At 28.0% G+C, this 56,371-nt stretch overlaps 1 protein-coding gene across 1 annotated transcript; it reads right to left on the bottom strand.

Annotated features, from left to right (window-relative positions):
- Nucleotides 1-4,273: 4,273 nt before the first annotated feature.
- On the bottom strand, nt 4,274-26,396 carry LOC100214989 (uncharacterized). Its single transcript, XM_065801049.1, has 3 exons — nt 25,688-26,396; nt 4,853-5,640; nt 4,274-4,670 (listed from the first exon to the last, which is right to left on the bottom strand). Exons 1-3 carry the CDS (start codon nt 26,104-26,106, stop codon nt 4,435-4,437), a joined length of 1,443 nt encoding a protein of 480 aa, XP_065657121.1. The 5' UTR covers nt 26,107-26,396; the 3' UTR covers nt 4,274-4,434.
- Nucleotides 26,397-56,371: the final 29,975 nt, after the last annotated feature.

Genomic DNA, 56,371 nt, shown 5'->3' with positions numbered 1-56,371 from the left:
AGGTCAATAGTTAGTCACGTCCAAATGTTCATTACATTGAAATAGAGGAATTACTTTTGCTAATTTAAGTCTATCAGGGAAAATCCCAGAAGTCATCGAGAGCTTTAGTATATGGATCAGAGGTCTTCATGGCAAACTTATAAATATTATTATAACTTATATAATATATATAAATATATAAATACAAAATATATAAATATAAGTATCAATCCACTAGATTAAACAACCGAACAAATTATATAAAACTATTTAATTTACTCGCAGGGGTCTTAGGGTGAGTCAGAGGGGCATTAACCTCTAGTTAAAACAAGTCTTTAAATTTAGATTTCTCAAAAAACTACCGAAAAATGATTTACCTTTTGATAGTTTTGCATTGTGCACATAGACTACTTTTAAAATCAAAAAAAAAATTTAATGGGATACGATATAAGGTCACCTTCAGGGTACCCGTGGATAGCTTTATTTGTGGGTTTTAGGTAGTTTTTAAATGAATATTTATTTTTATTATTTATTGTACCGCAACAAGCTATAGCTTGTGTAACCAATTCTGTTTTTGGTGGCCTACATAAAAATTTACAAATTATTTTTTAAATAAGTTAATTAAATGAGAATAAAGCCAATTTCATCGTTAATCAGCTTCAAGGTTTTCAGATTCGAAAAATTTATCCAATCTTGCTTTGAAACTATTTACACTGACTATGTTATCAGGCAATTTATTCCAAGTGTTCACCACACAATTTGTAAAAAAGTGATGACACTGTTTATTGTTTTTTATTAGCTCTCTAACTAGCTTATAGTTATGACCTCGCATTCAACTTTGATTTAAATTTCCTGGATAAGAGAGCGAATTTACGTTGCACCAATTTACAATATCGAAGCCATTTATTATTTTAAAACACTGTATTAGGTCACCTCGAACTCTACGATCTACAAGAGATTGAATACCCAAAATTTTTTTTTTTTTTTTGTAATCCAATTTTCTGAGTAATGGAATCAAACGAGTTGTTCGGTGCTGTACTTTTTCGAATAAAGTTATGTCATTTTTTTGGTGAGGGTTCCACGCCGATATTGCAAATTCCAAATGAGGTCTCACAAACGCTGTAAACAATGTTTTGATAAGTTTGCTATCCATATAGGTGAAAGTCCTGCTTACCATTCCAAGTATTTCATTTGCTTTATTTGATGCATACATAACTTGACTATGATATTTCATCTTACTAGATAAAATAACACTTAAATCCTTTTCATCGTTTGTATTGCATATAATTATTATTTCATTTGCTATTGATGAAATTATATAATTGCGATGTTTGTTTGATTTGCCAAAATGCATTACTTTGCATTTTGACTCATTCAAGTAAAGAAGCCATGTTTGGGACCATTTTGCTTTTTTATTTATGTCATTTTGTTATACATTTATGTCGTCGATATTATTTATTTTTGCTAATAATTTAGTATAGTCAGCATACAATTTACTTTTATATAAAATAGGACCTAGCACGGATCCTTGCGGTACACCACTACGAACGGCTTTCCATTCTGATGAAAATTCTGCTATTACCACGTTTTGTCGACAATTTTTTAAAAAAGATTTAAAGTGTGACCACTTTAAAGTGTGACCGATAATTCCATAAGCCGACAATTTGTGAATTAAATATCTGTACGGAACAACATCAAAGGCTTTAGCAAAATACATGAATACTACATCAACCGCATTTCCTTTAGATAATGACTAGGTAATCAAATCTATTTTTTCAATCAAACTAGTTCTGCATGATTTGTTGTGCACAAAACCATGTTGACTAGTTGAAATTTGGTGATTTTGTACTAAGTGTTGAACCAGATCCAATTTCTGTGACGTGAATTGTTAGTAAAGTTAATGAAAAAATTGTCTTTGACAATTTTTTCATTAACTTTACTAACAATTCACGTCACAGAAATTGGACGATAATTGCTAATTAGTTTGCTACCTTTAAGTATTACTTAAATAAGATACCTACTTTAGATAAGATGTTGAAATTATTTTATTAGAATGGTTTGGACCAATATTTATAAAATATTTGTTAAATTCTTGTGAGATTTGTTTTTTGCAGAATATGTCAGAGTTATTAATTCTAATATTAATTCTTTTCGGTAAAGAAGTTAAATTTTTTTTCTTCTTCCTATTATATCGTTAATGACAGACCACGTTTTCTTGCAAACTTGCATAATTTGATTACTGTAATAATTTTTTTTAGCATTTTATTAAGATTTTGGTGAAACTATTTATATATTTTTGTAACTTTTTTCATTATCACTGTTTTCTTTTTTTTAGAAATTTATTGTAGAGTTTTTGCTTCTTCTTTGAGTATTCTATTAGCGATTTATCCATACACGGATTAGCAACTGTTTTAGTCTAAATTTGTATGTCCCGTTGTGGATAGGTTTCATTAAAGTACTCAAGAAATTTATCTAAAAAATTATTAAAAGCTTCGTTAGTGTCCTGACTTTGATACACATTAGACCATATTTCTTGTTTTAGTCTAATTGATAATTCATTAGTATTACTTGTTTTGAGATTGCGTTTTTTCAAATTTATAACTTTTGATTCACAAAGAGACGTGGTTTTTAAATTTCTTACTTTTATAAACATTAGAAAGTAATCGCTTATATCAGTCATAAAAATCCCGGTTTCAATATTTCAATATCCATTTCCAGGTAATAATTAATAATAATATTGTCTATTGCTGTTACCGAAGTTTTTGACACTCGAATTGGCTTATTAACTGCTGACAACACATTAAATTTTAGAAGCATATCAAAAAAAGATTTTATTTTTGGAAATTTTGAATAACTTAGAACATCGAGGTTTATGTCACCAACGATATTTAAAGTTTTATTTTCTTTATTTATTTTTTCAATCGTCTTTTTGATAAAAGTTTCAAATGATTTGATCTTACCACTTAATGGACGATAAACGCATCCAAATAAAATATTTCGAAATTTTTTATTTATAATTTTAATAAATAGGCTTTCATGATTATTGTCTGAGAAGCATAGTATTTAAATAAAGTCTTAACTCGTCAAACAACCTTATTTCTTTTGAAAATGTCGATATTATAAAGCCACTAGTTTAATTCCACAATAAACGTAACTGGTCTCATCAAATAAATAATGCAGCATTAAAATCTAACAAGATATTTGGTATTCTTAAAAGAACTTCTGTTAATTGGAATCCAATTATGTTTTTAAAACTATACAATACCTATGAACCCATATTAAAAGAAAGATATTTAGAGAATCAAAAGAATTAAACGCAGAGCAACTAAACTAATTCCTCAAATAGAAACATGAACTACAAATTATACCAAAAAAGAGTAGTTTAAAACAGCAAAACCACCATAAAAACCTCATTACTTTTCGTTTATTTATATTAAATTCCATCCCCTAAAGTTAGACCAATGTAGTAAGACATCTATAATCTTTTGGACTTGTTCTGAATCAGATAAGTTTTTGATTTTTTCAATTATATGAGTGTCACCAACAAATAACTTACAGAAATTAGATAAAAACTCAGGTATGTCATTAATAAAAATTAAAAACAGAAGTGGAGCAATAACCATGCCCTTAGGAACTCCACTCAGTACATACCAAGTATAACACGTTGTTTTCTATAGGTCAAAAAAATTTTATTCAATTGAGGTTTTCTGTAGGTCAAAAATTTTTTTATTAAATTGAGGATCATGTCACAGAAACCATATTGAGCAGTATAGTCTAATATGGTTTACAATATGATTTCCTCATAAGTTTAAGTGCCATGGTAAGCGTCTGAGTATCATTAATCGAATATCCTCCATTAACTTTTTCTCACTTTTTTTCTATGACCAGCAAAAATGACTGTTTCTTATTTTTACTTCTTAGATTTGTTGTGTTACGACGTTTATCAATTTAGTTAACTCATCAAAATCTTTTGTGTAATTTTGACTTAACTAAATAATACAATATGACAATAATGAAATATAACAATAATACAATAATGAAATATAATATTTATGAATATAAATTTAGTATAAAATAGTAAAAAAAGTTTATAAGCTCATTGGCCTTCCATTTGGGGTAAGAAGACAATCATTTTGGAATATATATTTTTGCAAGTTCCAATAAACGCAACTTTGCACAAACTAAGCATGAGCATACTTAATATATCTCAATATCATATCTCAAACATCAAAAATAAGTGACGGCGCCCATACGCCCATACCCATCCGTCTTAACTTAGAATAAAAAAAAAATTAAATAATTTTTTTTATTAATTTTTTTAATCTATTATTATTATGCTTACTTTATGATATAGTTTTACAATCAATTTAAGTTAACAATTTGTAACAATATGAATTTTAAAACAAAAGTTCTGATATAAAAAAAAGCATTAACTTATTAATCCTTAAATAACATTTAGATTTGTTCTCTTAATATTTGTTCTGAAATTTCGTTTCCTGTTTTCATTCCCGCCTCCAATGCTCCTACCACATACGCAGATTGTTCAAACCCTGCCAAGTATTCTCCAGTAAACCATAAATTGCCAACAGGTTGTTTTAACAAATCATAATGCTCTTGCGTTGTTCCGAAAGTTGGGTTGGAATAGGCACCTTGAAAATTAACATCGTAAGTCCAATTGCTACGAAGAATTTCTAAAAGTAGGCACAGAATTTTTATTAAACTTATTAAAACACTCGTTGAAATATTTTATACTTTCTTATATATATATATATATATATATATATATATATATATATATATATATATATATATATATATATATATATATATATATATATATATATATATATATATATATATATATATAGTCTACCTGTGGCCATAGGTACATCCGGTCCATAAACATTTTTGTGTAAGGCGTGTATGTCTTTTATAATTTTATAATCAGTCTCTAATTGGTTATTTTTACATTCTTTACCGGTTAAAGTTACTAACAAAATTGGTTTAGTGGGAAATATGCGCTCGAAGTTTTGCCAATGCGTATAAACTTTGTCATTTCGACCGATCATTATGTAGTTAGAGTCCTCCCAAAACTTAAAAGGAAATTTTAAATATATTTTACAGTAATCCCCCGTTGTAATACTTTTAAGAGCATTTATTTTCCAATCTGGCAAAGAAGGTTGAATGGATATATAATTGCTTTCCAACACTTTGCTGCTGACCGAAAACAAAATGTATTTTGCAGAATAAGTTTCCCCTGTTGATAAAATGACCTTGTAAATACCGTTTTTAAGTATTACTTTTCGTACTTCTTTGTTGAAAAATATTTTATCTTTGAAAGGTTTAGAAATAACTTCAGCAATATATTCGTATCCTCTGTAATCTGTTATTACTACATCATCACCGTCACCTGTCAAAGAAAAGGACTTTGCAGAAAGTTCTGAAGCAGGATTTCCACTTTCAAAGTCTATTTTTAGATATTCAGTAGCATGCTCGAGTTTTGTATTAGGATTCCAACCAGACTCGCTCAAAGCATTGCTTAAAGCAATGTCAGCTTCCTTATTTTTCATCAATTCTGGTATATCATGTCTCAAAATATCATTTAATCTGTTTGAAACAGCAAGTACAGATTCTGCTGAATGATGTTTCCCTTCGTCATCTCTAAATTAAAAGCTAATAGTAAAATTTTTTAACGTTTTTGAAAATGTTATATGTTAAATACATGTTATAATATTTTAAACATCAACTCATATATCCTTATATATAAACCAATAATAGCAATGTATAACCCAATATACTCTACAAAAATTATACGTCAAGATAATAAAGTTTCAATCTTTTTAACTTATGAATATCATACGGGAAAAAATCTTTCAAAAGTTTCCAATATATACGACGAAAATACCATATTATCTAAAACATTGTCGCTATAAAATAACAAGATGAATATTTACCAACCCCAGTAATTACACAGTTGTTAAAGTCTATAAAAAATCCCAAACATCATTCAAACTTTTTAAAGTAACAAAAAATTAGTTTCTATAAATGACGGCGGTTTTCACTGCACATTTGTAACAAGATTATTATAAAATCAGGTTCATTGACCAAATACGAATGTTTTGTATACAGGCGCTTTGTTTGCTGTAAGCTAGAGATGGCTAAAGCTAATAGCACTCTAGACAATAAAAATTTACAATACATTTTCAAATTTACAATTCATTTTACAAAAAATTTACATTATCACATTGTTGCGATAAATGCCAGTGACATATATCCAAAGACATCTATATATACATACATATATATATATATATATATATATATATATATATATATATATATATATATATATATATATATATATATATATATATATATATATATATATATATATATATATATATATATATATATATATATACATATATATATATATATATATATATTTCAATTTAATTATATATATATATACTTTTCAATATATATATATATATATAATTCAATTTCAATTTATGACAAAATTTTCAGCGTGTTGCTTGTTGTTTTTATCCAATTTACGATTAAGAATAGTAACCTATTTTTTTTTTTTTTTGTTCTTCCTATGTAACTTCTTAGATTTTGTATTTTTTAATTTTGCAACATAGTTAAATCTGTGCCATGAACGTTTCGCATGACTGTTTTACTTTTTAAAGTTAGAATCGGTAATACCTTCGCGGATCTGCAGTTGGTATCTCTTTTAATTTGAAAGAACTTAGGTCAAAGCTGTTGTTTGATTCATCAAATGAATTTTGCACACTTGCTTAAAATGCTCTGGCAGATAAATGGGTTGTGCCTCTATATCTGAGCTTAAATAAAAATCAGGTACTTGTGAAGGATCAATGGCATCTCCAGTTATTTATGAAAGACCTTGTAAGTAAAAAAAATGTATTTAAAAGTTTCAGAGGTCAATTAGTAAATGAATAAAATGCTTCAAGCATAGGTTAGTAGTTTTCCAAGTCTTTATTGTTTATTCCTGTTTATTTTTCTTTTAGGAGTTGTTTTTAAGAAATAATCTAAAAATCCTAAATATAACTTTTAAAAGATTTAAATAAAGCTCTTTCTATCGTTGGCAGAAAACGAGATATACGACTAGGTAAGCATTACAACAAATATCATTTTAAGATAAGAATCCTATACAAAAATTGGAATAGTATGGAATAGGTTGCCACCATGTAACATTAAAAGAATTTAAAATAAGTTAAAATAAATAAGTTAAAACAAAAAGAATGGTTTTAAACCGTTGAATAAAAATATTAATAGTAACATATGCTGAATTTTCCAACATAAGTATTATAAAGCTTCCATCTTGATATTGACAATTGCTAAAATGGGAGACATTTGACATGAAATTTGACATTTAGATCCTTTTTCTGCAATTACTTAACCAGTGAAACTTGTAATTTGTAAATCAGTTTCATCCTATTAAAAAGTAACTCTGGTTTGTTTACCTCCTTTTCTTGCTTTATAGATTGTAATAAATTAGAGTAATATCTTACTTCTCCATTCATACCTTGATATCTTGAAAGCGACATCTGCTAATCAATACCTTTTCGTATAAAATATTTTTTACTCTGGCTTAAAAATCTTTCTAATCATAACTTTCAATTTCAGAGACCTTGTTAAAATTGTTTTTAAATCTAAATATTCCTCAAAAATAAATGCTAAACAACGCAAATCTGTACTAGTCTTTGGAAACCCATTTTTTGCACAGCATTTAATTGGTTGATGATTTTCTCTTCTTCATGTAGACCAAAAATAAGATGATGGACCCATGCGAGCGCATGACAAAGAACTTTTTTAATTCTAAATGCTAGTGTTTTACAATGCAAAATTGCTACATTTTAGACAGAATGTTTTTATTTTTTTTGCTTTATTGCAACAACAAACTTTTCTTAGACTAAACTTCTACGATTGGCTTGCTTGCGTTTGTATAGATTAGGTACCTAAATATATAATTATATAATTATCATCGTTGAATTTCAAAAAAGAAAAGTAAAAAAACTTATAATAGGAAATAACACTCACAAGTAAAGAGGAAGCAAAGATAGTAACAACAACAGCATCAACAACAACAATAACAACATCATAAAAAAATTAGTTAAATAACGAATGCCATTAATCTTTAAAATAAATTAAATATAATTACAAGTGTTTTTAAAAGTATAAAAAACATTTGTATTTCAAACAAAATAACATTGAAGCACAACAACAAAATTTACAAACGTATTGAAAATAAAAATCAATGAATCCCAAATATATAAAATATAATAATTTTGTTTTAAAGTTATTATAAAATAAAACCTTTTCTTTATTATAATTTTTATTTTTATTTTTTTTGAATCATTATTTCGTTCATTTTTAGCTAGTAGCAGATGGTGATGAAGCAATTTTAATTATAAATTTGAAAAAAGTGTTAAATGCTTTTATGAAATTTTTGTTAAAAAAGAATCCTTTATGAAGTTTACTTTTATGAAATTCTCTATAAAAAAAGTTCTTTTATGAAATTTACTTTTATGAAATTTTTGGGTAAATAAATTTTTTGTAAAATATTCAAATACAGTTTAACGTTTTACCTATTTTTAACGAAAGAAGAAAAAATTTCGGAAAAGAAATAAAAAATGAAATAAAACACAGATAAATATTAAATGGAAACAAAAGAAAATAATGAAAAGCAAAAAAAAAAAAAAAAAGAATAAGGATAAAAAATATAGATATATATATTACAACTACGATGTATCAAGTATCATTTATCATTTTATAATAATTATTATCATTTATATTTATTATATACTAAAACAAAAATCAGTATTTAGATCGAGATCAAGATTAGTAACTATTTGTAAATATCCTTGAAATAACTTTTTCAGAATATTTTGATAAATCAAAATTTTTTCACACTTTCGAATTTTGCTTTTTTTTATCAAGCATCTTGTATGACTATTTTGCTTTTTTTAAGGTGGATTAAAAAAAAATGCAAAAAAACAAAGAAATAATATGTATATATTTTTTAATTTGTTTCATTAGATAAACTACCTATCTTCCTGTTAAAAATTATTTTATTCATTGTTTACGCTTAAAACCTGTTTAAAACAATCAATTTGTCGTCTAATATTTATAATTGTTCATAGCAACGAGTAAAGAAACCACATGAGATTGTCTTTAGTTTATCTCCAATAAAGACTAAGTAATTGTTATATATTCAACTTAAAATGTATCTAATATATTTTAACATATTCTGTTGTTTTTCTTTTTTTCTATTTTTTTATCTTAAAATAGTTCAACGAACATAGCTAACTTTAAATGGATTGTTAGTGTTGTTGAGTTATTTTTCAAAACTATTAAATAGCGATATATATTTTTTTAAGTTATTGAGGTGCTTCAAGAAGACCTATCAGTCTTATCGCAAAGCACCACGAAAGAGCATTTAACCAGGGAGTTCACGCCTCCTTCTTTACCAATGTCGCTTATTGGGCTAGAACCGGCGTTGAACCACAAACCTCTTGGTTCTGAGCGAGAACTCGAACGACTTCACCATACTGCTCATTTTAAAATACTTTACTGTTATGTTTTATATTTTTTAGCTTATTAAATTATGTTTAGAAAAATAAAAAAAATATAACGTTTAACTGTGGCAAGAGACGACTGAAGAAGCGCGAATTTCATAAGTGCGAACTGGCATAAATGCAAATGGCGTAAATGAAAACTGGCATAAGTGCGAATCGGCATATGAGCAAACTGGCATAAATGCGAAGCAGTTACAAAAACTGGCATAAGTGCGAATCGGCATAAATGCAAACTTGCACAAGCGCACCAAAAGAATTTGCAAACATTGACACAAGTGCGAACTGGAAAAAGTGCGAACTGACATAAATGCGAATTGGCATAAGTGCACCAAATAAATTTACAAATATTGGCATAAGTGTGAATTGGAATAAGTACGAACTGGCATAAGTTTTTGTAACTGCTTCGCACTTATGCCAGTTCGTACTTATGCAAGTTTGCACTTGGGCCAATGTTTGCGAACTCTTTTGACGCACTTATGTCAATTCGCGCATAAGCCAGTTTGCACTTATGCCAGTTCGCACTTATGTCAATGTTTGCAAATTCTTTTGGAGCACTTATGACAATTTGCACTTATGCCAGTTCGCACTTGTGCCAGTTTTTGTTACTGTTTCGCAGTTATGTCACTTTGTACTTATTCTAATTCGCACTTATACCAGTTTGCTCTTACGCCACTCGCACTTATGCCAGTTCGCACTTATGAAATTCGCACTGATTCAGTTGTCCCGTGGCAATAGACCTCTTTTTGTGGTTTTGACTTTCAAAAGAAACGCGTATGCGCATGTCTGTGACAGTCAAAACAAACTTTTTTTGTATATTTTGTTGAGTTAAGAAAAACTAAACATTTGATGTTTTTCTATAATCCAAAAACTTCTATACATTTAAAATACGGAAAATTAGCAAGAATCAGGGTACTTTTAGGCTTTAAATAAAATTAACTAGTTCAAGTATAAAGAAAAGCTTACTTTTAGTGACAGAAGCACGCTCCCAGATCCATTCACATTGGTGGAAAACTCTTGGAAAGACGATGCATCACTTTTGCCAGATGTTCAGAGGGTTGATATAAACGCATATCTCATAAATACATCAAGCCAATACACAAATGAGAATATGAAGGCTTGTTGTCAAAATGTTTGAATGGTAAAACTCAAAGTTGGGTTATTGGAATATTAATCTTAGAACATTGATATCTCAAAACACGGATATGATTATCAACAAGTTGATGTTATGTTGAGATATCAATGTTCCGTTAGAACATTGATATCTCAAAACACACATATGATTGAGCGTTCAAATTTTTCTGAGCTTGAAGGATCTTCATAAGAAGACTTTATTGAAAAACCTGTATCAACTTTTTTGTCAAATCATCAACTTTTTTGTCAAATGTTAGGACCATTTAAAAATTTAGAAGTGATTATGAAAGGACATAAAAATGTAAAATAATCATGCTTTAGGAGTTTTTTTTAAATGATTTCTATAATTTTTAAAATTTTTAACTTATACCATGAGTAGTTTAAGCAACAGTTGTTTTTCGCAAAGTGTCATTGAATAATTATGTAACGCTCTCGAGTGGGTGAGTTCCTTGAAAACGTGACAAAGCGCGGTAGGCGAGTTAAGCTGAAAATAACGTCATGGAAAAAGTTTTAGTTGCAACAATCTCCTTCAGCTACAGCCAGAGACAATTCTAAAAATAAAATAAGGGGGAAGGGGGGTGAATCCTTAAAAAGTACCGACTGGCTTCTGATAAAAAAAAAAGTCTTCAAAACTAAAATTTACTCAACTGAATTGTGTCAAATATCCAACTAGTTAACTAAATTCGCATAAAAACCGACTATAACTAGAAAATCCCCTTATTTGGGGGGTGGAACACCCAACTTAAAATTGCCTCTGGCTACAGCGAATCTACAGCAGGCTATGAGGACATCATAGCCTGCTGAGGATCCTTTTGGCAGACTAGAGGACAGTTTAATACATATATATAATTTAATTTATAATTTCATATTCCAAAAGATGCTGGCGTATTTTATGAACAAACTCTTCCTTAGCTCGACCATAAAGCACTTTCTTAATAATGTTCCTAAGTTTTTGACAACCATTCTTATTTTTATTTTAGTTGTTCATTATAGTATTATTTCTTCAACTTTTTTATAATTATTTCATTTTTTTTTTTTTCTCCTGAAAAATTGCTTTGGAACAGCTTGCTGTTTTTTTTTTTTGTTGATAAAAAACTGATAATGATGAACAGTTAATTAAAATGTATTTCCAAAAGGGTTGTCCATTAGGTAGGTACGCTCATAGGGGAAGGAGGGGGTCTTTAAAAAGCGTATGTAAGGGTATAGGGGAGGGGGAGAGGGTTCAATTGAAAAGTACGTACGCACTAGTTAAAAAAAAGATTTCTTAGCAATGTTCGTTTTTCTAATCTTTTTTATTTGTCATAATTATTTAATTTGTCACAATTAACAAGAATTTGTTGATAACAAAATGTTTTTGAATAAATAACAACTTTGAAAAAAAAACGCATACCGTATCATCGTTGTCCATAATTCGCCAGCTAACCAATAAAAAAGTTAATTTTCTGACTAAAGATCCTAGTTTGCCGACTCTTTGATTCCGCAAAAAACAGGTTTAGCAGTGCCATTAAGAGAAAATTGAGAGATGTGGGTGAGCCTAGCTCCGGCTCTTCGGTTTTTGGCTTTGTTTTCAATATTAATCATCGCACATACTCTCGAGTTCCTTATAAAAGGAAATGGGACGTTTAATAATTTTTTGAAAATTTTCCCACCCACCCCAAGCCTATTAAGAATAGGCTTGGGGTGGGTGGGAAAATTTTCAAAAAATTGATACCCCCTCTCTTTATTAATTTTTACTAGTAATCAAAAAAAACAAAAAAAAAACAGTGAAAATTGGCCTTAAGAAATAGAAAATAGTTATTTCAGTCACTGACTAAAAATCACTGACTAAGTAAATCTTGATTTGTCAAAAACGAGCTTTTCGACAAATCGAGATTTTAATCGTTGATATAAGTTTTATAATTTGGTGAGAAATAAACGAGGTTTATTTCTAAGAGGTTTATTACGCCAAACGAGGTTTATTACACCAAAGTATAAAACTTATATCAGCGTATATCTTATTTGTTTATTATAAAACAGCTGTTAGAAAATGCGCATTTGACCGCAAGCCATGCTAAAATTAAATAGTTTTATGCGTGTTTTGAAAAAAATATTAGTTTGGATTTATAAACTGGAATTTTTTATATAAAATAACTATAACTTATACATTTTATTCCAGATCTAATAAACCCCCTGTTTATTAGATCTGGACTAAAATTCGCTTTTATTCCTTGTATTAAGGACTCAAGAGTAAGACTTGTTTTATACGGACTTAATAAAGAGGGGTGCATGAAAAAAACGTCCCTCCTAAGTAAAGTTTATTTTTATTTAATTCGTCATTAAAACAATTTTTCTAAAAAATAAAAATAAAAACTATGGCTTAACTAGGATTTGAGCTCAGGCCACCGATGTGGAATCGGTTGCATTAAGGTGGTAGGACTAGAAAAAACCTTATTCTTTTAAAAACTATTTATTTCTCAAGAATTTCTGAAAAAATTTGAATTTATGTTAAAAATCATCTGACAATTTTTTTATTAATTTGTCTCGTCTACCCATATTTATATAAAAAAATAAGCTAAAGAATAAGGAAATTTCAAAACACAATATCACAAAATACAATATACGAATCACAATGAATTTTTGTAGATTTTTTTTTCAACAATAAATAATTCATTTGAACTAAAATGACATATTAAATATTAATAGAATAAAAAATGCTCATCATTTATTATGGATGCACTAAAAAAATACTAAATTGAGAACAAATATACTTAATTATTATAAGATTTTAGTTCAAATAAATTTTATATGTATACTGAAGATACTGTAAAAATTTCAAGTAAATTGAATTTTTCTAACCTAAGATATTTGGTTTTGAAGTTACAAATTCTTGCAAAATATTAAACTTCAATAAAACGCAAAAGAAAGTTGTAATATATTCAAAAATTTGTATACATTATATTAAAAACCCTCATGATACATAAATGATGTTTCATTAGGACTTTGTTTATCAGTCTTATTTTTATTGCTCCGAGATTTTTTCTTCTGTTTTTTACTTTTTCACTTGACTTTATGTCCACGCTCTTTACACGTGAAATATTTTGTTCCTAAGATATACAGTTTATTTCATTTGTGGCACCTTTCATACTATCTTTAGCAGTTTTATCGTAAGCTTTTAATATTTTTATATCTAGTTTTCTAAATGGAGTAGCTGTCAAACAGTGTAAACTCATTCAGCGACTAAAGTTTTTCATAGATTGATACCCTATTTTTCAAAATCCAATTATCATTTTTGTGTTTGCCTCAAATATTTTTCTACTCTGGGCTGTTTTTCCATTCAATTTACTGCTCTGTTTAAAGAAATATAACATTTTTTTCCATTCACATAAACTACACTTGGTTTCAAGGTAGGGTGCAAAACCCATGCACTTAGAAAGATTATCAACAACGGTAACAAGCCTGTAACAATCTGGACATCTAGCACATTCCACGATATCAATTTAAATTGAAAAATTGGTAAGTATGAAATAATCTTTATTCGTAGTGTCATTTACAACTTGATTTCCACAAATCAGTGGCAGTAATTTTCTTACACTAGCACAAATTGAAGTTGGAACAATACTCGGACTGCTTTTCTGTTGTTTTTCTGCTGCAATCGTATTACAATTTCCATTTAAATAAATTTTCTTCTTTTGTCCAAAAATTTGCAATTTAGATACTTTAATGTTATTTCTTAAAACATTCATTATCTATAATACTTAAGGTGAAATCTAAAACGGTTTATAACATCAATGTTAAACAGCATGCACTAAAGTTGCTACAAAAAGTTGCCAAAATTTACAATGTTCCTTCAGTTTATGACCTTTAACAATTGCACATTTTTAGCTTTTGATAGAAATCTTTTTGTTTTTTAAGGTAAATACCAATATTTCTTGTTGTTGTTTAAGGTAAATACCAAGGTAAAAAAACTTTTATTATCGCTAAGGGCGTAACTATGGATTGGTCGTTGTATGTAGTTATGTAATAGCTTTAAAAACTTAACGTTATAGTAAAAAAAAATTTTTTTCAGTACATGAATTCTAAATATTTTTTCTTCAAAAATAAAAAGATTTTTTAAGAATTTTTTATGTTATTTCTAGCTCTACCACCTTAATCTCTCTACCAAATCGTTCCCTCAGTATTATCTTGTTTTATCTACAAATGTAATAAATAAAATGCCCTTTCTAATATATAAAATAAATACAAAAGATATATATATATATATATATATATATATATATATATATATATATATATATATATATATATATATATATATATATATATATATATATATATATATATATATATATATATATATATTTATATATATAAATACAATGTTCTACCTGATATAATGTATTATATTACATAGAACATTGTATTTATTTATATATAATTTTTTTTTTGTATTTATTTTAAATATTAGATAGAACATTTTATTTATTACATTTGTAGATAGAACAAGATAATACTGAGGGAACGAAATGTCTAATTTACCCTCTAATTTAGAAAATATTTATTTATACAATTTTTTTTAAAATCAAAACTTTTTTAAATTTTTAGGGGGGCGGGGGAGAATTAAAAGTACGCATAGCAACAGGGTGAGCGGGGTCAAATTTATAACTTTTTGGCATACGTACTTTACGGACGTCTCCTAATAGTAGTCTAGAGAAATGTGAACAAGCATAACAGGGGTTCAAAAATAACCATTTTTGGCGTGACATAATTATACATTGACTCATAACTTACTTTTTTATGCTGACTGAGCGGTTTAAATTGCTTTTCTGATTTTTAAATAGTTTTTTCTTATTTGTTTTCATAGTTCATTACATAAGTATAAAATCTATTTTGAAATTTATTGTTCATAGTATAACTTTTTTATGTTCCAATTAACAATATAAAAGATTTACCATGGATCCACCTTAAATATTCCGTAAAAAACGATGAATCTGAAATTTTAGCCTGCAATATCTTCTACATTAAGTTATGGCAATCTTTCTTTAAATGCAAACTGCCTGTATAGAAATCATTTCCTTATTTATTTTTTATATAGACAATACGTTGGCTTTTATACAAATCGAAGTTGTTGTTGCAAACAATAGTACCTGTTCAATTGACTAAAGTTTCGTTAACGTTAAAAATTTATTTTGCGCGTAACTTCTAAATTTTTACTAATAGTACATGACAAAAGCTTAATCGTACCACATACAACTTGATATAATACAATATATGGTTATGTTAATACTATTCTTTTATTTATATATGCGTTAAAGTGTTTTATATACGATATAAAATTAGAGTGCTTTATATACAACGTGAATACGCACACGCGCACACTCATATGTGAGTAAATTAGGTTAAAGAAGGCCTACAATTTAAAAAAATTCCATCCTTAAAAATATGCGCCAAGAATACTTAACAATCTTGTCAGATCAGAGCACTCACGGCATTAATTTTTGCCAAAAATATCCCAACGCGAAATTCTCACACGACAGTTAAAACTAAGTGTCGTGTAGGCTAGAATATTTTTACGTTTTGTTCAGTCTATTCTGAAATATGCAGTTAAGGAACCAAGGTTCATAGCTTAATAGATCAAAAAGTGAATGATTTAATGTGGTAATATCAGAGTTGTTAGTCCTTGGCCTTGGCCTTGTCTTAAGGCCAAAAATAAAGTCCTTGGCCTCGGTCTCGGCCTTGAAACTATACGCCTTGGCCTTGGTTTTGGTCTTGAAAATTTTGGCCTCACCTTTATTGTTTTAGCCTTGGCCTAAAAAAAATACATAAATTTAAAGAAATTAAATTTTCATTCTTTATTTTATGTATTTTTTATTTTCGGCTTTCATACATATCTACAAGAATGTTTATTGACTTCGTAGAATATGGCGCATAACCTAGTTAATATGTTAAAATATGACTAATATTTTTTGTTCATGGAAGAATATATTTTTATACGTTCTTCGTATTATTTAAATCATGATAAGTCTAAAAAAAGATTCTCGATAAACCAGTATGTTACCTCTTCTATACACATAGTTTTACATTTGAAATTGATACTTACATTAATATCCTTCTTTTTAGCTAGAGATTTTGAAAGTTAATAAATATATCTTGAGATATCTTTTTTTTGTTGTAAAAATTGACATTTTTGATTTTCAAAAAGTCTTTAAACCTAAAATAATGAATTACCTTTAAAATTTCTAACTAAATATGGATCTATCACACTAAGGACTACTTATGGAATTTTTTTATAAATGAAGTAAAAGATAAATATGAGTTTATCTTCGATGTTTCTATGTGAGATTTTGACTAATTTTCAAAAAATTGGCATCCATTAAAAAAAAAAAAATTTTAATATTTAATTGAAAAAAAAAAAAAAGCTTTTTTTTAATAAAGACTTTATCTTGTATGTTATAACGTAAATGTTATAAAAATTTTTATTTATTTGTCACTTGACATTTAAAAAATTTTGTAAAAAATTTTATAGTTGATGAAATATATTTTGTAAAAATAATATTTGTCAGTAGAAATAAATAGTTTTATTTTGTTTAATATATATTAGTAGGTATAAATAGTTTTATTTTGTATTCATTCATTTCAAAGTTATGTTTTCGTTAAATTTTAAAATTGTACACTATTATAAAATTTTAAAATTGTATACTATATAAAATAGTATGAAAAATGTTTACAAATAACTTAACTTGCAACGTGTAACTACACATCAGTGTTGTCCGTGTTTAGCCGAGAAATGCCATCAAATCATTTTATGAAGTTTATGTTTATTCTACTTTATCGTGTTATTAGGATATTTAAACACAATAAATATTACTTTTTATTTTATTTGGCTGAGATCAGCAGACTTTGTGGAAAAAAAACTGCTTGATAATTTTTGAAATTCGAAGTTTTAATCTTTTTATTATTAGATTTTTATTATTGTTCATATTAATTAATATTTTTACTTTTATATTTTTGTTTTGTGTTTGTTTTTTTTATGTTTTTTTTTTGTATTCATTCATTTCAAAGTTATGTTTTCATTAATTTTAAAATTGTATGCAAAATGTCTGGATTTTATTTTGCATTTCTTTTGTATACTTGTTAAATTCTTTAAACTCATTACTTCATTAAATATTTTAATGAAGTAATGAATTAATTTAATGAAGTAATAAACTTCATTAAATTCATGACTTCATTAAATATTTTTTATGAAGGATAAATTTTTTACTTGCTTACATATTAATAACTTATTATTAGGTTATTATTAAATAAACATTTTTATTGAGTTTTTTTATTAATTACAAAATTTTAATATTGAAAGACTTCCAGGAATGTAAATACTGGTACTCCTGTCAATAAAAAGTATAAATAGTTACAAAAAAGTATTATATTATTAGTATTATTATTATAATTAGCAATTATAATTAGTATATATTTTATTATTATATACTTTTATTTATAATTAGTATTTAATTATATTCAAACAGACTTTTAAATATACTGTTACATTATATTAGTAGTAAACTGAAGTGTTAACAGAGTTTTCTTTTTTTACAGTTTTAAATGTTTTCTATTAATAAATTCTCATACATATGTCGGTGTATATGTTAAAAAGCTGCGTTTCTTCTATTTATATTTTATTAACATCCATTTATATGTTGGATGTTCAAAAACAAAAGCATTTTGTAGGTATTATAAGCATCATAATAATCTAATACAAGGTCTCAAATTATTATAAACCTTGTTGTTTGTTGTATTTGATCTAAGTAAAGCCATGATCCAAGCAAGTAATGTGAATTTCAAAATAGGTACCACAGAATTGCAAAATTGGTACTGCAAGCGTTGTGGCTTGTCAAGCTACTCAGTTGTATGACTTTTTCTAAAAAAAATTTGACAAATATCAAAAAAGAATGAACAAGAAACAATTTTTTTGCTGATGATGGTGGTAGTTTCATTTGGTTTCTGAAAATCCTTTTGCATTTTGATTATATTTCGATTTCAGAAATTATTTTTATTCATAATAATTAACATATTTTTTTAAACTTGGATTTTATTTATATCATTTCAAGATATTTTGATATAACCTTAATGAAACAGATATATTCAAAATATAAATATAACTTATTTCTATTAGTTTTGATAAATATTACCTAGAGTGACCATACGTCCTCTTTTTCTGGAGGAGAGTTTGCTAAACTACATGACATATCATACATGTCAATCATACTAGAATTTAATCTCGACGGCAAACGTCAAAATTAAGAACTAAATGTAATTGACTACGAGCAAAAACATATTTTAGCGCGCGCTCATTCGTAAAAAGAGGATGTCTGGTAACCCTAATATTACCTGTTATAAAAATATCAATAAGATGACACCTTTCTTAATGTCATGCTTTTTATTTATTTTAAATAAATTAGGGTGTCGATGTATATAGTAGTTCTATTGGTTTAAGGTTAAGTTTGGTTTAAGTTTAAGTTATTCTATAAGATTAAGTTAAGCCTTAGGTTAGCTATTTAATCCACAACAAAATATCTAAAGCTAGGCTGTTCAACAAGCTATGCAAATTACAATGTGTAGCTTTATGAATTAGAGTTTACAAGTTGAATGAAAATAGAACGTGTATGATAAATTCATAGGACAGTAGCAATTTTTTATTTATGTTTTTTAGGTATTGGCAGGCTGTACCAACTACAAGTCAATTTAAAATATTTTTAATAGCAGCAAGTTCTAAGAAGAATTTACCTTTTATTTTACCAATTAGATTAATTATATTTTGTAATTTCTTTAAAATATTTTTGGAGATTATTTAATACTTGTTTTTTACCAAATTTTAAGTTTAAAAAATTATATTACGTAGAGATTTTTGGTTTTTTAATAATTAATTTTTATTTAGGAGTATAATTATAATCGGAGTGTCCATTTTTTGTAATAATTTTTCTGCAAATATCAATTTGGTATTATGTTATAAATGTGAGAGTATAATCTCAAAATATAATTAAAAAATTGTAGGATGGAGTATATATATACCATATAAACACAAGTTTAGCGCAAAATGTCTATACCGATAGAAAACACTTGCAGAAATTTTTGATATTGATTGGTCTATTAAAATTTTATAGTTGCTTTTACGTGGTTTCCACTTATAATGACTGTGAGTTTGAAAACACGCGCAAACTGGCAATCTGGAGATTTTAGACAATAAGTAATGCCGTGACTATAAAAATGCATTTGGCGATTTTACGCCGTATACATTACTAATGTCGCATATAATACTAGAGCAGTCATCAAACCTAGGATCTTTTGATTTGAAGCCAGCACTCTAACCACTGCGCCAACGGACTATCATCTTAAAGCGGACTTTAAGATGACAGAGTGAAAATCTTTCTAAAAGTTTTTAGCAAAGTTGTTAGTTTTAAATTTATAAAAATTCCTAATCAAGATTTTTATAATATAACAGTGGTCAAAGATTTTTGGTTGGTGAGAATTTTTGAAATTTTTCACCTTTTTTTAACGGTGTCTACAAATAGCAAATTACTGACAAATTTTTTTATTTCAATTTTTTGCGTATAAATCATATAAAGACTTTTTTTTTTTACCTGAGTTTTTATAAGTTATAACTTATAACTATTTTTTTTAGATTTATTGATTGCGTGTTTAAAAAAAATCTGATTAATTGTACAATATATAAAACATACACAGATCTTACTTAAAAAAATAAAATAGTTTTTAGGATTAAGGGGCAACTACCCTCAAATTTTAAAATAACACATATAAATCAACTTTCTCTTGATTCACACAGTAAATATTATGCTGATATTAAAAATATAAAAAAAATTATAAAAAGCTTGTTACTCTGGTAACCAAAAAAAAAAAGCTAAAAATACCAAAAAACTGTGTTTACGCTGTAAAAAATTAGGAAGAACCATTAAAGGAATGATAATGAAACTTTCCAGAACTATTTTAAATGTATAAATTTGTGATATGAGTGAAGCATATTTTCGAATTAATACTTCTAACTGCATAAAAAAGTACAGAAAAATCAGGTAACACAAAAAATATTTAAAATACAATATACAAAACTCAATAGCTCAAAATTTAAAGTTTTGTTAAAAATTCTGCTCCACTCATATGACAGATATTGATAAGATAAACAATTCCTAAAAATTTATCACGATAGCGTGTATACTTTTTGAGATTTTTTTAACGGCATGTTTAAAATACAAAGTCTTAGAAAACACAAAACAAAAAATAAATTCATAAAATAGTATACTTTTTATTAATATATTGTAAAAAAAAATGAATTTAAAAAAAATATTTTAAAAGCCACCAGGTTCATAATACTCTCTGCACTTTTCTTTTGACTGATCGCCCTTAGAGATACATTGAACTTGTAACAATCTACGCTTAATCTTATAACTTTCACTTGACTTAAATGATGATAGCATAATTCTTTTTTTATTCATAAGTTTGAAACCAGCTAAAGTAAAATGTCCAGGTTTCATATTTAGTTTTTCATAAATTAAAATAATAGACTTTGTACCAATGTCATAATTTGCAACAGCATCATACACTCCAAATTCTATACTGGCTAAGTCAACATAATTACTTTTTGGAAGTCTTTCCCATATCAAATTATTAAAACTCTTATTACAGTTCTGGGTTTTTCCATACAGACACTTTGCTAATTCAGATTCTTTACTTAAATCAGCATATATTGGCTTTATTTTATGGATAATATCCACAGGAATTCCTGGTCCAGGTTTGTATGAGGAAGAAGAATTGGCTTTATCGATGTTGTACTTGCACCAACTATCACCTCCAGTTGGACAGTAAATGTGATAGTTATTTTCCTTAGAAGAAGCTACATGGAAACTGCTTTTTTCATTTCATGCAAGTTATTTGTATTTTTTCGGATGGCAACACCAAAAAAATTTTGCAAGTGGTCAATAACTACATTACTTAGACAACCACAACCACCAAGACCCTTGACATTTTTTTTTAAATTTACGCAATTGTGTACCAATCTGCTTTTGGTAATTTCCTACACACTCCAACTTTTTCACCTCAATGCCAGAGTATATATATTTGATAGAAAAATGAGATTTATCCCCATCACCAAGAAATTTGGTATATCTTTATTTGTGTTTTTCAATAGAATGTTTAAAAACTTATTGAGGGTAGTTGCCCCTTATTGTTTTTTAATTATTATTTAATTTAAAAGAAATTTAAATCTTAATAGATTTATTATTAATACTATTATTATTTATAGAAAATTATTAAGTTATAAAGTAATTATTATTTTTTTCAACATTTAACTTATTCAGAAAACTATATATAAAATATATACTTATATTGTATAAAATAATAATTCAATTTTAGTTGATTTTTATTCGTTGTTTTTTATTCGAAATTTTTCGTTTTCATAAATGTCAGCCTGGAGTTAAATTTTTTGCTTTACTTTTGAAAATGAAAATGAAAATGTTTTCCATGAGGCTCGTTTTTAAATAAAATTACTTGGCATTTATTTTGCAAATAAATGCTAAGTAATTTATAAATAATCATTTATAGTTAAAATAAAGATAATAACCTTTTTATCAAATTTTGCTTTCTTATAAAGACTTTTTTTTTTAATCTTATTTAGGTGCTCCAAGAAGTCCTTACAGTCTTATCACTGAGCACCGCGGATGAGCATTTAATCGGAACCTCACACCTCCTTCTAGACCGATGTCGCAAAACTTGCCTAGAGGTGGGGTTTCAAACAGGGTTCTTTTGTTTCTGAGGCAAGTGCGCTACCACTGCACCGCGGCTGCTTTATGGTTTGTATGGTTAAAAATATATTTTTTCTTTTCCAAATCTTCAAATATGTGCATAAAGTATGCACACATATGAAGATTTGTAAAAGAAAAGTTTAATTGCTAGTGAAATTGGTATTTAGGGTAGAGCGGGGCGTATACACTTAGGCTAGAACGGGGCATATAAGGACACTTAAGAAACAAATGCTAGTTGCGGATAAACTAATCATAATTAACACTGTTTTTTATAAATTTCCTAAAATTTATTGATTTTTTTTTGAGAACAAAATTTGAGAACAAAAAAACAAAAATATAAAATTTTAAAAATAAGCCATGACAACCAAAGTAACGAAGCTCTAGACTAGCAAAACTTTTTCATTTTGCAAGTGGGTGGTTGCAAGGTGGGTGGTTGCAAGTGGGTGGTTGCAAGTGGGTGGTTGCAAGTGGGTGGTTGCAAGTGGGTGGGGCGAAACGGGACAGTTAAAAAGTAGCAGTTATTCGTTAATTGTAAAGCTTTAAAAATGATAAAAATGAAGGTTATTTATCATTTAAACATGTTCAGACAATAAACTCTCAATAAAGTAACCCATAGAAACTACACGCCCACACACCCATACACCACAAAAAAGAAATAACAGCTAAAATAAAAAAAAACTTATTGTGTTTTATTATAAAATACTCTTAAATAAACAAACTTAAAAAATTTTTCTAAAAATTAAATAGGGCAAATCTGTTATATACTAGTAAATTAGTAACTACTACTAGATTTAAAATTAAACAAAAAATATTATGAATTGCATAAATCACACAAAAATACCCTGGAACTGTTTGGCAATATTTATGATGAGCTGGCTTATTTGCAATATGCTAATGTAGAGCAAACTTAAACATGCCATGTGTATCAGAAGCTTTTCTGATTCTAAGTTCCTTTTTACTCACAGCTAAAACTGGATTTCATTCCATTTTGGATGATTGATCTTTCTTATATAATTTCTTACCGTCGTTATTTACATTATAAACACTATTAATAATTAAAGTTAAGTTATAAAAATAACAATTTCTTCGAGTTACTAATACTTTAATTTTTTTTTAATATTTTACTTTTCTAAATACGGAAAATGGTATTTTAGATTAAAAATAAAATCAATGATTTTTGACAACTGATGCGTTTTGGTACTTTTAATGCATTTTGGTATTTCTAAAGTTAATTTTTTTTACAACAATTAAGCACAATATAAAAAAAATATTTTAAAAAAAAAAATTTTCAGCTAAGATATAAGGCTTCAGGCATAACTGTCCCGCTATGCCCCACTGTCCCGATATGCCCCGCTGTACCGTACATGAAACTGTTCGCTTAAATTGGACAACAAACCTTTATAAATGGTGATTAGCAAATATAAAACAATATTCTAACAGAACTGCCAAAGCTTTCTTATTATTTGCGGGTGACAGTGTACATAGTAAATGACTATTTTAGGAAGTATGTATAACATGAGAAAAAGCGCAATCGTTTGTTATCACCAAACGATGAAAACGTTTTTACCATAACTTACCTATAGATTTTAAGTATCAAATATGCTAATTGTTTGTTATAATAAAAAGTAAAAATAATAGTTTTATGTAATCATTTTTTATGGGTTTTCTTCGTTACAATCTGGTATTCGGCCGAGTAGTTTGCAACATTTGGCCGAATACCGAATAGTAAAAAAAGTACCCGGATTGACAGAATACCGAATAGTCACCGAATATTCGTGGCATCACCGTTTTAAATTTTTTTTTAAGATTTTGATTATAAAGCGGATCGATTTTATTGAACTAGTCTATCGAGTAACATTAATTTCAATTAGGAGAAAACGGGCCATGGTGGATAGCGTTTTGAAAATCCGGAGTTTATGCAAAACTGTTAATTATGAAAAAATATTTTGTCAGTATGTTTGCTTTATCATAATGATTCATTGCCTGCATGAGTTTTCAGTTTGCTTGTGGGAAAAATTGTAATAAAAACCAAAATTTAAAAATCTGTCATCTGGTCATGTGACCGGGCTGAAATGAATCATTATGCGTTTACTGTCTCTAATTTTAAAAACTACTTAACGCAGTTAAGGAGAGATCCGAAGAAAAATATCGCGTTTAGACCCTTTTGTCTTCAAAAAATGCCGTTTTATTTTGTGTGTGATTAGTTTATTTTTTTTTAATCTTGAAGCTCATTATATTAATTTGTTTACAAAAAATAGGTTATTTTATTGTCTACGAGTTTCAAGTTTTAACTTAATCCTATGGGCAGAGGTTTTATAAAAGCTGAAACGTTTCTTTTTGGTAATTTATTCAAACGGGTATAAAGAGATTATGCAAGTAAATTGCTATGAGTGAAAACCAATGTGAAAACTTCGATTTTAACGTTTTTATTGTTTAAGGAAAGATAAAATATGAGCTTTTTAGCCATTTATTGAATATTTTAATGCTGTAAACAAGGAGGCTTTTTACTTTCGAATAAAAGAGACATTTTTGAAATGTAAATACTTAACACATTCGTTTCAACTGTTTTTATGACGCTGCCCCGATGCGTTTTATGTATTTTAGTGGTAGTTTTGTTTTCTTTGATACTTTGGCTGAAAAAAGATCTATAAAAAAAATAATAAATTATTTAAAAAAGCTTAAAACCAATTTTTCAAAAATGTATAACTGTAATAGTAGAAAATAAGCGGAAAACAAAAAAAATTAATGTTTAAAAACGTCAATTTTTGTTTTTAAGAAATGCAAATCGTTCGGATCTCTTCTTAACTTCCAACTACAATAAAGTATACCAACTACAATAATGTATCGCAAATCAAACATGCGTTTGATTTGCAATTATATATATATATATATATATATATATATATATATATATATATATATATATATATATATATATATATATATATATATATATATATATATATATATATATATATGTATATATATATATATATATATATATATATATATATAAATAAATATACATATATATATATATATATATATATATATATATATATATATATATATATATATATATATATATATATATATATATATATCATTCATTTGTTCAACTTTATTCACCTAATTGACCTAATAGTAGCAACTTTTTGTCAATTTTATAAGTTTAAAATGAAAGATATTGTTAACCTGAATGTGACATCATCGTAATCATCCAAATAGTACTTCAGATTAAATTGTTTAGTTAATCTCCAAATATAGTGATCATCGTTTACTTTATGTATCCAACCAGCTCCTAATGGCACATTTTCACCATAAAATTTTTCTTTGTGCACTCTACCTCCTATGTAGTTTTTTGCCTCTAGTATTAAAAAGTCTTTTACACCGTTTTCATACAAAGAAGAAGCCGCTCCAACACTAGAGAACCCTGCTCCAATAATAATTATATTGTAATCTGGTTTATTATTGTGATTAGTATATTTTGTAACTAAGTATGAGACCAAAACTGCTACGGAAAACAAGGTCGTAAAAGATCGAATGTTCAATAATAATTTTACAATAAAAATAAGGCGATCACGCATCCATTCCAATAGCACCGACATAATCATAACCGTCAGAATAAAAGTTTTTTAAAAAAGTAATCATAATAAAAAACGTAATAAAGCTATTGTAAAGCAAATTCCTAAATATCCTAAATTAACCGTATTATGTATTCAAAACTTGTTGATTTTGAGTTTATAAAATAAAGAAAATAAAAAAATTAAAACTTTTGTTTTGTTTTGATTTATACAATAACCTATTCATTAAGAATGGCAAATATATCCATTAATTTGTTTACTAGAAAAATAAATGTTATCAGCCTCAAACGAATAAAACTCTAATTGAAAATAATATAATTGCTCTTATCTTTTAATGCGTACTTTTCATAGCGTTAAATTTTATGACGACATCTATTTTTATATAATACTTGTTTATACTAGTTTTTAATTCTAACTTTAAAAGGTTAAGCAAAAAAAAACATGCAATCATTACTCATGAGAATTTAAAACACGCAATCCTTTACTCAAATATTTTTTAAAGGACAAGTTAAAAAAAAGTTAAAATTTCTCTTTGTTTGCATTTTTTGCAAGCAAGTTTTTAAATCTCTTTTTTTGTTTTTCCTATATGTTGTATCAAACTCATGATGTATTAGCAATATACCACGCGTTTAACATAACGTGTATAACTAATATAGTTATTTGGGATAGAAAGGTTGTTTAAGGTGGTACACTGCTATTAAATTGACAGAATTTTCAGGCTAATACAGTATTAGCCTGTAAATTCTGTCAATTTGGTACGCGTTGGTTTGACAAGTTTTAAATTTTAAGCTTTTAACTTTTAAAGCTCAAATTTTATATATTTAGGAAAATTTTAAATCTTTCAATTTTTTTTTTTTAATGTTTAATTAAAGTTATTTACATTATTGTTTTTTTATTTGTTTATGTATTCTTTTTTGGTTGATGCATAAAAATAATCATATAACTATTTTTATTTAGACATTAAAAACAAAAAAGATTTATTTGCTCTTCTCCTAATATAAAGAAAATCAGTTAGAATCTTGTCAAACCAACGCGAAACGACGAAAAGTTGGCAGTTATGGGAAATGCTTCGATTATATAATTCAACGCGACCTTGAACTACTTCTTAATTCAATTACATTTTTTAGAAATTTGATTTCTACAAGGTTTAGAAAACCTAATTGGGATACAATTAGTAGGGTACGTCTAAGATATCAAGATATTGGTACGATATCGTTTATTGATATTGTACAGTCTAAGATACAAAGGTACGATACGATATCGTATACTATATTGTGATTCGATAACTCCAAAGTTGCCAAAAAAAACGTCTTGCAAAAAAAACTTTTGACGCTCCTTTTTGACGAGCAAGAAAATAATAAAAACTATTACTTCCATTTCTTGGGAAATTTCTTGTACCTAAGAAATGTCCCCAGAAGTACTTTGGATCTTTTTTCAATATTACAATACAGGAAAGTTGTCTTAATTGGAAAGCGCCTTTGTCAATTTTACTGGGTTTTTCTTTTTTTTTTTTAAATAACCTGTTTCGATTAAGGAACCAAAGTGTTCTAATTTAGGAAACTAGTTGCCTTGATTGAAACAAAATGGTATCTTTGCAAAATAGAATTTATTTTCAATAACAGTGCAATGAATTAAATCAAATTATGGTAAAAAGTATAGCAGGGTTGTCTGTTTGTTTTATTCAAACCATAAATGTTTTCATAGTTAACTATCTTCGGTTAAAAAATTATATTCCTTATGTTTTTCAATTAAGACAACTATCCTTAAACCAAAAATAAATTATATCATATATGTCTATATACATATGCAATTATTTACAAGTAACGCAAATCAATCGTTAGCTTTAAAACAATCACTAAATATAATTACACTTTACACTTCTCCTTGGTCATAACAACCATCTCGTCTCAAGGACTAAAACAATCAGGAGCCATCCTTTCCCGCGTGCTTCTTTGTAACACTGGTGTCTTGTTTGTTTTTTCTCCAGGCAGCACAACGTATAGTACTTTATCATCTTCTGGATCCTCATTTAAATCATTGTGACTCTTACTTGTCCAAGATCTTCATTTGAAGCGTTGTCAACTCTTACTTGTCTTAGGTCTCTTACATATCGACACGTTTTGTCCATTTATACCAATAAACCTCCAGTATACTGCACGGAACTCTCTTCGTCGCTCTTTTGACAGATCGATGACATTGTTATGCAATTCCATTTTCAGAAGGTACATAAGCGCACCTGAATCGAAGTTTAACGTTCCATTTATTTACAAACTGCAAAAATAATGTGCTTCGAAATGCAGTATTATTGTCCGTCAGTATTTCATCCAGACCTCCTCGTTCGAGAAATATCGCGTTTAATTCTTGAATAACACATGTGGTGATTTGATCTTTAAGATACTGCCATATTACATACCGTGTAGATCCACAGTCAATTAAAGTAAGATAGTGCCGCCTCTCATAACATGCCACGTTCTCTTTATTACTATTTTCCCTTTCGGCCATTTTATTGGACTTGGATCAATTGATTGACAGGCTATGCATTTCTCAACCATTTGTTTTACTTCTTCCTTGCTCACTAACGGGTAGATTTTACGAACGAAATTTAATATTTTTTTCACGCCATAATGTCCTGTAGATCTATAAACGTGCACATTTTCTTTGGAAGATAGCAAAGTACTAATAATTCCACTTGCTGCCATTTTAGAAGATTTATCAACCAAGTTTAACCAACTATTGGGCTCACTAGTAAGAGCATAGACCAAGTTAACTTCCAAAGTGACAAGCCTAATATCTACTTTGAGTTGGTATTCATCCACTATATTTTCAATATTTCGGAGTCTTCTTCTTATCAGCATTTCGTTTGATGTTTTTGTCCTCAATCTAGATTTTCTCGTGTGTGCGTCGGTAACCCAATGGAATACCGATTTCGAATCGGTGCAGATGTGCAAAACTTCCATTTTCCAGTTAAGGCCCATGTTTAGTCTTTTAATTACTGCATCAAGTTCGGACATTTTTATATGTATTGTGTCATCTTTTCTTAACCAACAAGCGTCTTCGATTATATTGCCATCAACCTCAACAACCACGCCTAGTGCTATTGAACTAGCATCTACCCAAATTGTTGCATCGTTACTACAAACACTCCGAATTCCCTTAGCAGGATCTTCATTCCGTATTCTTTTAACCATATCGTTCAGCATATTTCCCCAAAAATTGCATTTCATTTTTTCGTCCCACGTTTTTGTCAAGGCGTTTACTGTTTTTTAAACATACGACGAGGCTTCACGCAACCAACCACAAACTGGAAGATTTCCTGTCATTCTTCCGCACAAAGAAAAGATGTTACGTCTTGTTAGCGTATTAGGAATTTCGCTAAAATTGTTATCTCTTCTCCAACACAACTTTTTGTTTTCCATTCCGATTTGTAAACCAAGAACTCATGCTCCATCGGATACGCGGACCTTCGGTTTCTTTTTCGTAATTGTGTTTTATCCCAATTGGGATAGTGTATTTAGCAATCTTATTCGCTAGAGTTTCAGGTTATTATTCCATTTCCACGCAATTATCCATTCTCGATTTTGTTTCTCAAACGAAGCTATTAAATCTCAAGCTATTATATTGAAATTACTGAAATCTTTTGGAACATCTCTTCTTAGTCCAAATAAACATGATTCCTTTCTTCCAATAAAACAAACATCGCGAGTTGCAGATATTGATACTCCACCAAAAACCACTGTTCCATCCATACCCATCAAAAAACAATAACCAGGTGGTTTGAAGTCAACTACAAGTGCTTCCACAAAAACTTCATTTCCATTTGGTGTGACAATTCGATTTCAGCTAACGCCTTCGCACTGTTGTTGTTGTCCATTTACAGTTACCACGCTAACTGCTTTCTTCGTAATTTTTGGCGCACATTTTTTATAAATGATGCAGCAGGTACATCCTGAGTCGATCAACCCATCCCGAAGAACGCCGTTCATGTCCAAACGTATAGTAGGTAACGCCGTTATTGATTGTTTAGAGAGAGAACTGGCTGAAACATCTTCTCCCTTGGCACGTTTTTTGGACACATTCTTGATATGTGTCCTATCTCTTGACACGAGTAACACAAAACATCGCCTGGCTCACGTCTTCAACCCGACTTGTTTCAATTACTACTTCTTTGTAGAAGACAATCTCTTGCAAAATGATTGGGGAGTTTACATTCATAGCAAATTGGTTGCGTTTGAACTTCAAGCGAACTTGGCTCAACACGTCGTTTTGTTGCAGCAGCAGCAAAGTTTTCATTCATTCCATCATTCCGTTCTTCAACCATAATTTTTTTATATCCATTTTTTTTTTAATTTATTACTTATTTATATCTTTTTAATTTATTTCTTATTTATTTTTAATTTATTTTTTATTTATTTTTTTTATTTTTTATTTATTTTTTTATCTTTTATTTATTTTATTTATTTCTTATTTATTTTTAATTTACTTTTAATTTATTTCTTATTTATTTCTTATATATATTATCTATTTTTTTAAATTTATTTCCGTTCTTTTTTCCGTTTCTTTTTTTCAATTTTTGTTCTTTTTTTTTTCCGTTTTAATTTTTTAATTTTCATTCTTCAATCATAATTTTCTATTGTTCCGTTCGTTAATCATAATTTTTTCCGACTCGGCAAACATGGCGGCTGAAGAAGATATGCTCTAGTTTTGCGAACGTACTCATCTATATCCATTTATATCTTTTTAATCTTTATAATACTTTTAAACTACTTTTAAAACTACTTTTAAACAATGGCAAACAAATTTACTTTAAGTCAAGTAAAGGATTTATTAGAAATTCATAAAAATACGATTATTAAAATCTTTAATGATCGTATACAAAAATTAGAAAGCGAACTGATTATTATAAAAGATGAAAACAAAGAATTAAAGCGTGAACTTAATGAGACAATACGAAACAATAAAAGAAACATTGAACAACACTGAAAAAAATCCACAGATTCAACTAAATCAAAAATATTTAAACGAAGAAAATGAAGCACTAAAGAATAAGATTGCTAAGTTAGAAGACCGAAGTAGGAGAAATAACTTGCGATTTGAGGGTATTGAGGAAACCGAAGGTGAAACATGAGAGAAAAGCAAAGAATTGATTAAGAATCTACTGAGAGAAAAACTGGATATTAAAGAAGCTATACAAATTGAAAGAGCGCATTGTGCCGGAAAGAACACGAGGAAGGTAAGCGTAGAAAGCGAGCTATTGCTGTCTAGTTTCTCAATTTTAAAGATTGTGAAAACATTCTCGAAAAATACAAAAAAAATAAATTGTGGAAGGAAAACATGTATATAAACGAAGATTTTAGCGAGCGGACAGCTAGTATTCGCAAACAATTTTTTCGATAAGCTAAAGATCTACGAGCATCAAGTAAATTCGCTAAAGTTGTGTACAATAAAATAATCACTCAGCCATCTTAAACAAAGTATATTCACGGTTATTTATAACAGAATAAAAAAAGGAAATAATAATAAAAAATGAATTCGAAAAATAATTATAATTTTGAAAATGCTTTTAAATTTTTTAAAATTAATGATTTTATATCGCATGAAAAATCCGATCCAGACATAAATTACTTAAACGAAATTAATTTACCTGAATTAGTAAGCTCTTATTTTCAACCAAATGGAGTTAATAACTTTATAGGAGTGGATAAAAAAAGTGATTATTTTAATGTCATTCACGCGAATATTAGAAGTTTAAAAAATAATTTTGAAAATTTTTTAAATTTAATTTATGGAACCAACAATTGTTTTAACATGATTTGCGTAACCGAAACTTGGTGTTCTAAAATAGATTTTGAATCAAATTCTAATCTTTTCTCCCAGGTTTTAAAGAAACTTTTTTAGAACGAAAGAATAATAGGCGCGGAGGAGGAGTACTTTTTTATTTGAAAGAAAATATTTTCTGTAAAGTTAGAAGCGATACGAGTGTTTCTGATACGGATCAAGAGATCTTAACAATTGAACTAATAAGCAAAAATTCTAAAAACATTTTATTCAGCTGTTGCTATAGGTCTCCAGCTGGAAGAACAGAAAATCTTGGTAAATTTTTGAAATACAATCTTATAGAAAAAACCAGTCAAGAGAAAAAAAAATTATATTTTGGGTGACTTCAACTTGGATTGTTTTGAGTATAGCAAAAATCAAAAAATAAAAACATTATAGAAAAATTTATTTGAAATGGGTACCATACCAATAAAAGATAGACCGACTAGAATTATAAACCATTTGTCGACTTTAATTGATAATATATTAACCGCAGACTATTTTAATAAATCTCTAAAAAAAGGAATTATAAAAACTGTTTCTAATCATTTTCCCATATTTTTTTCTATTAAATCAGATTATCAAATAAAAAACGAGGGCAGAATGATAATAAAAAAACGAACTGTTAACAGATGTAACTTACAATCATTCAAAGTTCAAATTTTACAGCAGGACTGGAATCGCATAAACTTTAATGATAACATAAACATTATCTATAACACATTTTTTAAAACTTTCTTTAAAATCTATGACGATAATTTTCCAATTTGTGAAATAAATCTCAAGGCCAAAGACATATTATCTCCTTGGATAACTTAGGGGCTAAAAAAGTCTTCAAAACTAAAACAAAAGTTGTATAATAAATACTTAAAAACAAAATCCGAAAACCATAAACAAAATTACAAAAACTACAAAAATCTGTTTGAAAAACTCCGCCAAAATGCTTAAAAAACTTATTATTCTAAATTGCTTACTCAGCACAAACGTAACTTAAAGCGCGTCTGGGAAATAATGAAAGAAATTACAGGAAAGCAAAAAGTAATTTCAACCTCTCTTCCACTTGCAATAAAAGTTGGAAATAAAATAACTAAAGATACTAATGAAATTGCGACTGAACTTAAAAAATTTTTTTCCACTACAGAAGCAAATTTATCAAACAAAATCCCTTTAACAAATTATAAATTAACAGATGAACTTCAAACGTCAAACTCCTTAGATTTTAAAAACCTAACGCTTGAGGAATTTGATATAGCTTTTAGATCGTTAAAAAGAAATAAATCAGTAGAACCTGAGTGTATAAATGGAAATATTGTGATAGACTCTAATGACGTCATGAAAGATATTCTTTACAAAATCTTTAAATCATCCATTAAACAAGGTTCTTGCCCAGACTCACTGAAAATAGCAAAAGTAACTCCTATTTTTAAGACAGGAGACCCGACCAATATAACAAATTACAGACCTATTTCTGTTATTCCAGTTTTTTCAAAAATATTAGAAAGAATAATGTACAACAGAGTGTACACATACCTAATTACCAATAAACTCCTTTATGAAAATCAGTTCGGTTTTAAAAAAAAAACAACTCAACCAAACATGCAATTCTTCAATTAACACGTTGTATTAACGAATCTTTTAAAAATCAAAAATTTTCACTTGGTGTTTTCATTGACTTGTCAAAAGCTTTTGACACGGTCGATCATAATATTTTGCTTAAAAAACTTGAATGTTATGGCATATCAAGAAAACTCTAAGTTGGTTTAAAAGCTCTCCAACTCAAAGCAATTTGTTTTTAACAAAGATTCTCAACCTCAAACATTAATTAACATATAGTATCCCACAAGGATCCATACTTGGACCACTTCTTTTCATTATATATATAAATGATCTTATCAAAGCATCCAATTTAAAGACTATAATTTTTGAAGACAACAAACTTGTTTCAGTCACATGAAAATATAAACATACATTTTAATAATATGAACAGAAAACTAAAAAAATTTCATTTTGGTTCAAAAAAAATAGGCTATCTTTAAATATTGAAAAAACAAACTAGATACTTTTCCATCCAAACTATAAAAAACAGATATTGCTTGTAAATATGCTTGATCTTTTTATAGACAATGTCATCCTAAAAAGAAAAGTGACAAAATTTTTAGGAGTTTTTATTGAAGAAAATCTGTCTTGGAAATCACACATCAATAATATTTTTAATAAAGTTGCAAATAACATTGGAATTCTATACAAATCTATAGGTATTTTAAACAAAAAGCAATTAACACAATTCTATTACTCTTTTATTCAATGTCATATCAATTATGCAAATATTATACGGGGAAGTACACATGAAACTAAACTTAAATCTCTTTATCGGCATCAGAAACATGCAGCTCGCATAATAAATTTTAAAAATCGTTTTTTGAACTCTGAACCATTTTTTAAAGAAATGGACGCCTTAAATGTTTATCAACTGAATGTATTTAATTTTTGTGTTTTATGTACAAATGTAAAGAACTTATGCCCTCGATGTTTTTGTACATCGGGGGGCAAACCCTCCCCCCCCCTTTTTTTTTAACCTTTACAAAATTAAACCCCAAAACAAATATAACCTACGTAATAATAGCATTTTAGAAAAACCTTTTTGCAAAAATAAACAAGCTCAAATTTGTATATCTTATCGTAGACTTTTCTCTGAAATGAAATAGTACGGCCTAATTTTGTTTTTTCATCTAAATTTACCTAATTCTTTTTTTAAACAATCTATTAAAAAAAATTCATTTTTTCAACAAAATGTATTCTTGATTTTTTTCTTGATTTTGTATTCTTGGATTCTTGATTTTTTTTTTTTTTTTAAAAAGATTTTCTGTTGCTATACTGCATATTTATTATGTTTTATTTTGAATTTCACTTCTGAAGTATGTAGAGTATTAAAATTATGATATATTTAGTGATTATATATTCTCGGTATATATTTATTTTATATAGTATATATATATGTTTTCATTGTAGAAGAAAGTAGAGTTTTGTTAAGGCCTTCGTGAGAAGGTCATTACGATCTTCTTGAAGTCCTGTCCGTATAATATTATAAATCTTAGTGTAAATAATATTATACGGCCAATAAAAAAATAAAAATAAAATAAATGTAAGTGCAACTTTTTCCAGCCATTCTGCAACTGATTGTTGATCGTTTCCACTAAACTCTGGAATTAACTTTAAATCAACTTTAGTTGACATTTTAGCCGAAATAGCTTGTTGTATCACATCAAAAAGAACTTTTTTAAGTTGAGCGTAAAACGCCTCATGTATCTTAATACAATTCAACATAATTTATATACAAACTAGTTCTCTTTATATTCACAATTATGTAAATATCAAGAGAATGTACTTTATATCATATGCAAATACGTCTATATACATATGCAATTATTTACAAGTAACGCAAATCAATCGTTCGCTTTAAAACAATCGTTAAATATAATTACACTTTACAGACAGCAAACGAATATCCACAATAATGTTTAAATTGTCAACAGCACTGTGCGATTGTTCTACTATGGTTAATGTAAAATAAGCTTATTTACATTAAGTTTGAAAGAAAGAGCTAACTTATTTTTGCAGATATAATAAATTTATTAAACAAAATATAATTTTATCTACATACTAAAACTATGTTTGAAAGTTCTATGTACAAAGAGCCTTCTGTGAACGAAATGGTCCCCTACTTTGTAAGTTGTTTGTAAGTTTTATGTACAAAAATCCTTCTGTCCATGAAATCCTACTCTTTAAATAGGGCAACTATGATTAAATATAAATTATTTTTAGTTACAGCTTCTATACATAATAAACAGACGTAGACCGCAAACATGAATACAGGAAAGCCACTGACACAATCTGATCAAAAAACGGAGTTTGAACATTTTTGCCTATGAGAAGAAATTATGTAGAATATGGTGTCATGGTATAATCTGGAAATTTTACAAAAGATATCTTTGCTTTATCCAAGGTAAAATTATCATTGCAAATATTACTATTCGACATTATGTACTAATCAATTATTATTATGAAAAAACGGGGCTAATTGTCAGCAAGGGTAAGTTGACGAATTGCATTTATCTTCAGAGCTTTTCATCAGAAAATGGCAAAGTTAAAATAGAACCTTTCTTTCGATTCATCTTTCACTTTAGTATTGTAAGGTTTTGGGCATACGCCTGATAGGTATCAGGATTTTATGTGATTTATGGACAAAACTTAACTATTGGAACTTCGCTTCCTTTTTACTTTACGAAGAAAATAGTAGATTGTAAAAAAATATAAACATATATTGCAAAGGTTTCTATCACAGTTGTTTTACTATTTCCATTCAGTTATTTTTTTGAATAGTTGCCATTTTTCATGATCTATAGGTTGTTTATTGGAAAAAAGGCGTTTTGGGTAAGTGGACAAAACTTTTACGGGGTTAGTTGGCTCATATTATGGAATAAAAATAAATTGTTATAAAATTAATTTTTTTTATTAGTAATAAAATTGAGAATATTTATTTTTTACAAAAAAGTTAAAATTAAAAATATTTTAGGGAATTATTTAGCAAGTAAAAAAAAATACTGCTTTGGCAAATAAGACCAACTATTATTTGCAATCAGCTTAAAATTATATTAAATTTTGGCAATTAGCCCCGGTCCTCTCAACACATAAAAATAAAAAGCTAATGTTTTTAAACAATTCTATAAAAAATTATTGAAATTCAAAATAACGTTTTCTTTAAAGTTCTAAAATCAACTCACGTAAATTATTATTGAAAAGAAAAGTAAAGTTCTAAATGAGATCATTTACGTTTTTTAAAAAAAAACCACGTAAAAAAAATTTAAGAATTTTTTTAAAAAAATTCTTAAATTTAAATTTTTTTTTATTACAAACATTGAAAAAAAAAAAAAAAATTAAAAAAAAACAGTTTTTAGAAAAAGTTGTTAAAAACTACCACTAGTATAAGAGTAGGCTATCACTCGCACTTTCATATGAAATTTAAAAAAAAAAAAAGATTTTGTTTAAGGATATAAGTTTTTTGCGGTTTTATTTAGTTGAGGTTAATAAAATCCTAACTTAAAAAGTTTTTTAAAGTTGCACATTGAACATTAGATAAATAATTCTTATAGAAATTCCAGTATGCAAGGATTCATTATAAAAGAATGGGTGCGATTGGTTAGCTTGAATATGTATTTAATAATTCTAAAGTTTAAAAAAAGGAAAAAAGGACGACGCTGCAATTTGTTGGCCGAAATTGCAATTTGTTGGAGTGCTTAAGTTTTGTTTTGGTGTTAATTGTGGCTGCTACAATGTTTCTCTGCTTTCTTTGCATACTGATTTCACTTCAAATTTTTTTTTTCTTTAAATTTTTTGTTCTTTAATCATTGCAACTTCGTAATATATAATAAAAATCGTTTATATAGTATAATAAAATGATAAAAATCTTTGATATTGTGTTATACAAAAAATATATAAATAATACTGTATAATATTATATTATAAAGAACGCGGTAAACTTGCAGAAGACCGGAGGTCTTGTCATCAAGAAACCGCAATATATATATATATATATATATATATATATATATATATATATATATATATATATATACAGGCCCACTGAGAGGGGGGTACAGGCCGTGCACTGCTCCAGGGCCCATAGATCAATTGGGGCCCATTAACCAAAGCTTTTTTTTTAAAATAATTACAATAATAATTACAAAAATTTATTAGTGACCTACTTAAAAAACACATATTTTGCACATTTAGAAAAAGATATTCATACACTTAAAAGATCGGCATATTTTGGTCCCACTGAAAAATTCTAAAGAGAACCTAACTAGAGCTTGACAGCTAGAAACTAACTAGTTTCTGTCTGCAGTAATCTAACTCGAATCTAGGTTGAAATGTCTCCATACTTTCCTCTATTTATTCTCGTTATTTTCCCATTATTAATTGTAACTTACAATTTCTATTTAGAATTTAGAATTTTATTCTATTCTATTTAGAATTTAGAATTCTAGTTAGATTCTCTTTAGAATTTTTCAGTCGGGTCTTTTCTCTTTTTCAAATTTTCTTTCATGCAGACTTAATTGAAAGTACATTCCTATTGTTCCTATAAGTTCAATGTGCAGCTGATAAATTTTTGTCTTTTCTCCTTTTCAATTTAAAAGTACATTTATGGTTTTGCTAATAATTATTTTCTTCCAATATTGTGTAGTGTTACTGCTTTTTAATATTGCTAACGGTAACGATTTTTATTTATAATAATTAATCAAAACCTTGATTAAATTAGGTAATAATTATAATTGACTTATTTTACTGTTACTAAATAACCTGTAAAGCAATATTATAAAGTCTTATAATTAATTGCATGTTTTTGGAATACTCTATTCTTCTTTATATTTTGTATTTAATAGCATGACATTTTTTACAATTTTAATTTTAGAAATTATCATAAACAATGCTGCCTCTTCACAAGTCAGGATGTCAAAAAAGGAAAGAAAGACAAAAACATATTATGAACGAAAAAAAGAGTATGAGGACGCTTTTTGACGTTGGAGTCACTGCATCAAATCTCAATGATAATGAACAAGAGGAAACTATTTCTAAAGCAAATGATGTAGATAAAATAAGCGATGATTTAACTGACTGTTTTGATGGGGTAAAAACTAAAACGTTTGAAGACAATGAAAATGATTCAAATGGGATTGAGACTGTAAGCCTTTCTGCTTCTAATTGTGGTCAGGTCCTCCTTGATATTGGTAATCTTTTGAGTGAAATTCCCTCTCAATCTGAGATAGAAATGTCACAAATGACCATGTCGATTTTCCTAACATATTACCCAGATATTAACAATTAGGCTTTTCCTCGGACAATTTTAAATTTTAAGAATGTCAACGGTGAAGTTCATAAAAGAGACTGGCTGGTTTGGAGTCAACATAAACAGGCATTATTTTGCTTTCCATGTCCATTATTTTCTGGTAATATTTCCAAAAGCTCTGTTACTGAGAGAAATTTAAGTTCGCGATCAGTATTGGCTTCATCTGATTGATATGCAGCAACTGGTAAATGGCAAAAGTTGTGTAACAGGATTCCAGAGCATGAGAGGAGTAATGTCCACAGAGAATGTTACCTAGCTTGGCAAGAATTAGAAAGACGTTTTTTATTTAGAAAGGGTATTGAAACTTACTTGGAAAGCTCGATTAAATTGCAATCAACGAAATGGTCCAATATTCTTAAAAGAATATTAGATGTTATTCTATTTTTGGGTGAACGTGGATTGGCTTTTCGGGGATCCTCCTAGCGAATTGGAGATGTAGATAATGGCAATTTTTTGGGTCTTGTAGAGTTACTTTCACATTGGGACCCTATACTTAAAGAGCATGTATTATCAGTGGAAGAATCTCAGCGAAAAGGCGAAAGACTTTAAGTTCATTATCTATCAGCTGATACTCAAAATGAATTCATTGCAGAATGCTCGGATTTGGTGCGACAGCATGTTTTACAAGAAAGAAGATCTGCTAAGTATTTCGCAATAATAGTCGATGCAACACCAGATTCGTCACATACAGAGCAAAAAACATTCATATTACGATATGTAATATTAAAAGATTCACAATATGAAATTGTTGAACGATTTCTAACATATGTAGATTGCAACAATAAAACTGGGGATGAAATATCTCAAATGGTAGTGGAAACATTTCAACATAACTCCATTCCTCTCTCAGATTGCAGGGCACAAGCATATGACAATGGATCAAATATAGATGGAAAATACAATGGTGTGCAAGCCAAAATACTTCAGTTATGTCCATTAGCACTATTTTCCCCTTGTGGATGTCACACTCTTAATCTTGTGGGAAATGATGCGGCAGAATGTATTCCTGAAGCTGTAACATTTTTTGGAACGATTCAAACAGTATATAATTTGTTCAGCTCAAGTCCAAAACGATGTGAGATATTATCAAAACACATCAATTGCTCACTAAAAGGAATGTCACATACAAGGTGGCCAGATCGTGTTGAAAGTGTCAAACCTTTTTAGCACAACTTTCTGGGATTAAATTGTCATTGGAAGAGCTTTTAGAATTAAATTTGACTTCTAAAACAAGAACTGAAGTAGAAGGTGCCTTATATTATATTAATTCATTTTCCCGCATAATAATGTCATCAATATGGTACAAAATTCTTGTTCCGATTGATTTTTGCAATAAAGTTATTTAAGCAAGAAATGCAACTTTAGATGTGGAAGTGGACAACATAAACCACTTACTGAGACAACTTCTTGAGCTTCGGAATAAATGGAAAGATATCTGGTCAGAATCAAAGAATGTTGCAATGAATTTTGATATAGAAGTCAAACTATCGAGAGGACGTGGTGGGGCAAATTGCAAAAGAGCCAGAGGATCAAGGGTTTACAGATTAAAATGAAGATGAGACCATGGAGGAATCATGCTTTAGAAGATTTGTTTTCTATGTGGTATTAGATAGTGTTATTGGTGGCCTTACTGTAAGCTTCAAAGCAGCACAGAGCATTTCATATAAGTTTAGCTTCATGTGGAATTATCTCAATATTGATTTGGATACATCGGAAATGAAAGCAAAATTATTAAGTGAAGAGTATTCAGCAGATGTTAGCGAAGATATTGTAATGGAAATAAAACAGTTAAAATCTATACATTATGCAAATTTTGGATCGAATAAATTAAGCCCTTTTGAACTCCTAAATTCGATTAGTCGAACTAATTTACATGGCCTGTTTCCAAACATTTGTGTATGCTTGAGAATATTCATAACAATTCCTGCTACAGTTGCATCCGCCGAACGCTCATTCAGCAAACTAAAACTGATTAAAAACTTTTTAAGAACTACAATGCTACAAGGGCGGTTAGTGGATTTGGCAATGTTGAGTCTCGAATCTTCAATATCTAGGTCAATTGATTTTGACAAAATTATTCGAAATTTCGGTTCAAAAAAAGCAAGAAAAGCACCTTTGTTTTGTAAATGAACTATTCTTGGAATAAACTATTAGTTAAAATTCTGTTTTTATTAGTACTTGTATATTTGTTGAGATTGATTATTGTATTATTGAACATGGTTGAAACGTAACAAATAATCTGAATTTTTATTTCAGAAATATCCTTTAATCCAATAATGAAAGAAAAACTAATTACATAAAAAAAAAAAACAATAATTCAAAACGGTTAATAATTATTCTTTAAATTAATATTCTTTAGTAAATGAAATAATTGTAGCTAGAAATAAAACTGTAATGCAAGATTGCATCCTCATTCTAAACAATTGCCGACTTCAAAAATCAATGTGGAATTAAACCACAATTGATTCAGCAAAAGCATACAGTAATAGTTTAAAATATTAGAATTAACGGGTGATGCGGAAGTTATCGGACAAAATAAAAACGTCAATAACTTATTTATAAATAAAAAAAAAAACTACTATTATATTTTTTTTTAAATAAAGCATTTATCTTTTAATAAAAATTTATTATTTTTTATATGAAAAAACACCACCATCTGCAATTGATCTTAATTTTGCTCTGACGCCTTTCATATGACTGTAAAAAGTTTAAATCAATTTCTTGTAGTTTTAATTTAATGCGATCAATCAAAACTTGCTCTGTTGAAGCTTTCCAATCTCCCTCGTAAACCTTTTGTACCAAATGTCCCCAAAAATTTTCAATTGGTCGTGCTTGAGGCACATTTGGGGGATTGGATTCTTTATCAACGTAATAGACATATTTGTCGATCCAATTTAGAGAATCTTTAGAATAATGAGAACTTGCTAAATCTGGCCAAAATAAATAGTTAAAAAATTTACCGAATTTAAAACCTATTTTTCTCTGACTGACCCCTTTTTGATTGTTGACAAGTCTCGTTAATTCGGCTTTCTTATCTCTAGTCCAGGATGTCGGACGACCAGGTTGCTTTCTATCAGAAAACAATTAAACAGTTTCAAGTCTTTTTAGGTTATCATATATTGTACTTCGAGCAAATCCTTCCTTTTCAAAATGATTTACGATTTTTTTTTTTTTATATTAGGTTTGTTTACAAAAAATATTTTTAGTCGCTTTCGAAAAGGTTCTCGTTCAGCTGCATTTAACCTTATTTTAAATAATTGTGTTTCAAATAATAAAGTTTATATTATATAGAACGTTTATGCCTATGCATAAAACTACAAAAACTAATTATTATGCTCAAATAATGAAATTAGGATTTGTCCGATAACTTCCGCATCACCCGTTATGGGTAAAGGGCCCAAAAATATTTCTTGCACCGTCTAAATTATGGCTCTCGGCGGGCCTGTATATATATATATATATATATATATATATATATATATATATATAATATATATATGTATATATTTATATGTATATATTTATATGTATATATTTATATATATATATATATACATATATATATATATATATATATATATATATATATATATATATATATATATATATATATATATATATATATATATATATATATATATATATATATATATATATATATATATATATATATATATATATATGTATATATATATATATATATATATTTATATATATATATATATATATATATATATATATATATATATATATATATATATATACAGGGCCGGCTCAACAGCATGGCACCACTTGGCCACAGGGACTGCTTCAAAGGGGGCGCCAAAAAAATAGAAAATTCAAAATTCAAAAACAAAAATTAAAAATAAATATAAATTAAAAATAAAATAGTTTTTAGATTAAGGATTCAATTTTATAAAAAATTTTTTAAAGAAAATTTTCCTTAACTGTGGGAACTCTAAAAAACCAGTTTATACAGTACTACTGGTATAATCCACATTGAACAAGTTTTTGCTTATGAAGCTAACTCAATTCAATGCATGCTACATTTTTTACTCTTTATAAATTTAAGTGAACAAAAAGCTGTTTCAAAAGAGGATATAAAAACAACCATCATGTTTGGAAAGAAAAAATTATCAGGAGCTCAAAACCTAAAAAAAAACAAGAAAAAGATGTTTCCCTGTCAAAGTATAAGGGAAGTTTGGAGAAGCATTTAAAAACTTGCTCAGAAGTTGTGTCAGTACCATCTATTAATTCCAAAAGTATTTAAAATATTTAGGTAAGAAAATCAAACATTTAACAATTCATCATATATTAAATTTGACTAGAATATCATTAAAAATTTGAGTAATATTTAAAAATTTGATTACAGTGTGAGCCATCAATTAGCAACAATGATCTCAATTTCAATCATTCTGAATCAAGCAACCAAATGGACGCCGTCATTGAGTCTACCACATGCGCTGTTGAACCAGAGAGTTGAACCAGAAATCTCCGATAATTACTTGTATGTTGGAAGCTGGCCTAAAAATACTGTCATTGACGATCTGTCAATGACACAGTCAAAATTGGGCCAATTCAAATAATAGATTTTGAGTTCCTTTCACTAGTCAAGAAGAAGAAAACGAAGATTTAATACAAGTCATTGTTTCGGAAGCTACCAAATGGGGAAAAGTATAAACGCGAGTGTCTAGTTTATTCTAGAACAAAAGATGCTGCCTTTTGATTCTGTTTTCTAAAAAAATTATTGAGGTTACTGGTGAAGGCGTATCAAAATGGAAAAACTTAAATAGCAGATTGAATGCTCACGAGACAAGTTTAGATTATTTGAATTGTTATATGACCTGGCATGATCTTATTAAAAGGCTCAAATGATCATCTACAATTGATGCAGTTCAGCAGAGACAAATGGACGAAACTACAAAACACTGGCGATATGTCTTAGAGCGACTTTTTTCTTTTAAAAAATTTTATGGGTCCCAAAATGTAGCTTTGCTAGGGACTTCAGATAAACTTTATGATGACAATAATGGTTGCTTTTTGAAAATAATGGAACTGCTTGCCAAGTTTGATCCTGTGATGAAAGAGCATATCAGGAGAATAAAAAGTAAAGAAATTTACAGTCATTACTTGGGTAAAAATATTCAAAATGAAATTATTCAAATTTTATCTAAAGCAATCAAAGACAAAATAGTAGTTGTTTGAAGGCAAGCAAATACTACTCAATTATTTTTGACTGTACTCCAGATATTTCCCATACTGAACAGATGACAATAATTCTACGTTTTGTGTCAATATTGCCCACTCCAGATGAAAAGGAAAACTACGTTGATATAAGAGAGCATTTTTAAAGCTTTATTGACATTATTAATACTACTGGTGCTGGAATGACTAAAAAAATATTAGAAACTTTGGATTCTCATGGAATTTCTATGCAAGATTTAAGAGGACAAGGGTATGACAATGGATCGAACATGCGAGGCAAACAAAACGGAGTTCAAGCCAAGATCCTTCATCTTAATTCACGAGCCTTTTATGTTTCTTGCTCATCTTATTCACTGAATTAAGTTGTCAATGATGCTGTTGGAAGCTGTTTAGACGCAGTAACATTCTTTGACATTGTGCAACATTTGTTTGTATTTTTCTCATCTTCAACTCAGCGATGGAACGTTTTACGTCAGTTTGTCAAAGGTTTAACTTTGAAAGGATTTTGTGAAACCAGATGGGCAAGTAGAATTGATACATTAAAACCATTAAGACATCATCTAGAGAGATAATACAAGCTTCAGAAAGCTTCTGGAATATCGAATTACTTGTATCTTCAGTAACAGTAACCAAAAACAAATCTGAGTTCAGAGCACTACTGCAGAAAATTGACTTTAAATTTGAATGCTGCCTTATCACTTGGTATGATGTGCTGAGTCAGATTGCAATAACAAGAAAATCTCTTCAAGAAGTCAATTTAAATATTCCTCAGGCTGTTTCATTAATTTCTAACACTATGGAGTATGTTAAAGGTTATAGAGCTGATGAACGACTTCAAAAGATGTTAGAAACTGCAAGAAAATTGTCTGTTGAGCTAGATATTTGAAAAAAAGCGTAGTCGTACCAAAAAAAGAATGTTTGCTTATGAAAGTCGAGAGAATTAATGACTGAAGAAGACAATTTTAAGATTAACTTCTTCAACAGCATTTTAGATCACGCTGTTGGATCTTTGCATGATCGGTTTGAAATGCTTATGCAGCATAATAATCAGTTCAACTTTCTTTACAGTTTAAATCCCAAGGACATAACTGAAGATGAATTACTAAAAAGATGCAGGGATTTAGAAAAATTATTATCTTGTAATGAATTGAAAGATGTTTCTGGAACTGACTTATTTGAAGAGATGTAATATTTGCGAAATCATTATAAGGGAAACTATTCTCCAAGAAATATTTTAGACTTTATTTGTTCAAACAATTAGAATGCAGCTTTGGGAAACTTAATTGTCTCTCTCAGAATACTTTTAACTTTACCTGAATCTATTGCAACAGCAGAGTGAAGCTTTTTCAAGTGAAGTTAATCAAAACGTATATTCGCTCAACAATGACACAGGATAGAATGGATGGTCTGGTAATGTTATCAATGGAACAAGCAATAACAATAGAATTGCAAAAGAATTGGACTTAGAAGATATGATTAAATCATTTGCTAAAAGCAAGAAAGGTTAAAATTGTAAATAAATATTGAAAGTTCACCACAAATGTTCATAATACGATTTATTTTTTTTATACGTAGGAGGAGGAGGGATATATATATATATATATATATATATATATATATATATATATATATATATATATATATATATATATATATATATATATATATATATATATATATATATATATATATATGTATATATATATATATATATATATATATATATATATACATATATATATATATATATATACATATATATATATATATATATATCAGTTTCTTGCTTTTAGCAATCATCGGTTAAAAAATACATTGTTTTTTTCGTTAAAAATTATACTCAATAAACATCGTGGCGTTCAAAAGCAATTATAAAATTATAACTATTTGGTTTGGTTTTTTAATCTTTGGGCTCGTGGTTGTCAAGCAAGAACTTGTTTTCGTGACGACACTTAGATATAATTTCTGTTTTTTTATTTAATAATTTTTGCATACCTTATGATATTATGCAAAGTTTTTCATGAAGGCAAGCAAGCATTTTTTTGTTACATTGCTGTAGGAGGGGACTTATTTAATTATTGACCAAGTTAATTTTGGTGTTATTTTTAAGTTTTCTTTTATCTGCCATATATACTTTGAAAGGGTGGTTGAAAGTTTTCATCTTTTTATTTGTGAATGAGTGTTTGTGGTTAGCCCATCTTTTCTTCCATTCACTTTCTGCTTGGCCAATATATACCTTTTCTGGGGTGTTAGGGGGGGGGGGATACTATACGTTTATAAATAACATTAGAGGCTCTACATTTTCCTATTATAGAGCAGTTTTCTTTCTTTATGCAATTGCAGGGTGGGTATTCTTTTGGTTTTTTTGAACTAATTTTTTTGTTGTGGCCCTTTGCTCTTAGCAAAATTAAACTTACTTATTTATATATATATATACACATATATATATATATATATATATATATATATATATATATATATATATATATATATATATATATATATATATATATATATATATATATATATATATATATATATATATATATATATATATATATATATATATATGTATATATATATATATATATATATATATATATTGATATTGTTTTTTATTGAATTATTCTGGTATAATAGTGGATATAATAGACATAATAGTGGATAATCTTTTTTTATAGATAAAATTCTATGAGTACTATTATATTAAGTGAAATAGTTAGATAATGTATATATGCTTTATTAATGGTAACATTTGCGTGCGATTAAAATTTTTAATCGCAATTAATCGCATGATTAAATTTTTTGATCATAATTAATCGAACGCTATAATTTAAATTAATAATAGAAACAAACAGGAAAAGTTTTTTAAATCATTTGATCTATTTATATGCAAATGATAAAACATGAAAAAGTTCTAATTATAGTTTCTACAGTTTCTAATACAACCAATAAAAATAAAGTATTTGAAAATTTTGAAATAAAAATTTCTTAAAGCCAGTCTTTTGAACACAATAACATGTTCAGTGAATCTGGTAGCAATGATGGTCTGTGCTTGTCTGCAATGAATCCAGCGGTTGAAAACGGTCTTTCGCATGGAACTGTAGTCGCTGGAACTGCCAAATATTTTAACGCAATTGTTGCTAATTGAAAATATGAACAATGATGTAGCTTCCACCACTGAAGAGGATCTGAATCCATTTTAGCGCAGGGTTCTTTTCGATATCAACTCACTTCATCTTCACTTGGGGAATCAACTTCATTCAGATCTGGTAGATTGAACGCCATTTTTGCTAATGCCTGTTGCAAAATAATTATTCAAATATTACCATTAATAAAGCATATATACATTATCTAACTATTTCACTTAATATAATAGTACTCATAGAATTTTATCTATAAAAAAAGATTATCCACTATTATGTCTATTATATCCACTATTATATCAGAATAATTCAATAAAAAAACAATATCAAATTTATTACTACAAAATGCTCACCTCTTTTGGTTCTTGTTCTATTGATACTGGTCTGAGCTGTGGAACAGATTCAAGAAGCTTTGATAATCTGTTCCAGGCATTTGATCTTTCATTTGAAGCAATAAACGATACATTTTTAAATTTTGAATCTAATCCTGACGAGATTTGCAACCAACTATCATTCAAAAGATCATTAAATCTGTGCTCCATTTTATTTACAAATTTTTCTTTAAATATTTTATAATTAGCTGAACGGTATGTGCGAAACATGGAAGATGTTTGAAGGGAAAACTTGATACAGCCTTTACAATGTTTCTACCGTTATCAGTACCAAAAGAAAATATTTTTTCAAACAATCCCAATTCATCGGCAATATTTCTGATGTGGGTTGAAACATTGTCACTGGTGTGTCGGTCCAATGTTTGATAAACACATAAGGCAAATGAGCTCAACATCCAGTTGTTATCTATTAAATGGTATGTTAAACCAAGTTAACTGACATTACCCATTGAAGACCAATGATCACCATGGCCTACTGTTATTATACGGCCTGATTTGTTGCATTTTCCGGAAAAAATTAGGAGGCCAGTTTTTTTACGGCAAATGTTTATTTTATTTAAATGGTCGAGGAATACCTGAGTACCATCATGTAATTACATTATGCTATACAATATTTTTCGCTAACTGATTTCCTGTTTCAGTATATTCCAATAACATATGAAATACTGAAATAGGCTTTCAAATAGCTATGTATCAAAATGCTACTAAAACAAACTTACATAATGCAAAGACTATTTACGACTCTTATCAGGAAATAAAAACAAAGGTTTGTAATTTTATATGTATTAAGGATTTGAGAAAAAATCTTTAATTAGCACTAGGTATCAGTTCTTTATCTTTTTTTAAACTCTTTTACCTGATCTTTTCTTTCAGAATCTGCAGTTTCTTTTTGTAAATTATTATAAAAAATATTAATGACGATTCGAGATCCATATTTAATTCCCCGTTCTTGGTGATACTCGCATGTAAAATCAACACCGCTATAATAAATCTTAAAAATTTGTTCTGCAAAACTTTTAATTGATAAAGAATAATTGCAATGTTTGATAAGAATAGGGTAATTAATATCTAAAATACTAAAAAGATGACAAATAAAATCAGACAAGGCTTGACTTGGACATATAACTCCACCTCTGGATAATATTTTCAGATATTCGTTATAATAGCTCTTACTTTAAAACCTGATTGGTGCAATGAGGTAATGCACTCATCAATTTCTTTTTTCAACTATGATAGTATTGTGCAAACTTCAGGTGATGATCTCACAATATAAGGAATAGCTTTTTGAAGCCCTACAATCATAAAAACAACAACACCTTTATAAAGACTACCTTCTGAATCTTCACCAATTTATTTCCCACTTTGATATTGGGCTGCTGTTTTGCAGATACATTTCATCCACAAGAAGCACACAATCACTTGATACACAATGTTTTTGTAACAAAACTGTTGTAGCTTTATATGCATTTATATCACTTTATATCATTTATATGCATTTATATCACTTTATATCATTTATATGCATTTATATCACTTTATATCATTTATATCACTTTATATCATTTATATGCATTTATATCACTTTGGATTTTTCTAAATAAACTAAAAGATGGTAAAGGTAGTTGTTCTAACAATAACTTATAAGACTGTGGTGAAGTGTGACGCAAAATTAGTGCATAACGTTAAGGAATGCAGAATATGGAGGTCTGCCTTGAGGAGAATAGTATCTAATTTCATTTAACTCTGTCAAAATTGAATTCATATCATTGGCTTTATTTCTAATATAGACAGGAAAATTTTCTAACATACTACAGTTTGTTAATTTGCAATTATGACCACTACGAAACCATTCAGATAAAGAAATGTGATAGCCTTTATATGACAATGAAACATAAGATCTTTATTTACAGTTATTGACTCAAAAACAGTTGGTATGCCAGATTTTTCATCAAAACATAGTTTATAATAAATTTTTTTAAATGTAAAGCCTGGCAGAGAATGTTATTCTGTCAAAGAATCAAGATTAATTATTTTATCAACACTTTGAAAATCTTCAAACCCATCTTTTCCTAAATATCTTAAAGTTAGTTCTTTTCGGGGCAACTTTGAAACCTTAGAGTCGACGATCCACTTATTTCATTGGTTTAAATAGTTGGAACTGGAAGAAGATTCCATTTCAAGGTGCATCTTTTTCCGTAATTAATAAATTTGTCATCATATGATTTACACAAATAGCTGAATATTTTGATGGAACCCATTCTTTTCTATTAACAAAGTATATCCATCGTTCTCGCAAAGCAAATTCTTCAGGAAAATGAAATGTTGACTTTTTTGGACCATTAGAGTAACCAGTTTTACAGCTTGTAACAACACATTTATTAACCATTTTATTACTAAAACAAATCAAAAAAATGTAACACAGTTATTTTTAAATATAAAGTTCACTTACATTTATTATTGGAATTATCTCCACTTAAATAACATCGCATAAAAAAGCAGTTCGACTATATACAGTAATAATAATAGACTGTCTGTGTGTCTTTTTCATTATTCCACTCTCTAATGGAATATAATTAAACAGGCAATCAGTCAGAATACATTCACATATTATTCAGCTCAGAATACATTACATATTAAATGACTATAAAAGTATAAACCAATGCATGCAAGCAAATATTTATATAGTAATTGTAACAATATTATAATTCAATATTTTATTCAACACCTTTGTATAATATTTACTGGTAAATATAGTGTTAATGTTGTTGAAACCTTTTATACATAATTTAAAATTTAAAAATAGGTCGTAAAAAAACTGGCCTCTTAATTTTTTACGGAAAATGCAACAAATCAGGCCGTATAATTACAGCAGGCCATGTGATCACAGGGAATTGCTATACTAGTAGCCATGTTTACAAGGTCTATTTTCTTTTTCGTCTCATCTTCTTCCGTCAAACCTGGATCTGTAACAATATTGAGTGGTCGACAGCTATTGGCAACCCAGCAAACAATGGCTTCCGTAATTTCCTTTGATTTATCTGCAGAGATTTGTTTATTTACGCCATTTTGTGATTAAACTCAGGATCTTGCTTTGATTTTTACGTGTTTACTGTTCAAATGATACTGAAGCGTTGTTAGAGTTCGGTGATATGCAAATTCTTTCGAACAATATTTACAGATAACCAATTTTTTTGACTTGTCTTTAAAAATAAAGGCTCCGTTGAGGATAGATTGATTGGCGTTTGAATCCATACTTTAAATTATTAATAAATAAATCTCGTTAGGATAAGATATTAAAATTTTGGAAATTTAATAAATTAATTGACAAAATAACAACGCGATCAAAACAATTTCAAAAACAAAAAAGTAAAAGGCCAGAGAGACAAATTTGAGACAAATAAAACAAAATGGATTAGAAATAAGAAGGTGGTATAGAAATTTCATTATTGCTAAAAAATTATTTTTTGATGCTAATCAAAATTAGCATCACCAAAAAAATTTATGATCGAATCTAATCTCATTGCCAAAAAAATTAATGAGTTAAAATTTGATTTGCGTTAATTTTTTTAACTTGCGTTAAATTATTAGCGCTTTAACGCGTTTTTAACGCTTTAATTTTGCAAGCCCTATATATATATATATACATATATATATATATATATATATATATATATATATATATATATATATATATATATATATATATATATATATATATATATATATATATATATATATATATATATATATATATATATATATATATATACATATATATATATAACCAAACATACATACATGCACACATATACATATATATACATACATTTTTTTAATATAAATACTTCCTTTAATAACAAAGTATATTAAAAAAAAAAAAAAGTCCTCAGTTTATATTATTTTCTCTATGTATTTGAGATTTTAATTTTTTTTTTCGATTTTTTTTTTTTCGATTTCTTAAAACAGAAAATTATTAGTAGGAGAATACGGGTAGGAGTGAGTCACTTTTTTTAACAATTATATCAGAAAAACAAAAATTAGCTTATATATTTATGTATTTGTATTTATGTTATGTATTTGTTTCTAATTGTTTTCTGTTACTAAAAGTAGTAAAGAAATATCAAAGTATTTCCAGATTTTTTTTAACTGAAACAATAATATACGTGTACTTACTGATTCACTCCAACACTGGTAGGAGTGAACTCGGCAATTGGTAGGAGTAAGCCATTAGCTTTAATTAACTGAAAAGTAAAATAAGGTAATGTCCTAAACTAATTAAGTAAAAATTAGGTAAGTAATAAATATTATCACTTACCTTTAAAATAAAGATTATCAATTACCTATAGGGTAGGGTGGGGTAATGTGGGTCTATGGGGTAATCTGGGTCTATATCATATTTATCGGTTATATTGATAATGGCTTTAGGTATAAAGTTGAAATTTTTACCACGTTGTTATAACATATTAGGCTAATCATTTTTAAAATATAACCTTGCTATAGTGTTAGAAACGGCACTTTTTTAGCTAAAATGCTAGATACATAAACAAAGTCGTTTTTTCTCCGTTTTTTAAGAAAATATATTCAAATAAGGTATAAACGTATGAAAAATGGTTATTTTGAACGTTAAATTCCTATATTTTAAGGATAGTATACCTGTAAGACACTAACGCACATGGTTTGTTTAAAATTTGAAATATAATCAGGTGGGGTAAAGTGGGTCTATGCATTTAAAATATTATGATTAATAACTATGTTATTGAATTTGTTATAAGTAACATTATAGTAACTATTTTCGTGTTAATAATTCTTTAGAACTATTAAACACTTATGTTTGAAGTTTATATCTTTGAAGTTTACATTAAGAAACATGTGTATTTATTCGTATGCAATAATATGTTCACCTAGGCTAGGTCAAATAAAATCTTATATAAGACCTATTTGGTGTTAAAATATTTTATTTGGTGATATGTTATGATTTATGCTTATTTATTTCACTAAAAGATTAACAGATTTTTCATAAATATTACTTTAGAAAGTATTTAAAAAGTGCCAAGATGATACAATAAAAAAATAAAACCCAAGTACAATGCTGATAGTTTGGAAAGAGCAATTATGTTAGTATCTGAGGAAAAAAAGACTATTTATCATGCTGCAAAAGATTGTTCTGTTCCTAAAGAAACATTGAGACAAAGAATAAAACAATAAGAATTTAATGCAAACAAACGTAAAAATCAAAAAAATGTGCTGAGTGATAATGGTGAAACTATGATTGTAGCTGGAGCGTAGTATTATCAAAGATATGGTCTTCCATTAGATTCTCTTGACATTTGTAATTTGGTTGCTCAATTTTGCACAATGATGAGGATGAAAACTCCTTTTAAAAATAGAATTCCTGGAAAAATTTGGATAATTTCTTTTAAGAAGCGTCATATTGATAAACTTTGATTACATAAGCCTGAAATACTTACATTTTCAAGAGCTAAAAGTTTAACACGTGAAGTTGTAGATAAACATTTTATTATTTTATCTGATGTAATTCATAATAATAACATTGTACTGAGTAGTATATACAACCTTGAAGAGACTGGGCTCTCCACAAATCACTTAACGAAGAGAGAACTTGTAAATCCAAAAAAGCCATGTACCGTAAAAGCCATGTACCAAAAAAACCTTGGACCATAAAATCCGAATTGTTTGTCTTCCGCCAAGTTGCTCATACTCATTACAACATTAGATGTGGGTGTCTTCAGAACACTAAAGAATGAGTGGAAAAAAATTTTTAATTGGTTTGCAAGAGAAACAACACAAAAATATTGATAAGACAGCTTTTACAGGATTATTAAAACAATTGCTATAGCAGGATTTTGTGGTACAGGTATCTCACCATTAAGTAAAGAAAAGATGGAAAGAAGAATAACAGGTATTGACTTTCTCAATCAATCACCTGAACGTTATAGCCCTAAATCTTCAAGATTACAAACACCAAAATCAGCTATGCGAGAAGCTTTAAGGTCACTCATATATCCTAATGTATCTGCTGAAACAACAGCAATAATAGAACAACAAAAACAAAAAAGGAAGAGAGTATAAGCAAAATGTGAAGAACTCCTTACAAAAGAGAAAGTCAAACGAGGAACTCGAGGAACAAAAAGTTAGAGAGGAAAAAAACTAAGTTAAAAAAAATATATTAAAAAAACTATTACCTCTATTGAAGTATCAAAGAAATACCCAAAACGATCTAAGAAGTGCCCAAAATAGCACGAATGCTACCTTAAAAGTGAAGTGATCAAAAAAATAGTTATTTTTTATAAAACACTTTATTAAAACATTGTTATTTCTGTTTTAAATCACCATTTTTTTAATTTTATTTGTCCGAGTTTTTAATTTTTATTGTTGTGCTGTGTATGTATGCACTTTCTTTTTCAATAAAAATATCTTTAGACTACTTTTTAAAATAAAACCTTGTATATATACTATAAAAAAGGTGTGTACATATAGAATGTATGTCAGATTTTTCATAAGCAGTAGTATTTTAAACCAGAACTACCAACATTTTATGTAGACCCACATTACCCCACTACTTGGGGTTACGTTGTTCTATATAGGCATCTTCAAATAAAGGCTCCCTAGACCTATTTATAGTATTTTAATTAATAGCTTTTTGTTAAATTTGTTTAGTAGGATGTCCAATTATGATTTTAAGACATCTTTTGTCAGAAAACCGATACCTAAATATTGTTTTTTTTGAACTCAAAGTCAGAAATAGGTAAAAATAGGCTCAAATTACTCCACCCTACCCTAAAATAACAAAAAAAAGTAAACTGTTTAAGTTTACGTATACGTACGTCTTACATATGTACGTCTTACAATTGCTATTAGAAAAATACCAAATTATTGGTAAATTACAAACTAATTATAGTTAGTAATTGCAAAATACTAAAATAATAAAAAAATTTAAAGATAATGAAACGATAAAGATAATAAAAAGTTTTAACATTGCAATGGAATTATAAATAAATCCTTTTGTTATAGCATTCCAACTAATATTTTCTGGTTGCCGAGAAGGCAGTATGTTTAAACCTTTAATATTAAAGGTCTAAACACACTGCTATTTTAGAGATTAATGTAAATATAATACTAAGATATCCAATATTAATACAAAGCCATTATTTATTGACGCTTAAGAATGAAATTTTTTACAACATACCGTAAACTCCCGGTTGTTCAAACTGGCAGATATTCAAATTTCCTGCTATTCGAAGCAACTTTCATTCGAAGATTTTAAGGCTACAGAAGGGCGGCTAGATGGGTGCAAAAATAGACATAATATTTTCTTTTGAACTGGCTAGGAAAGGTTGTGGACAAAGGAAATAACTGAAATTTGGGAGCAGATCCATTTGCCCACAATCTTCTCAAGGTATGAATTAAAGGATATTTACAGCGCTATCCAGTTTGGTTTATATTATCAACAGCTTCCGATAAAACCTTTTACCTAAAAGGTGAGCAATGTGCAGGAGAAAAATAAATCCTAAAATAAATCCTGGATGGAATCTAAAATCTTTACTGATTATGTAAGAAGCCTTGTCGCGAAGTTCAATGTGGTAGGTAGGAAAGTTTCTCTAATCATCGATAACTGCACAGCTCATCCTAATCTTGACAACCTCATTGTAATTAAAGTAATATTTACCATCCAACACAACCTCAACCACAGGACCAGGGAGTTATAAGAGCATTGAAGGTTTTTTATCTCACAAATGTTGTAAGGCGTCAAATCAAATAAATCGATGCTGGTAAAACGTCTCCAAAGATTAATATTCTTAAACCTATAAACATGTTAGGGAGATCATAGGACGCTGAATTGACAAATACAGTAAAGAATTGCTATAGAAAGGCAGGCATCTTGCAGGAAATACAGATAGCAAATACAAATGGTGAAACTGATCCTTTTGAGTTAATTGAAGAGAACGTGAACGAGCTAAGATCAGGTGGTTAATTAAATGAAGAATTAGCTGATGAAGATTACGTAAATATAGATTTGGAGTTTCGTACAAGTAAAACAACTGCTATCATAGATCGAGAAAATCTGGATGCCATTTTAGTTTACTATTGTACTGAGGTAAAAGAGGAGATATATATGTAGTGTCGATTTGGCTCATGAAAAGCCAAAGTTATCAGAGATTGCGCGTGCAATAGAGGTACTTGAATGTTTTTCTTTTTCCAAAATCTAACAATCACTAAGCCTCATATCAAAGATGTTTGATAAACACTCTTTAGAAACAAAAAAGCAATCAGAAATAGACAATTTTTTTTCCAAAAATGTAATAAATTAATTTTTAAAAAACAAAAAAATTATGTAAAATGGACGACTTTTTTAAAATATGTAAAGAACTTATTAATTTACAAATAAAAGACTTAAGAGTTCAACACGACCACTTTTCCGTGTTTAACTCTTAAGTTGACCTCTGGGCATGTTTTCCGCTATCGGTAAAAAAGAATACGTGAACTTCTTAGTTAAATGATATTCCTTAGTGCTCCTTAACAAGACCGTGAGGATTTTTTGCGGCATCTAAAATAAAATTTAAGCCACTTTAAAGAAGATTTTCATTTATTCAATATTTTGGTTATTCAAAGTAAATTCTTATTCCCCTAGGAGGTTTAAATAACCGGGAGTTTACTGTATTATCTAGAATTCTAAAATGTGATTTGGACTATTGGATGCATTATTTGGGTTATAATTATTAACTAGTTTATCTTTCAAGTGAAAATCTGCCTTTACTCTAAGTTTTACACTTTTTATAACCTGTTATATTTTGTAGGTATAAATTTATTCTATA

Source organism: Hydra vulgaris, chromosome 07 (genome assembly GCF_038396675.1).
Source record: "Hydra vulgaris chromosome 07, alternate assembly HydraT2T_AEP".
In the NCBI taxonomy this organism is placed as follows: Eukaryota; Metazoa; Cnidaria; class Hydrozoa; order Anthoathecata; family Hydridae; genus Hydra; species Hydra vulgaris.
This window is presented reverse-complemented; position numbering and strand designations above follow the sequence as displayed.

Bases quoted from the DNA above. Each gene is read 5' to 3' on its own strand.
- LOC100214989 (XM_065801049.1), bottom strand. From the start codon at position 26,106: ATGATTATGTCGGTGCTATTGGAATGGATGCGTGATCGCCTTATTTTT. The intron at 5,641-25,687 runs GTTAACAATATC...CTTTTAATTTAG, and splicing joins TACGATGATGTCACATTCAG to AGATGACGAAGGGAAACATC. The intron at 4,671-4,852 runs GTAGACTATATA...GCCTACTTTTAG, and splicing joins GGATGTACCTATGGCCACAG to AAATTCTTCGTAGCAATTGG.